Source organism: Euprymna scolopes, chromosome 21 (assembly GCF_053919585.1).
Source record: "Euprymna scolopes isolate OS-2025 chromosome 21, ASM5391958v1, whole genome shotgun sequence".
Classification (NCBI taxonomy): Eukaryota; Metazoa; Mollusca; class Cephalopoda; order Sepiida; family Sepiolidae; genus Euprymna; species Euprymna scolopes.
The window spans coordinates 116,473,166-116,545,254 of NC_136502.1; the positions used below are offsets into that span (position 1 = coordinate 116,473,166).

Sequence of the window (72,089 nt, forward strand, 5' to 3'; positions counted from 1 at the left end):
CCTGAAGAAGTTCAGAGGTTACATCGACTGAAACGTTGTATATGAGAACAGTAGTACGACGAATCCAAATAATAAATATAAATTCATGTTCACTGAATATTTTCAGAGGGACAATTTGAGATAAGAAAAATATAAGAATAAGCAAAGAGTTAGGTGATTGTTAACAATTTCCAACAGAAAAAAAAAAAAAGTGGGGAGTGAAAAACAGTCAATGAATAACTATTACCAAAGGCAAGAAAATTTACTTTTATACTTACTTGCATATTTTTGTGTGCTTTAAAAGGTGGTTTTAAAGTGGTTTTATTTATATATTTTTATATATATTTTTTAATCGATGCCTTCCGAGTCTGATAAACCCGTTGTATTCAAAATAGTGCTTGATTTTACTCAAAGTGAAACCTCGATGTCATAAAACTCAAAAATCGGAAAGTAAGCAAAACTAGATAATCAGTCACTGATTGATCAAAAATCAAATTTTCAATCAATTTGTATATTTTTATTAGCTGCATTTTTGTCTACTTTCCGATTTTGGAGTTGTTCTTTTACATAGAGCAGGGTTTCTCAAACTGGGCCCATGAGTGAGGCTAAGGGCCTCTAGAAACCCCTTCTTAAAGAGGACCAAATGCTTTACATGAATAAATTAAATGGCTGCAGACATTTCATTATTTATCTTTTTATTGGAAAAAGATATGATACATAACCACAGGTGTAAAGAGTTTCAGGATGGTTCATGAAAAAGAAAATTTAAAAAATAAATTAACAAAAAAAAAAATACAATAATTTTTAATTAATCAAAAACAAAAAAAAAAAAAATGCTTGTAAACATTATCATTAGTTAGTGTTCAAATTTGAACTTAATATTTCTCATATTTATTTTAGAAATTATCTTGTTAGTGCTTGGTGAAAAACTTTTGCCCTGCTCCATGGTGTCTTTAAGTTTGGGAAACCCTGACATAGAGGTTTCACTTTGAGTAAAATCAGGCATCGTTTTGAATCCGTTGGGTTTACAAGACTCAGGAGGATGAGAATTAAAATATTTTAAAGCACAAAAATAAGTAGGTAAATAAAAAAGTAACTGTTATTGCTTTTGGTAACAGTTATTTGTTGGCTGGCTGTTTTTTTTCACTCCCCTTTTTTTTTTCTCTATTGGAAATTGTTAACAATCACCAAAAGTTAATACTCAATTTAGTAATTTAAAGTATAAAATTAAGTCAGTTGGATTTTTCAAGTTAGACTGAAATAGCAATGCATCTGCCAAATCGATATTTAATTCTAACTAGCCAGTCATGTAAATTTATCACTGTCATTTGCAGAAGAAATTTGAAATTTAAATCTATTTTTCTTTGATTACATACTGTATTTGGCTCAATATTTTGTTTAGTAAGACACACTTCATGGTCTGTATTTGTTGTTTTCATAATTAATGAGATGAATAATGAATGAAAATATGTTTGTTAATCCCAATCAACTTATTTTTAATCCTGCTTATTTGGTAGAAAACTCATCAACACCTGATGAAATGTTAGAAGTAATTTTAACGTGTAAATTAGTACTTCAGTGTTAACCCTTTATGACCTGATTGAACTAATTCCCTCATTCGTAAATAAATGAATATAAAGGCTTAAATAAAGTGGAAATAGATTCAAACACGCCTTGTACGTATTAGTTCAGTATCTGGGTCGATGCAAGATACCTCCAGATTGCAACTGCCTATTGCTTGTATTCAGCATACCGCTATCTGTCTCAAAGAGTGGAGGATTTTGTTTGTTGTCATAAACACATTTTTTTCAAGCACTATGGATAATAATCAAGGTAAGTTTATGGAATGCAAAACTTTTCAGTGGTAGTTTGTCTATTGAACTTTCATAATTTTTTCAGTTTGAAGACAATCATTGTGCCATTACTCTTTAAACTAACTAAAATTAACAATAGTTTTTTTTTTTAGTCATCTACATCATAATTCAGGTCATAAAGGGTTAATAACTATCAGAAAGCAAGATTAAAATTTGTATCTTTGCGAATGAAAAGGACAAAACTGATCCTAAAATATTTTTCATTGGTTTTATTACTGAAATGGATTCTATTCTTTGAATAGATTTTATTTCACTAATATGAATATACGGATCAAATTTTCTTAAATATTTAATCGGATAGACCCCAAAACCGTGAATAGAACGTTGAATTATTTTAAATTTGTCAAATTTTTCAGAAACTATGAGAACACAAATAAAAACCTGGTATAACAAAATTGTTTAAAACTAATTACAAATGATGTCAATATTTGAATGTTTTTTTTTTATATTAATATTGATATTTGCCAAATTTTAGAATGACATTAAATTAGGATTGAGACATGAGAGAATATGAACTTCAACGATATAAAAGTATAAAAAATGACAGTTGATACTATTTTCAATGCCAAGAAAAAAAAAATGGTAAATGAGCCTTTGAGTTGTACGTTACAATCATGCCTGAAGTTGGGGGAGGGGTATTCTAAATAAACTGAATACAGTACAACAGTTTAGTCAAAACGTGGCCCAGAGACAGGGACGAGAAATCAAAAGGCTGAATTGTTAATCAAATACAAAGAAAAATATTTTGTTATGCCAAATCAATGTCACTTTTTTTTTTTAATTTTGGTACCCTCAGAATTTCAAATTGAATATATAAACTGTGTGCATATTGTATCATTTTAAAAGACACGGTTTCAAAAATATCAAATTATTGATGCATCAACATTAAATGGCAACATTTGGAAAATAATTTCTGAGAAATTTCTTTCATCAACCCTTATCAGAGAAGAATATGTCGAACAATTAAATTCAACAAAGAAATTTTAAAATAAATAAAAAACATAAAAACCAGTGAAGAAAAAAAAACAACTTTTAAGTTAACATTTAAAGAAATGTTGTTTCTAAAATAAAAAATAATTTTTGCTGTTTAAAAACCTTTTAATGTTTCAATACTATTTACATAACTTAATATCCTCCATCCCCTTTCTTTAGAATAACATTTTATCAACAAAGTTTTCTTGTACGGTTACTTTTTTCTGTTTCATTTCTATGGAAGAAATTTATAAATATATATATATTTGTTTTAATGTTGCTGTTTGGTAATAATACATTGTAATAATGAAAAAAGCACTAAATAATACATTATAATAAAAAACGAAACACTAAATAATACATTATAATAAAAATGAAACACTAAATAATACATTACAATAAAAATGAAACACTAAATAATACATTACAATAAAAATGAAACAGTAAATAATGCATTATAATAAAAAAGAAACACTAAATAATACATTATAATAAATAAAAAACACTAAATAATACATTATAATAAATAAAAAACACTAAATAATACATTATAATAAATAAAAAACACTAAATAATACATTATAATAAAAAAGAAACACTAAATAATGCATTATAATAATAAAAAACACTAAATACATTATAATAATAAAAACACTAAATACATTATAATAATAAAAAACACTAAATAATACATTATAATAATAAAAAACACTAAATACATTATAATAATTAAAAAAACTAATACATTATAATAATAAAAAAAGCACTTTGTTTTACACTTTACTGCAATTTCACAGTGTCCTACAATCATCAGAAGTATCATTTTATATCAAGATTTATAAAGTTATTTCAACTTCTAATTTTTTATGACCATCGAAACAGACACACAATCTCCTCTCCAAGGTAAAAAATGTTAAGCCCTAAAATCTTGACTGTTTTTTTGGTTTCATATACATTTTTATATCCAAGTTCATAATCAACATCAAATGCAATCCAAAACAATTGAAAATTTGAAATTTACTTATTTTAAGACCGTTTTGTTACAGAGTTTGTGTGTTTTAATGATTTTTATAACAGTATACATCCCTAATTTTTTATAGATAATTTATGTTGATTTAAAAACTAAATAAAAGACTGAAAATGTGCGTATATTCACTAATAATGAATTTAATTAATCCTATATGGTAATGCTCTCACAGCAGATGCTACAAAAAACCATTGTCTTACAAGACAGGAGATTGCCATCAATTTAACAGTACAATCATTTTTAAAAATCATTTTTTAAAATCAAGCTTTTACAGTTATTAGTGTTCAAAATAATCAATCTTTCTCCATCTCCCCTGAACATTGGTCTAATAATACTAAGATGGGGGGGGGGGTAAAATATATAAACTATACATAGATTTTTTTGTCCATTGTAAACGTTGTTTAAATTTGAATAAAATGTGTAATTTTTAAAAAGCCAGTACAATGCAGAATTAAAATAAAAAAAATAAAAAATAACAGCAAACGGACTTTACCTTTCTGTGTGTATATGCCACAAGAAATGAAAAAGAAAAATACAAACGAACTCTAACCTTGAAGAAAGTATTATATCACTGAAAATTTAATTATAAAGAAATAATTTCTTTTTTTAAATTCTGCATTGTACTGGCTTTTTAGAAATACAGATTTCATATAAAATATGAAGTTCAAAGAGTTGAGAAAGGTGCAGGTTGTGTAAGGAAGAAAATGGTGTACAGAAAAAAAGCAAAAAAGAATGAAAAGAAATACAAGCTGAAAAGGAATTAGCGAAAAAGACTAGGACATTGAGAATATACGTATATGTGCCACTTTTAGTTTAGTTTTATTAAACTGGGCTGGTGTTTAAGAGAGCTGGAGAAAGTACGCAATAGAGATTATTAGAGTCTTCCGTATTTAAACAAAAACCAAATTTTATGATTCAATCTGTGCAAAAAGCGATGAAAATGCAATTTCAAATTGAAATGTAACAAATGATAAAAAAAATGTCACATGTTTGAACAACTCTTAAACTCAATCCAATGAAACTATTAAACAGATATTCTAGGTTGTTGCCACATTTTTAAGAGATTAATTTGGAAGTTTGTCCTATTATTATTTTGTTAAAACATTAATTGAGTTTCCAAATCCCCTCCCCCTTGATTCAAACAGTCTAACCTGAGCTGAATGGGTAACCAAACAGGTCACATTTTTCTTGTAATATATGTCATTCAGAATCTGTTTCAAACTTGAATAAGTCTGATTTTTAAAGTTACTCTCATTTTCTAATTTTTATATAATTTTTTTTTTTCATAGAAAAAAAAATTTCATTAAAAATAAAAAATACTTTTATTGCACTCGCCATATTTTAAGAATTTTTTTTTTAAGTATTTTTTTTATTTTTAAATGTTTTTATTTTAAAAACTGATGTTGATACATTATTTTATTTATTTATTTTTGGCATAATTAGCTAAAGTTAAAAAGACTTGAGGATTTCTTTTCAATCATACAGCCATAAAAAAAAAAATTATCTAATTTTATGCATGCGATAATATCTCTTAGGATCTCAGTCATTTCAATAACAAATAAGTTTCATTATTTAAAGTTAAATTTTTAATAAATGCAATAAAAAGGATTCAATAAATACATAATTCAACATTTGACAAAATATAAATATTAGATTTTAATGCAAAAATTCATGTAAATATTTACTCAAAAGCTTTTCCCAAAATCAAACATGGCGACTTAAGACGTTTCCCTCTCATGTGCTTTGATCTCAATTTTTTTCAGGGGTGGGTGCCTATAAAAATAGTGATATATCTAGAAACACAAAAATAGGTTTATGGTTCCTACATTTATACCAGAAACTTCTACCCAGTCATGGCTGACAGAGAGCAAAAGTATGATGCTCCCATTGGTTGAATGACAGATCCTGTTCAAAATCCCATGAAAATTCCAGAGTTTGACAAGATACAGCTGAAGAAGGTTGGAGGTTACACCGACTGAAATGTTGTGCAAATGAGACTCAAGATGAGAACAGTAGTCCGAAGAATCCAAATAATATAGAAAATCATTCCTCATCTAAAAAATTCAGAAATAGTAAAAGTTTTGTATAATGTATTGGAGGAATTATTGGATGTTTATGTCTGATTGACATAACTGCTTAGGAATGGGTGAAAACATTCCTTTGATTTAATTTGTATTGTTTTTGTCTATCCAACAATGCAATGCATCTACACATACACACACACACACTAGCAGGTGGCTTAAATATGATATTTTAATTCATGCAGATTACAATTCTTTATCGATTATTATATTAAACCTAATATATAGTAGTGCGATCAAAACAAAAAATAGAATCCAAACCATGAGGATTCCAGAGTTTTACAAATACACCTAAAGAAGGTCAGAGGTTACACCAAATGGAACAGATGAACTGACTGCATCAATGAAGATTTGAAAGGCACCGATCTCAAACTTGAACAAGCAATGGATTGTGAGTGGTGGCAAATGAACTTCAGACCTGGTCGACATGGCAAAACTTCCAATCCTCAAGGAAGAAAAGGAACTAATCCAATGAGCAAGTAAATGGTTCTCTGCTACTCAGAGTTTGTCACCAATTCAGTTATTGACAAAGGTGCAAAAATGTTGCAACATTCACAGAATACTTGATAATATGACTGAGATCTGTAATAGTTTTTATCCCTGTATTAAACTACAGCAGCAGCAAACAGTCACATTTTTTTTTGTAAAAATTCTGTTATTCAGTTTCAAAAAATCTGTAATTTATCAAAATAACATAAGATTTAAAAAAAAATTATTTTAAAACTCTCTCATTTGTTTTAATGATAATTTTTGATTCCTCAGATTGGAGAAATGTTTTAAATTAGGTTCAACAAACATCAAAATGTTAAAATAATATTTTTTTTTTTTGGTGCTGGTGTAGTTTTAACCCAAGATAAAAACAATATGATCGAAACCTGTTATCATATATTATTTTACGTCTACTTTATTGCATATGTAAAGGATGGTTGCACACTTTTCTGGATACACAATCCTGTTTTTCTCTGGTGTTTTGCTAATCTTTTCGCGGTCAGCAAAGGAAGCTCTACATTGCTGCGGCTATGATCATTCCAGCGCTCTGGAGGCCTTCTACGAGAAGGAAATTCTTTTCTTGAATGCTTGATATATATTGCTTACAGGATCGTTTTCGACAATTTAGTCAAATCGGTTGATCCTTGTTTTCTTGATAAACTTTTTGAAACCCAAGAGTTTCCTTTATTTGAGTGATCCAAGCATGTTTTGCTAACCCGACGATTCTCAGATAATTGTTTACAAATACAGAAAGCCTGCATTCATCCTCTACCTTCAATGTTCAAGTCTCAGAAACATATGTAGAGTTTAAGTTTCAAAACACGAAACGACTCTTTTTTTCTGTTCTAGATAATTTTCCTTTAGTCTGCCAAAAAGGCAGAGAAAGCTAACTAAAACATACAACCCCAAAGGGCTTTCTTTACTATTGAAATGTGCCAGGACTCTTTATAAAAGAGTTCATAAAATCAATATATTTTGAAATGGAAGTTGTTTTCTGGTAAGTATTGAAATAGACAATTTATTAACTTATAGCAAAAGTTTTTTTTTTTTTTAAGTTCCCATCCCAAAATCATATTTCATTAATTGTTAATGTAATCTAGATTCTTTTCAATGACCTAATTTCATTCATTCGTAAGCTTTTCAAGTTAATAAAATTTTTTAGGTTCTGTATTTTGAAAAACAAAAAATAACTTATTGTTGACTTTTTCTCTTGAACTGTTATAGAGATAGTAATCTGTTGGTGCAAGGTCTGGAGACGATGATGGTTAATGCATTTTCATCTACCCACAAGCTTTTTAATTTAAAATTTCTTAGGTTTTGCACAAAAAAAAAAACAACAAAAAAATAACTGAATTTTTTAGACGAGGGAGGAGTGTATTCTTTGGATTAATCACACTAATGTTCTCATCTTGAGTGTTATTTGCACAACATTTTGGTTGATGTAACCTACGACCTTCTTCAGATGTATAAGGTGCCACAGCGAAATGCTGCACACATAACACTCAAGATGAGAACATTCGTCTGATTAATCCAAAGAATTTAAAAAAATAACTCCTTGTTGATTTTATTTTCCCTTGAAGTAAATCTTAATTCACTCAAATGATTTTACAAACTTTAATAGAGGTGGTAATCTGTTGGTGCAAAGTCTGGAGACTATGGTGGTTAATACATAATTTCTCAGACATTTTTTTAGATCTTCGATCTCTTGCGCATCTTTCATCATGATAATATTAGACTTTATGCTGCATAAAAACACCAAAGATCTCTTAGCAAACATTTTTCATGCTTAAACTACAGAAACATTTATCCAAAAAAATATCTATAAATAAATCTTGTATCATTGTACAAATTTTATCGAAGAAAATTTATCATCACAGTCGTAATGTCTATGGTTACAAAATGGTAAAATAGTAAATAAAAGCGGATTCATTTTAGTAAATAGTTTACAAATCCTTGAATCAAGTAAAATTGGACTAATTTTTAATTACCGCAGAAAAACATTCACTTCAGTTGCTGTGTCTGTCCAGTAGTTCCCAACAAATTTTTTCTCTCTGAAACTCTGGTGATAACATAACATGTTGCTGCAGCCAAGATTGAACTCATTACACAAGTTTGCAATTCAAATACTTGATTCTTTGCCATGGCTATCAAGGGTATTTTTATCATGACGCCATTACTAGATGGGTTGCCTACCATGGCTTAAGAGAGGCCCATCTACCCTTGAGAGAAGAATAGATTGTGCCAGTTTCCCAACCTGGTATTTTACCTTTTGGTACATACAGCGCCTCACCTTCCCAAATGATCACCCATCTTGTACTGGTCAGGCTCGACATTGCTTAACTTCAGTGATCTGATAAGAACCCGTGTGCCAACGTGATTGTACGGTACTGGTGATAAACGCCGACTCACCAATTCGACTACAATTGTAACAAACATCCAGTGCAAACCAGTTGTGCGAGATGAGTGCAGGAAAAAAAAAAAAACTGATGCTGAATTCTTTAAATTGTCCCCAAAAACATTCAGAGAATGAACTATTAATCGGAATCGGAAAAATTGGAACTTTTGAGGGTATCGGAATTGGAAAAATTTGTACCTATTTTCCGATGCCAAAAAACAATTATTTTTGTTGGCTTTTTTATTTGATTTTGTTTACAGCAAAACCTTCTACTGCTTATAGTAATGATGAAATAAATATTTATTGATTTTAAACGACCAGTAAAACTAAAATCGATAGATCATCCTCCACAAATATATTTTTAAATTTGAGAAAATATCTCAACATTTAACATGTTTTTACGGTAATTGTGAAAAAAAAAAAAAAATAACAACTCTATAGTTAAAAAATAACAACTCTATAGTTAAAAAATAACAATTCTATAGTTAAAAAATATTTAGAGATTTATAAAGAATTGGAATCAGGAATTTAGTACGGATTCGGTAATTTAAATATTGGAATTGTCCCATCACTAGAATGATGATATTCCTTTTGTTGATAGAACAAACGTTGGGCTGTGCAGAATACCCCCCCCTCCCATATTAAAACACAAAAAGAAAGAAAAATATGTATGGTGTACATATTCATGATAAAATGAAAATATCATATTCCAAAAATCACGTAAACGGAGTTTTATTTTTATTAAAAAAAAAAATTTTTAAGCAATTAATGGGAATTCGTATGCATTACAACATAAATCCTGTAATTTTTAATTATTGACTTATTTCCTTTCATTTTTAGATTGTTTTCTAAAATGGCGGACAAGACAGGCACTCTTCTGTTACTCATAAAATTTGATTTTCTTATTTAGAAATAAAACTTTTGGATTAATTTAGGTGATTTTTGGAATATGATAGTCTCGCTTTGTCTTGGGTATGTACATCATAGATTTTTTTTGTTTTTGAATGTAGGGTAAATTCTGGACAAGAATCCAACTGTTGTTAATAGGAAACGTAAATCGCCAGGGTTCGTACGGATTTTCAAAGTTTTGAAAGGCCTTCTCTAGACAAAATTCAAGTTTTAAAACAAGATTTATTATATAAACAATGATATAATAAACCTAAAAACCTAATCTACAATGGCAAAAGTCATTCCGTTTATCTCTTGTAATCACAATACGATGCAATTTCAGAATGATGTATTTCGATTTTATTTTCAATATTTAAAAAATATTTTAATGGTATTTTTATTAATACTTAAAAAATAATTTAATAGTATTTATTTCAAATTTTTCATCAACATTTACTGGATACAAAGAATACGATTTTCAAGGCTTTTTCAAGACATTTTCCATATTTTCAAGGCTTTTTCAAGACCTTTTCCATATTTTCAAGGCGTTTTCAAGGTAAGGCCTTTTCAAGGCAAAAGTCAAAATTCAAGGATTTTTCAAGTCTGTGCGAACCCTAATCATCACCAAAACTTTTGAGTAATGATTTTAAAAAGTCATTCATACACCAATCAACGAAAAGACGATCAAATGAATAGAGTTTACTTTTGAGTCCAAAATCTTTCATGAGAATTAAATTATTGCCTTCAAATCAATTCTTTTTAGCTTTAAAAAGTTAAAGAATTTGCTAAAATAATTGTTTTAAATTTGTCGTTATTATAATTATTTGATTATATGATAAGAAGTTTCTTACTGATGTGTTTTTAAAATTTTCAACTACCGTGCAACTTCCATGGATTCTGCTAGTAAAAATTATTGCTTTCATGCAAATGTGAGGTAATGTGCGGTTTGATCAACTAAATCAAACCTGCATCTTAGAATCAGATTTAACCAGATTTGAAATATAAATCAAGGAATTTTTCTCAAGGACAATTTACTAAAACGAACCCACTTTTATTGGCTATATATATTTTTGGATAAAATCACAAAATACTTTATTTTGTTTTCAAAAGTTTGTTAGAACCAACTTCATAAAAGATATGTTGCAAGTCTTTTCAGTTTGTAAGTAACTGGTTTCTTTGTGTGTAGGATTCCTAGGTTAAAGAAAATTTTTATTCAAATTAAAAGTCTTTCATACGAGTGGCACAAGTGAAATTTCGTTTTTCTTTTTTATCTTGGTACAAATGAACCTTAATAGTTGACTTTCACCTGAAAACATTAATTCAAGCTAAAACTCACTTTCTGTTTGCTTAAAGATTTCAAAATAAATTTCAAAGTTTAAAGTATGACGATAATAAATTATACAATCATTAAAACTGTTATTAATATATAACAAAAATGGCTGACATCAGTGTACAGTGTGGAAATTTTGAAAGTGATTTTGAAGACTTTAAACCAGTGAATAGAAAATAAATATGACTTTAATTAAAGTTTAAAAGCAATAGATAAGTAATAGGGTTCATTTTGTGTTTAAATTAGAACAAAGAAAAAAATATATAAATGAATTAAATATGAAAACAAGCAAAGAAAAAAAAAATTATCTTCAGTTTAAAAAAAAAAAAAATAAAAAATAAAAAAAAGTGTTTGTTTACATTGGTAACCTTTTAAACCAACACATTTCAGGTGACAACATTACATGTCATGTTGAAATTAGTATGAATTTAAAAAGTTATGGAAAATGATAAAAAAAATGATAAAAATAAAACAATCAAATTACCAAGTCTTATCATATGTTCTAATGTAGAAGAGTTGTGTATCTATTTACTATGCCTCCCCACGGGACAGAGTTAGACACCAGGGTCGTTTTTTAACGTAGAAGAGTTGTGTAACCAATTCAGTATGACAAACAAGGGAGATAACTCTTGACTTAAATTAACAGTCCGCCATCTTTAAACACGATATCTGGGAACGTAATTGTGGCTGACTTTTTAAAATACTTCTAATCTATCATTTTTTTTGTAATTTCTGTAATTTATACTAATTTCAACATGGCACATAAGTACATAATGTTTTCACCTGAAATGTGTTGGTTCAAAAGATCACCAATGTAAATGAGAACCAGAAAATGTTTGGAGTTTAGAAATAATGCATTTCTTTTTCATTTCACAAAATTCTGCCAATATTTTTCATTGTACTTTTATGAATATGAAGAATTAGAAAGAATTATGGTTTGAAAGCTTGTTCCCTACATTTCTGAATAATGGACACGAATCGCACCAACATTTCTTCCATTGTATAAGACATAAGTTCTCTGCCAGAACAGAATTTTGAAGGCCACATATTTTGAAAATGTGTCCACGTGAAGATATTTAAAAAGATGACTTTTTTTTTTTTAGTATTTCATCAAAACAAGTGAATATTTTTGATAAAGTTTTCCAAAAAATGAGTGTCACATAAAAAATAGCTTCAAGATTATTTTCCTTTGTTATATATATATATATATATATATATATATATATATATATATATATATAAATAAAACTGAAAAATGTTCAAGAATGAACAACAAAGTATTTTTTAAAATCATCCTTAGCAATGATGGAAAATTCTTTAAAAATGACAGGCCAATAAGATGCCCACGCCATGCACCTGCAGATCATCAGCATCAAATGTTTCTTCATTAACACACCACCACCATGAAAAATGCTTTACATTTTTTTGTTAAATTAGATAGATTTGGGAGTTGTTATTTTCACAGTTCAAAAATCTCAGTGAATTTCAAAATAGCAAATAAGTTTAGTTTTTTTTTTTTTTTTTTTGGCATTTTGATTAACATTACAAATGTTGCAACGTTACTATAGATGACGTTTACATGCACGGAAAAATAAAAATAAGGTTCATATGGCAACAAAATGTTAGAATAGAATAGAGATGATTTTGTGTTGATGCAAAAATTAATTTTTTAAAAAAGCATAATTTAAAAGAAAAAAAAGTATAATTAAAAAAGTATAATTAAAAATATAGTTAAAAGTATAGTTAAAAAGTATATTCATAAACAATAAATATATGCATAATTTAAAAATCTGAATAATTAAAAATATAATTAAAAGAATTTTTAAGATAAGGATTTGTAACTTGTATTATTCAAACTATTATTCTCATATTGGTTGTTATTTTCAGATTTTTTTTTTTTTGTTTTTTTTTACACAGTGATCACCACTTATCAAGGCCCGGAAGCCACTCAGGGATAAGGGTTATTGCAAGTACGTTACGTTAGTGTGCATATTTGATGAAGTGTTTACTTAAGGGGGCGGTTCATTAGGAATTTGTTAACATTAGACTTGAAGACATCCAAGTTGTAAACCTTCAACCTCCCTTATGTGCACCCTTTCAAACGAATCTTTATATTGGACTCTGAAACTTATGTAGAATTTCAAATTGAACTGTTAATTTAATACATCCACAGGAATGGGTTATTCTCATTACAATTACATCTACGATAACCCGATAAAAATCCAGATGGCCCCATGGAACAATGGATAAAGACGTATTAAGTGACAATCTTATGAAAGTTGAAGGTGTCATCCTTATAACGGGTGACAATAACTTAAGAACAACATAATATCAGGTTGACAAGAAAGTTCTTACTGTTTTTAACTTTTAAATTCAGATAGGTATATCTCAGCTCAAACACAAGTTTATTAATCGAAACAAGCACCATCAGAATCAACACACATTTGCCAACGCAAAACAAGTGTATTGATGCCAGTAACGCAAAAATCTTGCGTTCTGGTGGTGATGAAGTCGCTGAAGGTGTTTTTGATATCATTTACATTTTTTAAGCATTTCTTACGCAGAAAGTCGTTGAGATGCTTGAAAAAGTGGTAGTCGGTAGGTGAGAGTTCTGGAGAGTATGGCGAATGAGAGAATTTCGTAGCCCAACTTGTTCAACTTCTGTAGGCTCGGTTTAGCAACGTGCGGTCGGGCATTGTCGTGGAGGAGGATTGCGCCTTTTCTGTTGACTGGGTGTTGTTGTTGAAGTTTCTGATGCATTTCATCTATTTGTTAACAGTACTTTTCCGACGTAATGGTTTCGCCTTATAATTAACACTTCTACCAGGTAATGCTGATAGAACAAGAACAATCTACCTTATTGATTAAATAAATGGTTCACTTTGAAACTGTGTGTAGGTTTCAGAGGTTGATAAAGATTCTCAAGTTTGAAAGGATGCACTTGAAGGTCGACAGTTACATTGATCGAAACGTGAAAAATGACAACCAAGATGAGAATATACAAATGATATACTTGTTTGTTACGGAGATTCAGAAAGGTTACTATTATTGTAATAGGTCTCGATCGATTCAAATAAGCCGGTGTTTATCATCATGATGTGAAAATGGAGAAACATCTTTTTTAAACTTTCAGATCCAAACTGTTTTGCTGTCTTCCCTCACCATGAAGAATCTCTCCTTGCTTGTGGAACGTTTAATTGCGCAGTTGTGTACATCTGAATTGTCGGAAAGATCTGCGTTGTAGCTGGCGAAATCTCAATGGTTGTAGGAAATACAGGCACTGCTGTTCCGGGTCCCATCTTGGCTATTGTATGATACACTTGTGTTTTAGCGTTTGCCAATCCGTGCGGATGGTGGGTTGCCAGAGTGATGTTGTTATTGTCCGTGGTCGTGATTCCAGCTGGGTGTGAAAGGGTTATCATGGTTGGCTGGTTGGTCGCAGAGATGTCTTTTGTTGTTAGTGTTAATAATTGGGTTTGCGGCTGCGGCTGCTGCTGCTGTTGCTGCAGATGTTGTTGTTGCTGTATCTGTTGTAATTGTTGCTGTTGCTGCTGTTGTTGTTGTTGTTGCTGCGAGGTATTTCCAGCACAATTCAATTTCCGTTCTCCTTCTTTTGTTCGCTGATGCTTTAACAAATGGTCTTTCCTCGAAAACGTGTGTCCGCAGGTGTCGCACTTAAATGGACGCTCACCCGTATGGATACGTTGGTGCACAGTCAGGTATGATTTGCGAGAGAACGCTTTGCCGCAGACGCTGCACTTAAACAGCTTCTCATCAAGATGGGTCGTCTTATGCCGCTCCAGGTTATCCCGGCGTGAGAATGTTTTACCACAATATTCACATTTGAACGGCAGTGTTGGCGGATGGGGATGCGGATGCGGATGTGCTTGCGGATGTGGATGCGGATGTGTTTCGACTTGAGCTTGGTTTTGGGCTTGAGCTTGAGCAACTAATCTGTTCACATCTGCCGGTTGCATCACCACAATGTTAGAAGGCAGGGTATTATTATTATCAAAAACCTTTGGAGGATCCTGTTGCTCCTCGATCTTTGCCACAGCTCCAGCAACATCCAGAACTTGTTGCTGCTCCTGTTCATCGCAGCAACTAACATCAGTGCAACCGCTGTTGCACCCGCTGCAGTTGGTCTGAATCACGTTATCATCAGCGGTGACTTGCTGTATTTGTTGAAGGTTATTACCGCTGGTGATGTTGCTGATGATAAAATCGTTACATTTTAATTCCTGCCCGTCGATCTGCAGTTGGATATTCACAGGCTGAAGTTGAGACTCCAACTGTGGATTTGCTTGTGTATATATCGTTTGCGTCCCGTCACCACCTGCAGCTGCGGTAGTCACATACATAGTTGTTGTAGCAGGTACAGGCTCCTCACCATGCTGTTTCCGTCGGTGCCGTACCAAGTGGTCCCCACGATAAAAGGCGCATCCGCAAACGTGACATTGGTACGGACGTTTGCCGGAGTGTATTCGTTCATGGACTGTCAGATATGAACGACGAGAGAAAGACTTGCCACAAGCTTCACATTTGAAGAGTTTTAAGCCTTGATGGCCGCGAATATGAATCACCAAATGGTCGTTCCGAGAAAAAGCATGTCCACAGATGTTGCAGCCGAATGGCCGTTCGCCACTGTGAATTCGCTTGTGCAACTTTAGATACGACTTTTGGGAAAAGGGCCGGCCGCAGAGGTCACATGGAAAAACTTCCCGGTGAAGATGACGGTTTTTGTGTCTCTCCATGTTGTCACGGCGGGAGAAGATTTTGCCGCAAATATCACATCTTGGGGGCTTCTTCATTTTGAGGGTGTTTTTTTTTTTAATATAAGCAGTCAGGGTGTGGGGGGATCAATTTATATTATTATGGATATTTTTTCTCCTAAGGAATCACCACTTATCAAGGCCCAGAGGCCACTTGAGGATAAGGGTTATTTAAAAATAATTATGTTGAACAATGTTTTTTCTTGTTTTTAAGGATCAAACTAAGTTCTGTGCAAGTATGGCTTGTAACAGCCATTATTGTTTGCAATTTTTTTATTTTTAAAAAATTCTGTTTATGATTGGAGCTCCTAAAGTAAATTAGGTTCTCACTTTTGAAAACTTATTTTTTTTTTCATATTACTTTCTAATCTTAAAAACTGGAAATAATTTTTTTTTTTTAGGTTCTTCCAACAAATAGCATTTTTTTTTTTTTAGAGGATGTATATTAAAGAAGCAAACAGCAGTTTTAATAAGTGTTTGTCTGTGATCAACTTGCGAGTTTCACCTCCACAACCAACAGATCTCCTTTTTCTTAACATTGCAGACATTTGTAAGACAACACCAATGGTCATTCAATGGTCACCATTTACTTTTTATATACAAAGAAAAGATGTGCCCTGCAAAAAAAAAAAAAGAAAAAAAAAACATTAAATAAAATAAATAAATTAAAACGTTTTAGCCATGAAACACATTTTATATCTTTATGAAATGCATTTCATAGCTGAAACTTTTTTTTTGTTTTATGGAAAATACATAAGAATCTAAACTTATAAATGTTATCATAGTTTGAATTTTAATATTTTGAACGGTTTTCCATTCTTTATCAAAAAATGTATTGTTTGATAAAAAAAAAAAAAAAAAATGAATGAAAATAAAACCGTTGTCAAAACTGGGCATTTTCAACTTCATGCAGTGTTCGTTCTTTGTGCTAACATGCAAAAACTATCCAAGCAAAACCTTTGTTAAATGGTAAAGAAAATAATTGTCTTCTTTTTTTTTTTTTTTTTTAAAGATGAGCGCATGCACTTTATCATGAATTATTGTTAACAAATGGTTCATTTAACAAAGCTTAATTCCAAAACAAATTTTTTTTTCTTAATCTATAATTATCGAAATGTATAAACCTGAAAGTTCTTTCTAACTTTATTCCCATCGAAACAGGTTAATTGGCGTTCATTGATCATGTCTGATCTTGGCTCTGTGCCCTGGAGAGGGGAGGCTGGTGCAGTCATTCTTTGCATCCAGCTCACTTCTCCTGCCACAATTAACAGTTTCTTTTCATCTCTTTTGAGGCTGCTGGTGACCTAGTGTTGATCAGCAAGTGTCTCCCAGCTTGCAAGGGCTATGTCGACTGCTTTCATTTACACGTTTTTGAATCAAAGCTGGGGACAATCCCTTTTTCTCTTGCCGATTATCAGTTCTTTGTAGAGGTTTTTTTTGGTATTTTGCCATCTTGCATCCAACGGACATTTTCAAATCAAGGCTGACACAAGAGAGTGGTACAATCTAGACGAATCCACATGTTTAAGGATGTCAGTGTTGGTGATGAACTTATGCTTATTTTATTAAGTGTCACATCTATCGCTACATGAGAGAAGAGAGAGTGCAAAAAAAAAATAAATAAAAATAATATATATATATACACAGCCACACATAAATCAGAACCGACACATTAAAACACACACACGCGAGCGCATACAACCACACACAGACATAACACCCCTATCTCTAACACAACACACTGAACAATACCAACCCTACTTAACCTCGAAACCAACAACACTAGGAAACACCTAGAACCATATTATAATACCTATTCTAACACTTCGCTCCCTCCTCAGTCAGTGGAGGAGAAATCCCTCATGACTGAGATAACTATCATCCCTTCTATCATGCCCCTCCCATACCTATACCCCTCCAATTGGCTCTCCCCTCTGGGAACAAGATCTTCCCCACACTAGGAACCGATTCTGGGTCTGGCCATACCCACATGGGGAGACAAATAAATAGAAACATTAAAAAATCCCCTATACATATTTTTAAATACACCCCTCTATCTAAACAAACATAACATAAAGAATACCCGAAAAGACTGAAACGAAAAATCACAATACTAAAATCCAAGAATCCAAAAAATAAATATCAAAATAGAATGAAAGCACCCCTACCCTTATTTCAGAAGAGCTGGTTCTCCCCCCCCACCTCCTCACACATACACATTAGTAACGACCTTGTATCACAGTCACCTTCCTAGGGAAGTAAATAATCTCATAATACTATAAAACAGTACACACATTCTCAAACCAATAAAAGAACACACACACACACCCTACAGGAAAAGGGAAAAAAAAACACAAGCAGAAAGAGAGAGTGAGAGAGAGAGAAACACCACACAAGAGTGACTACAGCCGAGTTCAACCCCCCCGCCCCCCCCCCGACAAGCCCAATAAAAGAGTAATAAAAATTGAACATGCCAATGAATAATAGACACTTTCATGCCTCCACCCCTTGGAAACACTTCAAATTAACTACGATAATGCCATTTTTACATCTCCAACACATTTGAAAATAATTTCTGACAAGGACGCTTCACAGAACGCCTGAAACAAACGCATAAAAACGATTTCAATGATTTAAAAACATTATTACAATGATCCAAACATAATTCTCAATGAAAAACCAAGACACAGAATAATAAAATAATGTTAAAAAATACACATTGTTGGTGACTACCCCCTTATTTAAATATATATATATATGTCATTCAATAAATTTTAAAATTTATGATGTGATATGGTTAAATTTCAAATCAAAAGATTTTTATTATTCTATGTAAGACAAAGAATACATTTGAAATATAACTCCTTATCCTATAGGATTTCGATGTCTACCATCTCTTCAGAGAAAATATTAGCAAATAATTATGATTTACACCTTATTTGCTAAAGTATATATATATAACGAAATAAGAATTACAATTAAGTTTACCAAGATAATCCAAAAAAGCAAACTGAAAATATATAAATATTAAAGACTTAATATTTATAAAGTAATCTAACCAGATTTAAAAGCTCAATAAAACCAAATAGGAAATAGAGCTTATAAGAACAAATAATAAAACATATTTAATTTTCAAAAAGGAAACACAAATTAAGTGGACTGTCCTTAATCCGCAGAGTTTTGAAAGAAATAATTTCCTTCTCATCAGAGGGTAGAGATTAGCAAAATGCGGAATCGGATTTTGCTTGCAAAGTATTTAATGAAACTACAAGTAAGCCATAGGGCTTACTTGGTAAAAGTTAAAATATAGTGAAGCAGAGGGAAATTTTTAGTGTTTTTTGACAATAATTTCTATCTATTTTTTTGTTGATGGCTTGGAGTGTTAAATATACATCTTTTTTTTTTTCTGTTTATTTTTATCAGGTAACAGTCAATTTCTATTAAATGTCAGATAACAGTTGATTAATCATACAAAACTATAATATAAAATAAGAAACATACGACAATATTTCTGAGATGAAATATTAATGTTACTATTTATAGGTTTAGGACTTGATCTGCGTTTTCATTGTTATGTTTTACAATTATTTATTTATTTATTTTTTTTTTTACTTGAGGTCTCACCCCAAACAATGCACAGGGACACTTAGTTGTGAAAGGCTACCATTTAGGACCAGATTTGCAGGGATACTATTTATGGAGTTGGGCAGTGAAATGTTTGTTCACATTACATTTGAATTTCTGCATGTCAGTACAGTCAGGGAAGCAGGGGCCCGGATTCTAAAGTGCAGCAATCCAAGGGGAAAAGCTATTTGAGTAGAAAGCTTTATGGCATCTAAGAATCTCTACAATGTAGGGGTGGGATTTTGCTGGTTGTTGGGTTTGTCAAAGGTATTGTTGTTGAGGCGGTACTAGTACTCAGAGTTAGCAGAGCACCTGCCATTGAAATATTTGTAAAATAGGCACAACGATGCCATGTTTCGGCGATGGGACAGAGGTTGGAGCTGAGTCGATAGTGCAGGAGCTTTTCAAATTCGGAGTGATTTTCTGAGATTCATAAAAACAGATTTCATCATTTACCGATATTTATTCTGCGTGTTCTTTCAGACTACTAGTGTAGTGAATTTGGTTATAATTTTCCAGAATTCAACAGAATACGGCAAGAGAAGGTCCAAAACCTTGCAAACATTACAACAATGATGATGATTACAATGGTGAAGCTTAGATAAGTAGGTCCCGCAGACGAACCTTGTTCTGACAATCGGAAAATTTAGATTAACAACCGGTGAAGCTACCAAAAAGTAACCCTTTTGAATGAAGATGGATATAAACAATATTTTTAAAATTAATTTCTTAATTTTACTTAAAAACAAAATGTAAACAATATATTTTAGAAAATAATTTCTTAATTTTAAATAAAAATTGATTGTAAAGAATTTTTTTTTCTTTTAATAATTATTGAAAAATATTGCAAAGTGTTTATATAGCTGGTTCTTTGGGATAATAGGGGCGCCTGAAACTCCGCTTCCAAAGAAAAACAACAAATGAAAAAAGCTTTAGTGTTTTTACAATTTTAAAGCGCTTTCTTTCTTTTTTTTTTTTTTTCTAAAAGTTTAAAACACAAGTAGTTGCTAGTTAACTTAGAACAACAAGGGCGAAATTCTTCATGTTTTAAATGTATTGTAATTCTTTTATGGTGGTCGAAAAACGTTTTTCAGCCGCCATATTACTTCCTATTTACTTGCCTCCCCACGAGGGCAGAGTTAGATACAAGGTCGGTTTTTAATGTAGAATAAGCATTTATTACTAAAAAACGAAATGGTGAAATATAAAAGCAAGTTAAGCTAAAAAGTAAAAAAAAAATTTTTTCTTTAATTCAAAGAAAAAAAAAAAAATTTTTTTTTAATTCAAAGAATTAAAGAAAGAAAGAAATTTTTTTTTAATTCAAAGAATTAAAGAAAGAAAGAAATTTCAAAAATTATAAACATAACGAACAAGTGAAAACTTTCCAAAATGGGTTCATGCTTTCTCTATCCATCATTCATCGGGTCAATAATGGTAGAAGCACCGGGATCACATTTCACGTGACCTAACTGTTCAGATTTTTCAGAACGCGGCTCGTCTGTTGGACCTACTTATCTCAGCTGCACCCAAATCTTAAACGGCAGTAAATATGATATTGGCCAGAACTATGATTTTAGTAATAATCAGGACATATCTCCATGTCAGTGGTGACGACCATGTTGGTAAGCATTAATCAACCACAGCATCTATGAGGTATCTTCAATAAGTTTCCAGACACTTTTTGCACAGGCATTTAAAATTGTTGTAGACACTTGAAAGTTCAGTATGTTATTGCTATACATCTTATGAGATTAACTGACCAACTTTTATGTCAGCTTCAAATGAACAGCTACAGCAGGAATTGGAATACACCCTAATAAAGCTTGTTTGTCAGAGCTGGTGAATTTCAAAAATGAAATCTAGACGTGGGGACACTTTAGTGGAACGATATGCAATAAAATTCTGTTTTAAACTTGGAAAAAAAAATGCCACAGAAACTTTGGAATGCTTCAGACTGCTTTTAGAATATCTTACATGAATCAAGTATCAGTTTTTGAGTGGCATAAGAGATTCAAGGAAAGCAGGGAGTTTGTAAGAGATGATGAGGTGTGGGAGGAGTAAGGAAGTTGTTGTGGAGACGCCCACTAATTAACATAGGCGGGTGAGTGAGATATATAAAGGTATCAATCACCAATACCGGGGGAGTTCGGCAACGACCGTCAAATAGGCAAGACGCTTATGCTGCCTCCAGTAAGACATGCAACACGCCACATGCCGGAATATCTCCAACTGAAGTATATCTAAAGACAAGTAAATATGTATATAACTTTTCTTCTTAATATATTCGTGTATACCTTTACTTTCGTGTTCTTGTTAATTATTTGTGCAGACACAACAGAAGTCAAAACATTAGAGTTGATTGGCCAAATAAAGAATTTCATGGATAAGGACCATCGTGTGTCTATAAAGACAATAAGCGCACAGTTTGATGTCAGTGTGGGAACTGTACACACAATTATTCACGAGGAACTGAAGATGCGGAAGATTTGCGCATAGTTTGTCCAAAATGTGCTCAGAGAAGATCAGAAAGAAAGACGTCATAACAGCAAGATGCGCATCGAAACAGTTCCTCACTCTCCCTGTGACTTTTCGTTATTGCTTAAGCTCAAGGAAAACCTCAGAGGCTGTCGTTATGAGACAATTGAGAGGATGAAAAAGGCTATGACAAGGGTCATTGACATGCTCACACAAGAAGGCTTCCATGGGGCTTTCCAGAAGTTGTTGGAATGGTACAACAAGTGCATTGCAGTCGGAGGAGATTACTTCGAAGAGGCCAAAGTTTCAGGTCTGTACTATCAATAAACGTACTTATACGAAAAAAAAGTCTGTAAACTTATTGAAGGAACCTCGTAAGTTGACTAAAATGAAATAAATTCCTACACAAAAATAAAAGCATTCTAATCGATAACAAGCAATTTAATTTTGGGATATCTTGTCCATTATGCGTGCGCATTTGGTTAAAACTCAAACAGTCAAAGATACACAAACAAACCTTACATCAGATTCATATAATCCTGAGTTAGAAGAAATATACTGTAATATTCATTCTGTTAAGAAAAAAAAAAAAAAAACTTTCATTCTTACTACTAATTGTTCAGAAAACAATATTGAAACTAGGTCGGTCAACTATTATATTAAATATTGAACTAGAGAAAGAAAGCAGGAGGGGGCAGTCGGAGAAGCTGTTCAAAAATAATGTAATTAAGGATACGTGGAGAGAGAGTTTTAAGCGTTACAGTTTTTTTTTTCTTTCAACTCTTCTATTTTGTTATCCATGTTCCCGGACAATGCTAGGTATCCCTGTTTATAATAGACATACCCAAAATTGTGGCCGACATTATGATATAAATAATGACTGGAAAAATATTTTTCATGTCTTATTAAACCGATACAATTTTGTCGTTATTCATTTGAACTAATTCGACGACCGCCGACATAACGTCTCACATCAACGAAGGGGTGGGGTGAGGTCTGTAAACAAATATAACAGTTGATCTGAAGGCTCTGGAACAGTGCTCATTATCTCCTGATGACTCCTAAAAGCTAATGTACAACAATATATTTATGTGATAGAATTTTTGGTTTTCATTTTACTAGTGAGTTAACACTTATCAAGGCTCAAGGGCCACTCGAGGATAAATGTTAATGGGTGTCTGGTAGAGTGTGAAACAACACTATGACAATCCATAATGGTGGAACTCGGGTAGAGTTTGCTTATTTAAGAGGACGGATTTATAAGAACTTGTGGTGCTAATACAGTTCTTGGAAATAAACTTTGCTCATGGAATTTTCGTTTAGTTTTAGGTGCTGATAGAGAGTAAGGGGAATTATTAAGAGTTATTGTAGCTAGACGAGTATTTGTTGTGAATGTTTTGCGAAGGTGGACAGAGCCATAGATTGCTTGGAAGAAATACAGGGTGGAACGATAAATTTGTCGCCCTAAAGAAAACAACGTTACAGATCTATTTTAAAACTTTTATTGAAAAACTCAATTCAGGTAACTTGATTATGTAGTAGAGCTGACATCTATTCAATGTAGCCGACTTCAGTCTCAATCAACGCCTTGATTCAGGTCTGGAACTGGGAACATGCCTTTTCCACAAGTGCCGGTGGGAGCTCGGCGAATACTCAGCGGATGGTGGCGATCAGGCTGGCCTTAGTGTTGTGAGAAGTCATGTTGGTGATGTTCTCAACGTATGACCAAATGAAGTAGTCCAGCAGGTTCAGGTCAGGGGAAGGGGGGGGGCAGTGAGAGAAAGGTACAAAAGCGTAGCACTCCTTCTGAAGCCAATCCTGTGTGTGTGGGCTGGCATTGATTCCTGTTGCCACACTCAGGGTCTGCAGTGGCCATCTGACTAGCAGGGGATCACCACACTCTTCAGCACATCCAGGTATACTTTAGTGTTGACTTTCAAGCTGACTTTGTGAGGTGGCATGATGTGGCCCTCATTTGAAACTACACCAAAGATCATAACAGTCTTCATCACCCTGAGCATGTCCTGTTATCCGTGGAAATCCAGTGATACATTTTGAGGATGCTGGCAATGGTCCTGTTGTCATAATTTCAATTGATAGAGAGCAGAAGTTGTACAACGGCGCATCTTCGATCTCGCTCGTTGAAACATTGCGTCACTTTAAGACATGACAGAAGGCTCATATTACTCTTGGGATTTGTACACAACTGGCCAACTAGTAGATGGTCTGCAAAAAAACAAACAAAAAAAAAACGGTTTTCATCAAACGGAAATGGAATCACCGTGTCTTTTCTATGGCGACAACTTTATCGTTCCATCTTGTAATGACATGGGAGGGGACATTTTATTATCTGGCGCTTTCTGATAAGTTTCAATCACTAACCAAAAAATATCTTTCATCTAATAAATTAAATACTTTCTTCAGAAATGTTAAAAATCTTTCCTTTTTATTTTTGAAGGAGGTCACCACTTATCGAGGCCCGCAGGGCACTCGAGGATAAGGGTTAATGAATACAAGGCAGTAGTTTAGTAATTGTTAATGGTGTAAGTTGGGTAGAATTTGGATTATGTAAGGGGACAGCTCATCAAGAACTTGTTTACATTGGACTTGAAGGCTATGATATTGTAGTCAATCGGGAAGCAGGCCAGTGGAATAGTGTTCTACAGACTGACAGTTCTAGGAAAGAAGCTTTGTTCATGGAATCTGCGTTTAGATTTAGGCACAAATAGAGAGTGGGAGAGACTGTTGATAGTCTTTTCACAGACAATATGAACTAGAACAAAAACACTGAAGACATTGCGAAGGCTGCTGCAAAGAAGGTGGGTTCCCTCTATTGTGCTAGAAGACTACTCACACCTGAGAGTATCCTGTACTGCTACAAGACCACCATTCATTCATGCATATAATATTGTTGCCACATCTGGGCTGGTGCATCTATCACTAGTCTCTCCCTCTTGAATAGGGTCCCAAAAAAAAAGAAAAAAAAAGTTTTCAATCTAATATATCCCACTTTATCAAATAAGCTCCAACCCCTGTCCCATTGCTGCATTATTACATCTTTGTGCCTGTTTTACAAGCATTTTAATGGAATGTGTTCTGATGAACTCATTGCACTTGTGCCCCCTCAATGTACATATCTCTGACAAACCCGATTAGCAACAAAATCACACCCCTTCATTATTGAGATCCTTAAATGCCAGAAAGCTTTCTACTCTATTAGTTTCTTCCCTCGAACAGCTAAACTTTGGAAGTCCCTTCCTACTAGCTGGTTCTCTTACTGTACTGTATGCAGAAGTTTAAATGTAATGTAAACCAACATCTTGCTGATCTTTCTTGGTCCCAATTAGTAGCCATGACCAAGTAGAAGTCCTAAGTAATTCGCAAGTGTAATTTTCTTACTTATTCACTCTTTTCTTGAACTTCTGCAGTTAACCAAAACCAAAACATTTTAACAAAAAAAAAAAAAAATTTAAAAAAAAAAACGCTGATTCATATTTGCGTGGAATTCATTTGATGAAAATACGAATCAAACTGACCTCAAACAAAAAAACGAAAGTCAATAGACTAAGTTCACAGAATGTCTGTCATTGCTAACTAGCAGAGTGTTACCATTGTCGACCAAAAGAAAAGTCTATCAGACATGTGCACGCAGTATGATGACGTATGGAAGTGAAACCTGACCGGTAAGGATTTCGGACATGTATAGAAAATGGTAGGATCCTTCTACGCGCTCAAGAAGATATCTCACTGCTGATGCAATTCTCTATCTATATAAAAGCCATGTACGTCCAAGGATGGAGTACTGCTGCCACATCTGGGCAGGAGCTGCTAAAAACAGCCTATCCTGCCTTGACAAAGTACAAAATAGGCTTCGTGGCTTAGTGGGGGATGCCCTTTTCTCTTCCCTGCAACCTCTCTCCCACAGGAGAGATGCTGCGAGCCTGCCTTTGTTTTATCGTTACTTCCATCGCAAGTGCTCGTCTGAGCTCCAATCCTTGGTCCCCCTCTCGCCAGTCTTTCATGAAAAACACCTGTCTAGCTGAAATCACTGTCAAAAATTTTTCCCACTCTTTATCTGTGCCAAAACCAAAACAGATTCCATGAACAAAGCTTCTTTCTTAGAAATGCGCACCTGTGGAACTCTGTTCCATTTGCCTGTTTCCCACCCGACTACAACTTGGATGACTTCAAGTCCAACATAAACAAATTCCTGATGAACCGCCTCCTTAAGTAAGACACTTTATCAAATCTCAACACTAATGTACTGTACACGCAATAACCCTTACCCTGAGTTGCTTCCGGGCCTTGATGAGTGGTGACCACCTTGTAAAAAAAAGAAAAAGAAAAATGACATGAAAATGATATGATGGATATGTAATGTGAGGCTTACAGATTTAGATCTGATGAGCTCAGAGGAAGATTAAATTTGAACAATATACAGATATGTGTGTGCAACAGCACTTTGTTGGTTTGGTCAGAATGGATTGAAAGAATGGATCAGAATTCTTGGGTTAGGATATGTAGAACAGTTGAGGTAGCAGGTTCAGTTCATATGGGAATGTCAAGGAAAACAAGGGAGGAAATGATAAGACTGGATTTGAGAATAAGAGGGATAAATGAAGACCTGTGCAGAGATAAGTTAGTTTGGGAGTCAATCTCTAAACGTTGTCCAATACATGACAGTACATAAAACAAATGTGGTGATGATGATGATGATGATGATGATGATGAAATTATTGCCAGATTCCATTTTTCACCTTTTTTTTTACATCAGTTTCATAAGTTTCTTATGCTTTCACTGCTTATTAAGATAAAAGCTTTCAAATCGATTTTTTTTTAATATGTCGTCTTAAGCAAAAACAATATTACTTAATTGTCATGACGCAAATAGTAATACATCAAAAAATTATGAAAATTCATTGAGTAGAAATTTATTTCTAGTTAATAGTCATTTTTTTTTTTACAGAAAATTGGGTAAAAATTGCATTATAGACGTTATAAATTAGACACAAACACAGGGGACATAACTCGGAATTAATATTTTGGATTATTTTTTCATAGCTGCAATATTTGTTTTCTATAGCGATAGACCTTTTTTGTTTTTTGTTTTTTTTTACTAAAAACACAATAGCATATATATTATTCCTTAATTGGAATTCATTTTGAGATGAGCATTATATATATTAATTTTATTTTGGACTACTATTCTCATCTTTATTAGTTGTTTATTCACAACGTTTCGGCCAACTAATTCCTCTGGCCTTCGTCAGAGGAATTAGTTGGCCGAAACATTGTGAATAAACAAACCAATAAAAAAAATGAAAAACAACTAATAAAGATGAGAATAGTAGTCCGAAATAAAAATAAAATTAACACAATAGCAGTTGTTCTATTTGATTAATTTTCGTAATTTTTTAATATATTATTATTTTTTGACATGACAAGTACGTAATATTGTTTTTGCTTAAAACGACATTTTAAAAAATCTATTTCTCAACTTTCATTATATATCAATCAGATGGCGTGCTATCTTCTTGCACAAATAAATACAATGTGGAACATTTTTTTTTTACCTCATATATTTTTTATCTGAGGGAGATAACTCTATTTTACTAAGACATTAGCGTACAGTGAGCAGCCACTTTTTGGGTCACTTTAGCTCCCTATTTGATGTTCATTTTTTCTTATTAGTTCCTGTGAAAAAAAATTTTAATTTTTATTTAAACGAAACAAACATTTGAATCCAATCTGAGATTCTTCAGGAAATGCCACAAAAATTTTTAGTACCATTCTTTAATTAAAAGTTTCTTCGCTCGAACAGATAGACTTTGGAATTCCCTTCCTGCTACTTGCTTGCCTGACTGTACCGATGTGCAGAAGTTTAAATGTAATGTAAACCAACATCTTGTTAATCTTTCTTAGGCATGATCCCAAATAGTAACCCCTTATGTCCAAGTAATAATATGCCTTGTTTGGGGTGAACGCGAGTAAAAAAAAAAAAAAAACTATCAATGAACTTTAGGCACCTCCACAGCTGTGTGTAAAACGTCAGCGTTTTACAAAATAACAGCAACGTCATCATTTCATGTATTTACTATTTTCTGAGTCAGTTTCTATGGATGGGCATTGGCGCTATAATGGTTAATGGAAGTAACGTTTTTTTTTGCTATCAGATTTTCATATTTACATTGTAAAACAAATAGATTTTTTTAACGAACTACACAGACGAGAGTTAATAAAATAAAATTAATTTTAACGTCTCCTGTTGACACTTATGTATCTAAAGATAATATTACTTAAAGGCCTCCATACTTTTTTGGAAAAAGACACAAAAAATAAACTTCATACTCTATCAATTCAAATACTCAAATGATAATGAATTTTTTTAGGCCGATTTTGGATTTTCATTCATATATTCTATTATATGAATATAGTTTTTTAATATTGGAAACCTGTATTAAAAAAATCTTTGTTTAAACTTCATATTGCATGATATTTGAATTTAATATCATTTAAAGCTTTTTAAAAGTAATTATTTTTTTAAATTCTTTTTTGTTGTAATTCACATAATTATATTACCAAGAAAAAAATTTAAGTGTTTTTTTTTTTAACATAATATTAATTTTATGTCCAATTTTATCTACAACTTTAAGGTAAGTGAAATAAATAACGTGATTTTACCTTCTATATATATATATACTAGCGGAGGGTACCCGGCGGTGCCTGGGTGTTTAGAGGTGTGTGTTAAAAACATAAAAAAATGTTGGCCAGGTGTTTGGAGGTTTAAAAGAAAAAAAAAGTTTTAGTAGGAAAGTAGGATTGAACCCCGAAGCCTTGACGCAAAGTTGGAAAGGAAATGGAAAAAAAACCTGAGACCTAGCCATCTTGGCCACAAGGGGAGAGGAATTGCTAAACGTGTTAAGTTAAGGTTTATAAAGTGAAATATACAGTTGCGAGAAAGTTAAGTGGCGTGATGTTTGACCTAGTTTTGCGCTGCAAGCCAGTTACTGTTTCCCCCACCCCATCATTCGCTTTTCGAAGACGCGACGATGGAAAAATAGCTGGTAAAAGTCGGCAAATTAAATACACACGTGACCCCCATTCCTAAGTTATAGATATTACGATTTATGCGTGATATAAAAAGTTTTAAGGAGCAAGTCGAGCGAGAAGGCTGACGAAAAAAGCCTCTTGCAGACATACACAAAAAGTGTACCCACATACATACATACACAAACACATTTTCGCTTTTATATTTATAAAGGGGAAAATGTGTGTGTGTGTGTGTGTGTGTGTGTGTGTGTGTGTGTCTGCCAATCACTTTTGACACACACGATGGATCCTCATGAGATCAGTATCATTTTGAAGCTCGATCCTTCAGACGACAAATATCGAAAAATTGGCCAAAAACATTCATTCCTTCACTCAAGTGGGCAGTTGTTTTTTTACAAGGAGGGGTCAGTTTTTGCATCGCTATTTTTGCAAGTCATTGTCTCTTTTCTATTGACTACACTTAATTTTGACGTTCGCAACTTCTGTTTGCGCAATAGAGAGACATCGGCTAAGACGTTAGATTTTATTTTTTCCTTCTTGTTATGGGTTCCAGCCTGTCCGCCTACTACGACTTTTTTTTTTATTCCCCAACCCCCGGGGTTCCTTACTACACCTCCACACACCCGGGCATTGCCAAGTACCTTTGCTAGTATATATATAAAAATAACTATTTTTTTGATTATTTGATTTTTTTCAGCTTTAAAAAATGTTGAAATTTTTATGGACGTACATTTATTTTGTTTAGTTTTTGTAACATAAAATATGGGGGGGGGGTAGAACTTAAAAAAAAAATTTTTTCCTCTAATATATTTAACAAAACCTACTTTAATTATGCAAGTTTATTTAATCTATATATCTATAAAAGTGAAAGTGTCTGTGTGTATGTCTGTGTACATTTCCCTACGCAATAACTCAATTTTAAGTCTACAGACTGGAAATTTGATATACAGGGTATTGAGATATGGGAAAATCTTTGTAATCCGTTTTCGGCCAAAAATTTGGCTGTTAAGGGATCAAAGTTCAACGATTTGACCTTTGAGAACTCTACCAAACTCCTCTAACAATTTTGGGTATAAACACTTGAAATTTTAGATATAGGTTCTTTGGACATGGATCTAACTTATTTACTTGATTTGAGCCCAAAACAATAAATGTTAAGGGGTCATAACAGGGGTCAAAGTTTTTAAAAAATTGAGCTCTGCAGTCTACCAAATTCTGGTCTAAACATTTGAAATTTTACATAAAGAGTATTCAGAGATAGGGAAAGCTTTTTAATCGGTTTGGGTCGAAAATTTGAGCTATCAATATATAAATGTATGTATGTATGTTTGCAGGTTTGCCTAAAACTTTCGACAGAGGCGACAAATTTTCACAAGATCAGTATCATTTTAAAGCTCAACCCTTCAGACGACGAATACCGAAAAATTGGCTAAAAACATTAATTTCTTCACCCTCAAATGGGCACTTTTCTACAGGGAGGGGTCACTTTTTTTTTGCCAATATTTTCGAAAGTCATTCCCTCTTTTTGATTATCTAGACTTAATTTAAACCTACGCCACTTCCAGTTTCGCAGTGGTGGTAACATCGAAGAAGTCAGGTTTTTTTTCCCATTTTTTCCTCCTTCGCGGTACGGGTTCAAGCCTACCTTCCTACTACCACTTTTTTTTTTTTTTTTTGCTCAACACACACTTCCAAACATCCAGGCAATGCCGGGAACCCATACTAGTAATGAATAAATATAAAAAATTTCAGGAAAATTTTGACTATTATTTGATTTTTGCTAGATTTTTAAAACATGGGTATGTTTACGGCTTCAAAAACGTCATTACATAGAACGTTATTTTAAAGCATCGATAATGTAAACACGATTTTAGTCTCGCATTTTCATTTTCGTATGCTGTAAAAAATTTTGAAAAAACATTAGCAGTTTAGCTTCTTTTAAATGGTAAATAAGCTAGGATTATAATATTAAATTAAATTACAGTTACATCGTGTTATATATGGAGGGGGGAGGGTAAAACTAAACTTGTTTAATAAATATTACATTTCACTTTGCAGTTAGTGTTGCATGCTTTTTCAGGGAATTAATTGTCAAGCACAAATAACAGCTTTTTTTTTTGTTTCTTTCTTTTAAATAAAAAGAAAAATTTTTTTTTTTTTTTCCATAGGAACTAATAAGAAAAAACAAACATACGAAATAGGAAACCAAAGTGGCCAAAAAGTAGGTGTTTACTGTACGCTAATGTCTTAGTAAAATAGAGTTATCTCCCTCAAATAGGTGATGACATATCCAACAGCGCCTCTTTTTTTTTTCCCCCCCCCCCACATGTATTTTTAAAATGAAAATCCGCCGTAATATCAGAAACGGCAACGGATTATTTTATATTCATAAGAAAGGTTTTAGGCATAATTGTGGCGAAAATCGGATTTAAAAAAATTAATCGTCCGAAAATATGAAACACTATATCAATGGAAAAACATGGATTTAAATCGGTTGATTAGATTTGCGCTGAGAATTACTGACATTTTAGTAAAAAGAAAGTTTTGTTTTTAAAATCTATTTTGATCCCTGGGAGGGGGAGGGACACACTTTGTATTCTCTTTTTCATTGCAGCTGATTAAATCGTTAGTCATTCAGGTTTTAAGATAAACCGCCCCCCCCCTCCTCCATTCCTGCCAGGTTTTATTTTAGTCATCGAATTTAGACATTAGACTTTTTTTTTGTACTACAAAGAAAATAGTTTCCGAGTTTCGTGTTAATGTGCCAATCTTAACGAAAGCTAAAAAAGCTTTCGTTAAGATTGGCAGATCTTTGTTTACAAAGCCATTCGGCGGAAATGACGTCAGACAAATTTTAGGTACGGATGACCAATGTAGCTTTCTTTTTAAGCAAATATAAAAATACAAGTTTTATTCAAACAGTTTTTATTTGAACTTTTATTACAAAGTTATAACCTTTATAATAAAAATATGTTCATGAACTGTTAATATATTTATGAACTGTTTTTTAATCAAACAAAAAACAGTTCATAAATAGAAGTCATCATAATGTGTCTTTTCTTTTGCTCTGCTGGTTCGTAACTGTCAGCTAAACTTCAACCTCTGTTCCATCGACGAAATGTTGCAGTCATGGAAAAAGAAACTATTTGAGTAAAAGACTTTCTGGCATCTGTGGATCTCTACTGTGTAGAGGTGGGATTTTGCTGCTTGTCGGGGGTATTTACGTCTAGCGGGTACATGGTCTTGTAGTTCGTCAAAGCATCTACCATTAAAATACTGGAAAAACAGGCAGAGCGATGCAACATTTCATTGATGGAAGAGACGGTGAAGCTTAGTTGACAGTTCAGGACCTATCAGGTTGACGACTCTCTTTTGAACCTTGTCCCGGAGTGAGAGACTAGTAGCACATGCACCAACCCAAATCTGAAACAGACCAAATACCAAGGTCTCATGTATGATATGAAAAGAAACTGGAATCTTAAGGGGATATCAATCATACGAGTTATCATAGGTGCCACAGGACTTATGAAGAAGAACCTGAACTCCTACCTAACTAATATTCCTGGAGAACCAAGTGCAAAAGAGATTCAGACAATTGCACTTAAGGGAATAGCGAGGATACTAAAAAGAGCTCTCGGTTGGTTTCAATAAAAAAGTGGGGAAATGTTGGCAGCTGGTTTGGCTGCCCCATATCCAGCATTACAATCTTCAACGGAAAAAAAAAACAAAACAAAAAAAAAACAATACTCTATACATGGGTAAATGGTGGCCTTGTAGAGGTACAGGATGCTTTCAGGCGTAACTTTCTAGCATAGTAGAGAGATGCTTTTGATGTATCTGTTCCAACTCATGTTTCCTTTGAACATTAAACCAAGGAGTTTGAAGTACTTTCAGGTACTGCATCATTAGCCATAGCTTGGTTAAGAAGGTTTCTTGTCATTATTAAAGGAAACAAGCTTAGTTTTGGCAGCATTGAATGTGATCATCCACTTTTGTTGCTATCCACTACAGACTACACTACTCTAATAGTTTCCCCCCCCCCAACTGCTAGACTTTGGAATTCCCTTCCAGCTTCCTGCTTCCCTGACTGTTGACATGCAGAAGTTCAAGTGTAGTGTAAACAGACATCTTGCTGCTTAACTCCCTACATAGTATCCTTGCAATTATGTCCCAGATAGTATGTGCCTTGTTTAGGATGAAAATGCAAAAAAAAAAAAAAAAAAAAAAAGAAGGAATCTATTCAAATATAGAACCTGACCTGGAAAAATAAATTTTATAGAAAAAAAAAAAATAGAGAACGTGGCTAAAGGAAAGATAATTCAAGTTCACAATTAAAGAGAGGAAACAATTTATTTCTATAAAAAGTAAATATTATTTTATCATTTGTAAGGTTAACATTTAAAAAAAAAAAAAAAAAAGTTTAGACCTATCTTTGCTTTTGTATTAAACTTCTCCAAAAAAAAAAAAAAGAAAAGATAAATGGTTACCTGTCCTTAACTAAGAACTGATAAACTTGGGTTATCGCTTTAGCATTATTTTCGGCTTGTTCATACAGCTGGTGGTTACTGTTTCTCATTCGAGTTTTCATTTCAGTGTTTCACGTGTTCTACTACCATAAAACTTGCTGTAACCATTTTTAAATGTCACAGAGTACAACATAAAGAAATATCCTCTTCATTAATAAAGTAAAAAAAAAAAAAAAAATGTTTTTGTAGCAGTACGAAATTTGCCAGTTATTCCTGGCTTGCCCAATGTCCTAAATTGCATGCATGCAGCGGCCCTACTGTTTTAACAGCATCGACGACCACAGCACTCCAAATTGTAGAGCCATGATAATCTTGGGAAGGCAAGTAAAGACGGTAGTTTCCCGTTGCTTTCCATCTTGATTGGGGAGTATATATCCTATTGAGTAAAATGTGCCCCCAGATACCAACCTGGAGTTTACAACGACAGCGCGGTATATACAGCGTTTGAGAATTTTATTTTATTTTTAATCCTAGCAGCCATCAAACGCTGCCAGGAGGCAGGGTGGGATTCGGCCCTTTTTGCCTTTGTTAAGTAGAATGCCTACACTTCTTGACCTAGTGTGACTTGGCAACATTATCATTTCTTTTCAGCAGTCACCTCCTCTTGCACTGTCAGGGGCGGAGGGGAGGGGCTTTTGCTCGTTTTCCTCAATTTTCGCATTTTGCCGGTCTGTGAAGGATATGCTAACCGTAACTGTCAAGAAAAAGTTTTTGACATTAAATATTATGTTCTGTATTTTTCTCTTTTAGGGAAAAACTTTTACAATTTAATTCTCAGTTAATGTAAAAGCAACAAGGCATCACCAACTGGGAAATTATTAGTCTTAAAGGACTAACGGAGAAACCGTTAGATTTTTGAGATATTTTTCTGTAAGAAACAGAAATTTAATTTGCCAGCCGGTGAGACAAGACAAGCAGTTTATCAGCACACATGTTCTTAAAGAAAGAGACCCTTGGAACACATTTCTACTAAAATTCCCTTCTCGTGAGGACATTTTTATTTCAAAAGAAAAAGGAAACAAAAACATTAGAACCAGAAGGTTTTAGAAGATTGTGAAGGTGCCTCTCAAAAAAAGGACTGAGGAAAAAAAAAAAAGGAAAAAACATTTTTAAGGACACCTTTTCCCATGCTTTTTTTTTTCTTTCAGGTTTTACAACTCAAATAAGACTATTTTTTGTATGATTCTTTCAGAAAAGGAACACCGTATATTTTCCTGTTTTATTTGTCACTATCGTTTGGACAATAAATGTAACTTTGTTGTTCCATTCAATAGAATTAATTGCAGAATTAGTTTCTCAATTAGAGGCCCCTTTACTGTATGTTTTATTTTTTTATTTTTATAATTGGTACCTGATGTTAATTGTTAACTCTTGCTTAGGGAAATAAAAGCAATTCAGCATTTTTCAATAAAACTTGACTAAATTAATATACTTTTTGAGTCTGTTTTTCATTTGCCCCTTTTTTTTTTTTATATATATATTTTGCCTTCCTTTTGTTTATTGTCGCTTTGTCTTTTTTCACAAGACTGTTTTACTTTTTTTTCCCCGCATTTTTTAAATATTTGTTGCACCTAAAAAAAAAACGTATTTTGTTAATGACAACTACAAAATATGTTAAGCACTTAGCCCTCCCATAGTCACCCATCAAGTACTGGCCAAGCACTTCGGTGATCTGGCGGGAACTAGTGTGTAAACGTGATTATGCCCGAAATTAGCATTGGTAACAAAAAAAAAAAGAATTTCAGAAAAGGTTCAAATTCAATCAAAAAATTGAATAGAAACTTTATTTTTATATATATATATATATATATATATATAGATAAAAAAAAAAAGTTTAAAACAAGATAGGACTGTTTAATATAATAAATAAGACGCCCAAGAATGTTATTTCGCCATACAAACTAGATATAAAATTGGAACAGGTTGTCAGAGGTGCCATATTGTCTTTTCATCTTCCAATTTTTTTTTCTTTTACTTGGAAGTTATCACTTGTCAAGGCTCAAAGGCCACTCAAGGATAAGAGTTAAAATGAATGTAGGGTGATAATGTAGTAATCGTTAATGGGTAGAATTTAATTATTTATGGGGACGGCTCAACAAGAACTTGTTTATATTAAAGGCTACCATGTTGTACTTAACCGGGAAACAGGCCAGTGGAACAGTGTTTTACAGGCGGGCAGTTCTAGGATAGACAGTTTTGTTCATGGAATCTGTATTTATCTTTAGCCACAGATAGAGAATGGGGGAAATCATTTATAGTGGTTGTAGCTAGTCGAGTGTTTTTTTTGTTTTTTTTTTGGTGAAAGTTTGGCAAGAGAGGACCTTAGACTGGAGTTCAGTCAAGCACTTGCCATGAAAATAAGGATAGAACAGAAACGGGCTTGCAACATCTTTTCTGTAGAAAAAGGTTGCAGGAAAGAGAAAAGGGCATCACCGTCTGGGTTATGAAGCCGGTCAAGAACTCTACCAAGGCTGGATAGGGTGTGCTGAGGAGTTCCTGTTCAGATGTGGCAATAGTACTACATTTTAAGACATACGTGTCTCTTATACAGGTAGAGGATTGCATCGGCAGTGAGATACCTACTGGAGTAGTAGAGTGATTCAACTATCTTTCCAGCGATCTTGGCAACAGATTTGATGTATGTGTTCCGTTTTAGATCAGGAGTGAAGGTCAGTCCCAGAAGCTTGCCAAGACATTGAGGTTCCCCAAGACGAGAGCAATTCATTTCAATTGAGGTGGGGGGGGGGGATCAAAAAGCGATTATGATGAAAGGAGAAAAGCTTAGTTTTCAATGCATTAAAATTAACCAATTAACTTTGCACGTGTTCTGTTTTGTGTGTAGATCGAAGGATTCATGTGATCAATAAAATGTTGCTGGTATACCAAAGTATCGTATGTATATACGCCGAAATTAAATAGACTTTGTAATTTTTTTTTTTTTTTTTTTTTTTTTAATTAAAACCTTTTCTGAAAAAGTTTTTACCGATGCTAATTTAGGACATTGTCCAATAGGGATGTCCAAATTGTTGTGTAAAATCACATTTTATGCCACGTCATCATTTTGTGTTTATCTTATAATTGTGCATACTTTTTACGGATGCCGTTAGTCGCAAAAACAAAAAAAAAATTTCTTCTCTGATTCAATTATCAGAGAGAAACTTTTTTTGTTTTGTTTTTGCTATTGTTTGTGTTAATTTTATTATTTAGAGACCTTCTGCACATTTTTTTTTTAATAGGCGCTAAAATCAAGTTGATTCCGCCCAGAAACAAACATCTTTTAACGATTACAGTAATTTCAAGTTATAGTTGAATTTGCTATTTTATAGTCAATAGTCATTTTTTTATATTCTTTGAACATTTTTTTTTTTTAAATTGGAAAACCTTACTCAAAAAATCTTTTAAAACTTCATATGGCAGAATATTGGAATTTTATTCTTTTTAAATCTTTTAACGGTTAATTATTTTTTAGAATTTTTTGTTGTTGTAATTTAACTAAATATAATACATATTATTGGGAAAAAAAAACGTTCATTCTTTAAAACATAATATTGATTTTATGTCCACTTTTAATTTACAACGTCAAGATAAGTGAAATAAGTAAAGGGTTTTTAAATATAAAAATAACTTGTTTATTTATTCATTTTTAATTAATCGCACCTAATAATATATTATTTCTAAATTATGTTAAGAAATATTGAACAATAAATGTATTAATTTAAAAAGAATGTTTTATTTCTTAAATTAAAAGAAAAAGTTATATTTCTTCGACCATATTAATTTTCATTTTGATGAAAAAAAAAAAAAACTAAAAACAAATAAAATGTTTTAAAAAAAAATGCGAACAAAGGAAAAAAACAATAAAAATAAATGAAATTGAATTATATTTTTAGTGAAATAAAAACGAATGAAATTAAATTTCTTTTTCAAACAAAAGGAAAAAAAACATGAAATAAATTATTTTTTTAAATGCCTAAATGATAAAACTATTGAAAATTATATTTAAAAAAAAAAATACTTTTGCAAGCACTTGCAAAAGTTTTTTTTTTTTTTTTAAATATAATACACGTTTGTTATCAATTCAAATTTTAACCACGTGTTGATATAAAAGAAAAAAAGAGGGGGGGGGAGAAAATGAAACTAGACGGTGTCACTAACATTTTTCCCTTTTGGACGTGCAAGGGTACACACCCCAGACCTTGACACACCTGCCTAAAAAAATATTTCCTCTCACATATTTAACGAAAACTGTTTTTAAAATATAAGTTAATTTAAAATTGAATAGGTATCGAAAATGTCATGAAAATCTGACCATTAGTTGATTTTAGCTAGAATTTTTAAACACGAGTTTGTTTTGTTTACGCCTTTAGGGACGCTGTTTTTTGATCTCGCATTTTTCATTATTTTCGTATGCTGTAAAAAAATTTAAGAGGGGTTGTTTATGCACATAGATTCGAAAAAGTGGTTTAAAAAAAAACAAATATATAACAAATAAATGTTATCAAAGGTAACATAAGTTACTCTTCTACCTATCTGGAAAGGTTTTTAGTGGTTTTACTCACTTTAAAACGTGTAATCGATTCGAAAATCATACAATGTTTATCGATATATTTTAAAAAGAAAAATGACGGCATGCTCACTGGGGAAATGAATTCAAACAAATTATACAAAAGAAACCGATCGAATATATATCCGCCTAAGTCACGGTAAAATATACTGAGTTTCTAACAGTATTTTGTATAATTTTTTGTTTAAATTCGTTTTCCCAATCTTACCGTGTTCAATAGCGAGTATGCCGCCATTTGCATTTTTCAAATACATCGGTGACACGGTTTTCCGAGCGGAATAAACACGTTAAATTAAATTTAAAAAAAAACTAAAAAAAAATATCCAGTTCGGTAGAAAAGTAACTTATCTCGCCTTTTTTTTTTTTTTTTTTTTTTTTTTTTTTTTTTTAAAACATGGAGGTCACCAGTCACCACTTATCAAGGCCGGAAACCACTCGGGGGTAAGGGTAGCGTGCACAGTAAAATGGGATCGTAGTAATCGTTATTATTGGAGATTTGATAAAGTGTCTTACTTAAGGGGGCGATTCATCAGGAATTTGTTTATGTTGGACTTGAAGACATCCAAGTTGTAGTCAGGTGGGAAACCGGCAAACGGAAGAGAGTTCCACAGGCGTGTACTTCTAAGAAAGAAGCTTTGTTCATGGAATCTACGTTTTGATTTAGGCACAGATAAAAAAGAGTGGGGAAAATTATTGACAGTGGTTTCAACTAGACGGGTGTTTTTCGTGAAATATTGGTGAGGGGAGACCAGAGATTGGAGCTCGGACGAGCATCTACCATGGAAATAACGATAAAACAGGGGTTTGTATTACTGTACACAGACTCGAAAAAGTTGTCAAAAAACAAATATATAACAAATAAATGTTATCAAAGGAAAGATAAGTTACTTTTCTGCCAAACTGGATATATTTTTTGTGTTTTTTATTCAATGTAACATATTTATTCAGCTCGAAAAACATACAGTGTTTACCGATGTATTCGAAAATTCGAGATGGCGTCTCACACCCTCTTTAACACCGTAAGTTTAGAAAAAGGTGTTATAAATAAAAAACTATACAAAATACTATTAAAAACCCGCCGAATATATGGCAACCTATGCCACGGTAACATATATTGAGCGAGTTTTTAACAGTATTTTATCCGGTTTTTTATTTATAACATCTTTTCCCAAACTTACCGTGTTAAAGAGAGAATCAGGCGCCATCTTGAATGTTCCAATACATCGGTAAACACTGTATGGTTTTCGAGCTGAATAAACATACATTGAATAAAAACAGGAAAAATATATCCAGTTTGGTAGAAAAGTAACTTATCTTGCCTTTGATAATATTTATTTGTTATATATTTATTTTTTGACAACTTTTTCGAATCTATGTGTACAGTAATACAAACCCGACAAGTTTTTCGAATATATATAGCAAAACAAACCCCCCAAAAAGGGAAATACTAATTTATCTGAAGCTTTTAAAATGGTACAAAAGTTATGATGATAATATTAAATTAAATTATAGTTGCATCGCGTTACATATAGGGGAGGGGAGGTGTCTCACGTTGGAGATAACAATTGCCCTGGGTTGAATTAGTTTATCAAAAAATATAAAATAATATATATATATATATATATATATGTTAATTATTTTTACATATATATCAAATATTATTTACGCTTTATTAAAAAAAAATAATACATTTAACCAATGAAAAAGAACTTGGAGGGTGGGGCACTATTTTGTACCAATTGACCTGGTTTTGTACAGGAAGTGTTTTCAATATCACTTTACATCAAAATAATCAAAATTGTTCGTCAAGTTTGGATGAAAAAAATTTGGTTCTTATGCACTTTTCTTACCGTGCTGTTTTTTTTTTTCGTACTTGTACACTTTAATCAAGACATTAAAAAAAAAATGTTCTATTGTACATATTCGTTATGGAATAAAGTTTGCATACAAAAAAAAAAAAAAACACTTAATTTGATCAAGTTTTTTTTTTTTTTTTAACAGGAAAATCAAATTTTAATTAAAAATAGCGCGGTAACAAAAGTGCATAAGCACCAACAAGTTTTTTTTAAGGTAGGGGTAAAACTTATCGAAAGTCCTGTTTTGGGGGTTGTTTTAAAAATGGAATGGAAATTTAAATTTCGGTCCGTTTTATCTTTTATTTTTAAATGCGCATGCATCAATAAAATCGAAAATAATTAAAATAAATTTAAAAAGTGTAGCACGATCACCGATATGTGCACAATTTTTATTCAATAATAACAAAAGAAAGGAAAATTTCCTTTCTTCTGTTATTATTGTATAAAAATCTCAGATGCTCCTCAGCTGTTTAGTGTTTCGGTATAAGTTAGAAGAAAGGGACATTTTTTTTTGAGAAATCTAAACTTCCTTATTAGAAAATTATACTATTTGTCAAGCATTTAAGAAAAATATAGGACCAGAACAATTGGGGGGGGGGTAAAACAGAACGAGATTTAAATTTCTATTCCATTTTTAAAACAACCCCAAAACAGCGCTTTCGACAAGTTGTACCGTGCATAATAACATTAAGAAAGCCATTCTTAATATGGGTGGGTAGGGTGTTTTGTAACTCTGTACTTTCACCTAACAATTTAATGATAAAAAAAAATCTCCCTTACTTCACGATTTATCTCCCTTGTTTGATCTGTCGCTTTTCTTTTTACAGGCCGCAAAGACATACCTACTGTAGATATTTTCAAATTGTTGCATTTCGCATGTAATGCAAAAATGTACGTATGGATCGATAAACGAATTCAACACTCGCTAGAAACTCATATTTCAAAATTACAAAAATAAAAATCCACAATTTACATAAATAAATAAAATAATACAACGTATATAAATCAATAAAAATGTGGGTTTTTTTTTTTTTTTCGTTTTAGAAATTAGTTTAATTTTGTGTGATCGTCTTTCGTTTTTTATTTCTATTTTTTAAATTCTAACGAATTGACAGCCATGGGTGCTGATCTATACAAGTACCTAACGTTATATTTGTATTAAATATGATAAATTATAATGTGCAGATTTTTACCGATATATTCGAAGCAATAATAAACGATTTTTAAAAGTTAGTAGCCGTGCGTGCGACGTGCGTGACTTGCTTTTGTAATGAAGAGTTCAAACCGCGCACGCGTCATTATTGAGTCATTTTTATTTATTTATTTATTTTTGTGGAATACAATTTTTTCACCCGTTTTTTTTTTTCTTTGTTTTTCTTTTCACTAATTTGTAAAAATGAAATTGTTGCAAATTTCATGATCAGTCTTATTTTTAACATTATTTTACTTTTTTTGCCGAATAAAATTAAAAATACCGAAATTTTCATTTAAAAAAATATTTTCGTGTCTTTTTTTTTTTTTTTTTTTTCGTCTAATAAAACAATAGATAGTAAAAAGTTGATTATAAATTCGACATGAAATCAGCCATTAAAATTTGTTAGCGATTTCAAAGTAATCCTGTTTCTACGTATTTTTTTACTCGGATGGGCGGGGATCATTTCATTATGACTTAAAAGTCAGGGTTCAGATTACATAGTCTAATACACTGTAATAAAACCACTCACTTTTGGGCCGCCAAGATTATGTATCCTTCTCTTGCATTATTTGATAAACAATTTTACTGCGTTTCTATAAAAATGTAGTTATCATGACAATCATGTTATAAATGTACACATAACCTACCTTCTTTTTGGGGTTACATTCATACGTATTAAAAAATCCCTCGTTTGACACGATTAAAAAATGTTGTGTAAAGGCGTGAAAATTTCAGCAGGGTCTGTAAACAGAACTAAGGGGAATAACTCGGAAAAAAAGAAAGCAAAAACAGGAACCTGTCGTCTGTCTGTGTGTCAGCGATAAATTCTTAATTTCCTCTCTAAATTCATTTATTTATTTATTTATTTAATTTTTAATTTTAGGAATAATAAATCGCTATAAGACTTTAGTTAAAGAACTTGCTGCATGTGTTAATATTATTGTCTTGTTCTGAAATATTTCGTAATATGATAGTATTTACCAAATATAGGCATTGCGGCGTGCGCGGTCTTAGTGGGTTTTATGAAGGGAGGATCCGTACAAATCTTCTATTACAGCAATCAGTGTTGTGCTTTTATTCCTAAGAATCGAAGATACGCAATCAAGAATCATTCCGACATAGTTTAGGTCATTTTTGAGTAGATGAGCTTACATCTATCGGCCTGAAGTATGCTTTTGTACGGTTCTCTGACGGCCCCCTCCCAGGCTTTACCATCACTCTTTGACAAGGAGTTAATTTATTGCAAACAGTAATTAGATTCTGTGGTCGTTATCAAAATCCGTATTTAGGTAATAATAAATGAAAAAAAGAAAAGAAAGAAGGGAGCAATAAAAAGGGTAAATAATAACTAGACCCAGAAAATAGTTAAGTACAATTTTATTAAAAAGAACTAAAAGCTATTGCTTTTGCTTCCCAAGTATGTTAAGCTATGTAACAATTTACAAATACACAAAAACACATAAGATACTTTAAAAAAAAAAAAAAAGATGCTCTAAATAAGAGAAAATTCTTGAATGATTATCGCCCTGAGCGATACTAAAAAATTGAGAAAAACAATTAATTTCACCTCTTCTATCTAAAAAATAAAATAAAAAATTGACAAAAAATGCTTAAATAAATGTAACATGGTGTGGCCGTTACTGTTTTGTATCACTACAGTTCAAATCTTGTACCCCCTCGACGTAAATACCCTCAACAAACCCGACAAGCAGCTAAATCCCATCCCTACCTACACGTGTGTCAGAAATTTCGTGAAAAATATTGAATAATTCCACCCCGTCTTTCCAAGCTTATAACTCCTCGAAAAATGTAATTCAAGCCCTAATTTCTTTTTTCAATTAAAGGAGCAAGGTTTCATTAAAAAAAAAAAAAAAAACCCAAACAACGTGTTTTCTTTTTAAAAAGGTTTTAAACTTCGGACTTTACAAGTAAATTTCTAAAAAACACTACTTTTTTTGTTTTAAATTTGAATATATTATTTATTGATCATTTATCTTCAATTTGTGATATATAACACTTTGGTGAGTAAATTAATTATTTACTTTTTAATAGACATTTCAAAATGGAAGGCGTGAAATCATTCGACCCCCTGTCTTTCCAAGCTTATAACTACTCGAAAAATGTAATTCAAGCCCTAATTTTTTTTTTTTTCAATTAAAGGAGCAAGGACCAAGGTTTCATTTAAAAAAAAAAATAACAAAAGAAAAAACAAACAACGTGGTTTAAAAAAAAAAGGTTTTAAACTTTGGACTTTACAGGTAAATTTCTAAAAAAACACTACTTTTTTTTTAATTTGAATATATTATTTATTGATCTTTTATCTTCAATTTGTGATATATAAAACTTTGGTGAGTAAATTAATTATTTACTTTTTAATAGACACTTGAAAATGGGGGGCGTGAATTTTAAAAAAAAGTTTGTCTAAAATATTATATTCAGTTTATTGGAAAGAGCATAAAATTTCACATTGACCCTGAAAATATCGTAAAAATTGAATCAATAGAAAAATTTTGATAGATTTTTAAAGTTTAAAAATTGAAAAATACTGAGCTTGTAAAATTCAATTAATTTCATTACTGTTTGTTAAAAAATAAAAAAAAATATTTCTATTACTTTTAAAAACAACTTTATTAGTTTATTTTGGAAGTATAATCCATAAAGAAAATAAACAACCCACTTTTAAAAGAGAAATTACGAGTTTTTTTATATTTTATTTGCAGTTTCGTGTTAGGGGTGTCAAAAATTCTGATACACCTCCCTAGATGTAAAAAAGCCTTCTACTCTAATAGTCTCTTCCCCAGAACTGCTAGATTTTTTAATTCTCTTCCGGGATTCTGCTTTTCCAACTGTACTGACATGCAGAAGTTCAAGTGTAATGTGAACAGATATCTTGCTGCTCAACTCCCTACATAGTATTCTTGCAATTTATGTCCCCAATAGTAGCTCCCTACATCAAAGTGGTACTATGCCTTGATTGGGGTAAAAATAGTATTAAAAAAAAAGACACTCTCTCGGACCCCACGCCGCCATCACAAAGGAACAAATAAACAAAAATAAATAAATCCAACTCGGCATTTCTTTAAAATGCAAATGAAATGCATTTATTCATGTTTCTTCCAAAACAATGCATTTCATTATTTTTCCAAAGTTTCTTCGCACACACATGCTTTTTTCAAAGTCTCTGACACCACTGTCCCACGCCAGCACCAACCAGTGCTTTCTCGCCCTCGACTTGCCCAATGCACAGTTTGCTTTTCTTTTAACTGCGTGGAGTATATTTCTCTCCTTTTCTTGTGATGTAAGTTTGCACACACTTGCAAATTTGCATACATGCTTTAACGGCTGCTGCAGCTAATATTTTCATTGGCCAGCTATCCTTCGGCTCCTGCTAATATTTTCCCACGCGCCCACATGCGCTCACACATGCCCACATGCGCTCTGTTACATAAAGGCTGAAAACAAAGAATATACAATAAAAATTCGATATAAAACTGTCTCTTCAAAAGTCTTTCTTTTCAGTCTTTTTTTCTCAGATAATTTCTTCTTTCAAACCAATCACTTTTAACTAAATTCTTTTGCATATTATGAAGGTTGAATGTTCTTTTTCACTTCCTGTAAAAGTGATTCATTCTTTAAACAGCTTCCTGGTTAACTTTCTCATCTTGACTTTCCTTTTCTCTTGAAAAGGGTTTTCTCTTCAATAGCAACGTTTCTTATTAATCACCCGTGACGTCTTAAAGGTTTTTCATTCTCTCCCACTGCAAAGTCAGAAGTGGGATTGAAAAGACGGCGCAACAGAGTAGGAGGCACTCTAACCTATAAAAAGTGCATCCCCTGGTAAGGGCCACTCAGGCGATTAGCAATAACGTAACCCCTTTTCAAAGAGAGATGGCAAGGCCTAGTAGAGTGGACCTCCTAGAACTGCACAGAGCTAAACTCCCACTGCAAAATCAACAGGGACCGGATCATTACATCTTAAAGCTGGTCAGTTGAAACTTTTAATATCTTTAATCAGTTTGGGCTAACCCAAAATGCATTAGGATTTTTTTAGCCTAATATTTTTTCTTTATTCTTCCTTTTTAGAGCTTTGTTGCTCTTAAGGGAGAGATTGAAATATGTTGGTAAATCAAGCAGACTTACCAATGCAGCCCTAAAACACGTCCTATCTGTAAGAACAATCATTTGGAACTGATTTTAAAATGAGCACAGAAGGGTAAAGGAATTCCATCCTCAATCCTCTCCCCTTCCCCTTCTCTCTTGGCCAACTGCTAGATTGTCCACTCTATGCCAAACAAGCCAGAGCAAAAATGAGGATGATGGCTCATGAGGAATGGACATTGAGCAGAAAAAGGTCAACCAACTCCTCTACCATCCTTACACTGCTCAATGGCTGATGAGTTAAGAAATAAAATTCACAAAATAGCCAGAGACTCCCCTACTGGAAGATGCCGAGGGGGTTACTCAGGCATGTTTTATGGGCCATAGTGCACTTCCTTTTGTGTTGTAAAATGGAAAGTCTCATTCTAACAAAACATCTTTAATGATCGTCTTTGTTGACATGTAAAGAAAAGCAATGAGAAAAGTGTGTTGCCTGCCGAACGTCTATGAGCAGTTTATGTTTGAATGAAAATAGCTAGTGTTTGGGTATCCAGTGGATAAAGATAGGAGAGAGGAAATAGGATTAGTACCATAAGAATAATATGTAATATGTCCTAAAATGGAGTACTGTTGTCACATCTGGGCAGGAGCTGCTCGTTGTCCCCTATCTTGCCTTGATAGAATTCAAACCTGGCTTCAAAACCTAGTAGGTGATGCACTTTTCTCTTCCCTGCCACCTCTTCCTCACAGAAGAGATGTTGCGAGCCTGTCTCTGCTCTATCGTTATTTTCATGGAAAGTTCTCGTCTGAGCTCCAATCTATGACCCCCCTCCCTTGCCAAACTTTCACAAAAATGGCTTGACTTTCTACAACCACTATCAACAATTTTCCCCGCCTCTATATCTAAATTTAAACACAGATTCCATGAACATAGTTTCTTTCCTAGAACTGCCCACCTGTGGAACACTGTTCCACTGGCCTGCTTCCCAGCCGATTACAATATGGTAGTCTTCAAGTCAAATGTAAACAAGTTCTTGTTAAACCGTCCCATTAAATAATCAAATTCTACCCAATCTACAACATTAATGATTACTACACTACTACTTTACATTCATTAACCCTTATCCTCGACTGGCCTTCGGGCCTTGATAAGAGGTGACTCCCTTGTAAAAAAAAAAAAAAAAAGAAATGGTCTAGACCAGAGTTTCCCAAACTTCAAGACACCATGGAGTCCCTGAGCAGGGCAAAGGTTTTTCACGGAGCACAAGATAATTTCTAAAATCAATATGAAAAACATTAATTTTAAATTTTAACACTAACTAATGATAATGTTTACAACCAATTTTTTTGTTTTTGATTAATCAAAAATTGTTGCAGTTTTTGTTAATTTATTTTTTTTTTTTTTCATAAGCCATCCTGAAACGCTTTACACCTGTAGTTATGTATCATTTCTTTTTTCAGTAAAAAAAGATTAATAATTAAATGTTTGCAGCCATTTAATTTTTCCATATAAAGCATTTAGTCCTCTTTAAGAAAGGGTTTCTGAAGAATCTCCCCCCCCTCATATTCACTCACGGAGTTCCAGGACTCCATGGAGTGCACTTTGGGAAACCCTGGTTTAGACAATGTAGGAGGTTAGAATCCATAAGTAGGATAAATATCTAGTATGTAGAAAACGTTTAAGAGTTCATATTATGAGAAAGTCTGTATGTATGTATGTGTTAAACTCAGTTCATCTAAGTATGTATGTGTGTGTGTGTGTGTGTGTGTGTGTGTGTGTGTGTGTGTGTGTGTGTGTGTGTGTTATATGTGTGTGTTATATGTGTGTGCAGCTGTCGCCATATTGAATTTGGGAGGTTTGTCAAACTTGGTTTGTGTCTCAAGAAAAATGTTTTGGAGTTTAACAGAGCATCATGGAAAAATAAGATAGTCGTGCTGTCTCGTGGCTGACAGAAGAAAAAGTAGTGAGTGCTTCTTTTTTATCAACTCTGAAACCAGTCTTTCTTCGCATAAGAGATTGTTTCTGATTGGGTAAACCAGAAACGAATTTAAATGTTTGCACAAATCAGAACTCAGAAGTCATGCATAGATTCAAAATATTGTTATTGGCTTGTTGCATCCATGTAAAACTAACAGTGTTATGAATTCAGTGCTAGTCTAAGACTCGGTAGACTTTTATGCCCACTTTACGCTGTGGACCCCACGGCACAGGCTCACAATCATAGGATGACCTAGATCAAGTTTTGACAAGCTTCTGGGCTTGACCTTTACTCCTGATCTTAAATGGAACACGTACGTCAAATCTGTTGCCAAGGCCGCTGGAAAAATGGTGGGATCTTTCTATCGATCCGGTAAATATCTCACTGCTGATGCTATTCTCTATCTATATAAGAGCCAGGTACGTCCAAGGATGGAATACTGTTGCCACATCTGGGCAGGAGCTGCTAGAAAGAACTTGTCCTGCCTTGATAGAGTTCAAAATAGACTTCGTAGCCTCGTAGGAGATGTCCTTTTCTCCTCCTTGCAACCTCTATCTCACAGAAGAGATGTTGCGAGTTTGTCTCTGATGTATCATTATTTTCATGGAAAGTGTTCGACTGAGCTTCAATCTATGGTCCCCCCTCGCCAAACTTTCACAAGAAACACTCGTCTAGCTGTAAACACTATCAATAATTCCCCCCACTCTTTATCTGTGCCTAAACCTAAACGTAGATTCCATGAACAAAGCTTCTTTCTTAGAACTGCACGCCTGTGGAATTGTCTTCCATTTTCCTGCTTTCCGGCTGACTATAATATGGTTGTGTTCAAGTCTAAAGTAAATAAGTTCTTGATGAGCCGTTCCATATAAGTTATCAAATTTACCAAATTTTCATTACTAATAATTACTATATTGTCCAATTTCTACTGTACACTCTTTAACCCTTATCCTTGAGTGGCCTCTGGGCCTTGATAATGTGGTGATGCCTATGTAAAAAAAAAAAAAAAAAAAAAGATCCACGTATATTCATCAAATTACACATGATGCCAACTGTGATTCTGAAAATCTGAGGCAGCTGATGGAAAACATGGAAATCTGGAGAGAGAAAGTTGTGACACTATGGTGTCATGAATGCATGCAGCGAGATGCATATTGCAGTGAGGGTGGGTGTTAATCTTGAGGGATAAAACAAATAGAATTGGATAGAACAGTGAATTGATTGAAGATAAGAAAAAAATTAAGGGAACTGTTTCGTCATTTTAATATTTGTATTGAAATGTACTATTTTTTGAAAAAAAAAAAAAATTTTTTTAGATGAGGACTGATAACCTGTGTAATTGTTGTGTAGCATTCTCACCTGTGTTGAATAGAAAATCATTTTGCCTGAGAATTGTCATAAGATGTGATGTTAAATACTGAATTGTTTGGAAATAATGTTGAAGCATTTAAAATGTCGAATAGAAAATTATTTGGTCTGAGAGTTTTCATAGGATGTGAAATAGTGAATTATTTGAAAGGAATTTTAAGGCATTTAAACTGTTGAAGAGCAAGTCATTTGGCCTGAGAGTTTTCATAGGGTGTGAGGTAGTAAATTGGTTGGAAGTGGCTGTCAAATAAAAATAAAAAATCATTTAGCCTGGGAGTTTTCATAGAATATGAAATAGTAAATTGCTTCTCAGCAGTCAGATAGAAAGTCGTTAGGTTGGAGAATTTTATCAAAAAAAACGAAATAATGATCTAATTGAGAGTAGTGTTAAATCACTTAAACTGTCGAGTAGAATGTCTTAAAGAAACTAACGGTGCTGATATTATTCTGTTTTGAAAAAAATAAAAATGCCTCAGTCGAGAAGGATTTCTCTTTCACAGGACAGGGATTGAATATGTTGAGTGTAGTGTTGGAGCAGTTGTTACACTTGGTCTCTGGCCAAAATTTACGGGCTGAAGGATAGGATTGCCTCGGTTGAGGAGGATTTTTCCTTCTCGGGAGGAAGATAAAATATGTTAAGTTTGGCATGAGAGCAGGTGCTAACCCTTGTTCTCGATCAAAGTGTGAGACAAGTTAAGGTATTAAAAGGTTTGGATATCATAGAGTTTAGAAAAGTTGCACAGGAAAGTGTGACATGGTGCAAGTTAGGTTTGGAGAACATATGAGCTGTGGTGAAGACTTGGTTTCTTTGCACCAGGGTATTCAACATTTGTGTTGTTTTTATATTTGGAACGTTGTGAAGACATTATGAGGTGTAAATGGAGATTTTTTGCAGATTTACAGATGATGGTTGTGAAACAAGGGTGTTCTGCAAGTTTGCAGGAGATACGCAGTCCGTTGAGAAGGCTTTGAAATTGTGGAAGTATGAAATACCATTGGAAAATGTGCCTCCATGCTAAGAGATCTGCATGAGCTGAGGTCGTGAGTTCTTTTTCTTCGTGTAAAGAATTACGTGAGAAAAAAAAAATAGGTTGAAAAATTGAATGTATGTAAAGAAAATAAGCCCCCAGCAAACACTTCTAGAGTAGAATTAAATAGGCAGAAAGGCCTAGAACCAATGGAGACCTCAGGGGACACGTTATTTTGGGACAGCAAATGGCGATTGGAGATGGGCTGAGCCTTCCCAATTACCAAACAAAATTATGGTTGAACTAAAACTGAAAATCTCAAGAAAAAAAAAGTTTTGCATGCATATAGACTTAGTCGTAGAGAAGGACCGAAAATAAAAATTTAAAAAAAAGGAAAAAAAAGAACGTTCTGCATGCACATAGGTTAAGTCGTGAAGAAGGACCGAAATTAAAAAGAAATAAAAAACATGTTTTGCATGGATATGGTTTGATAAAGAAAGACTGAAAATAGAAAAAAAAACAAAAGAGAATAGAAAACTGTTTTGCATGTACGTAGTTTGCAGCCACCTTAAAAGGACTAGTAAAGTGAAAAAAAAAAAAAAAAGAGGAATTAATTCCTGAGAAAAGAATAATGCATGTGTAGACGAATATAGAATCCCTGACTTAGAAACTGTTGAGGTTGCAATTGAACTTTTTACTTGGGGTTATACTGGGGTATTTTGTTTCTTTGTTTTTTTGGCAGGGCTGAGTGGAAATGATGTGATGGCTACATTCCCCCCCCCCCCCAAAGGATGGAAGGGATGTGACACTATGGTGTCATGAATGCATGCCACGAGATGCATATTGTGATGAGGGCGGGTGTTTGACCAGATGGGATGGGGTGGAGGAGTGCAAAGAAATGCGAAGACTTAGCTAGCAAAATAGGACCAACTGTGGAGCTGCCATTTTGGGTTTGTTACAGGCAAATCAGATGGTATATTGTCTCAAAAATGGAGACAGATTTGGAATTATCTATGAGATGTCAAAGGAGATGTTTGTATTAGAAGTGACATTAGATGATAAGGGCCACACACAGTGCTGGGCAAAAGTAACTCAGGGGACTGCTAATAGATATCAGTGTGAGCAACCACCCCACCTCCCAGGAAAGAGAGAGAGAGGTGTTGAGTGGATGAGACAAGGAGGTGGGGGGGGGTCTTTGAGAGGAAGAGAGAAAGAATGTACTCTCCAAGGAGGAGAAAAAAGGTTTGGATTCAGAAAAAGGAATTTTAAAATGAGTAGAGTCGTAGCCAGCAAACTGAACGGCTGGGCTGGTCAAGCGCTCCCGTAGGGCCTGATGTTATGATGTTGACTAGCCTTTGTTAATGGGAAATCTGTGACTTTACTGGTCTCGTCTTACATAGTTTTACTGTTATAGTCAGTCACCTCAATTTAGACAGTAGCTGTTATGAAGTAATGAAATTAATAAATAGTTTGTTACTGTTATAAACCGGAGTTCTGTTTGTTTGTGGTGAGGACTCTTCATTTTGCAGCAAGTTGCACGGACCAGCGGAGTGATTGATGTACCTGGAGACTACACAAGCTAGGAGACAATTCAGTTGAGAGGCAAAGCGCCCCACCATGAAAACACAGCGGGTGAAGACGATGAACAGGCTAACTTGTGACTGGACAACATACGATCGAAATGTCATATCGGGTGCAGTTCAACGAGGTTAGAGATACCCAGTGTTGATGGTGCAGTGTTGATCCTGTTATAAAATCACATTGGTCCGGGCAAGGAGCCTGACTAGATAGATAGAAACAAATGATTATAAATCTTATCTTAATAATCCTTATTCAAATTTTGATCAAAATCAATTAAATGATTTTAATTCTAGAAAATGTCTAAAGATTAAAACTTAAGTTTAAGGGATCTCAAGAAGAAATTAAAATTCAGGGAATCTTACTTAATTGGTATCGAATGATGATGGATCAAATTCAATGCAAATCGGAAATATTTGAATTTTCAAATGAGAGGTTATACTCATTGGAGTCCTTTAGAATGCCCAAAGAAACTAAAATTTAATATTTATTCATTGAGGTCTCATACCTACTATTAAAATCTCATGCAATTTAAAGGTTTATGAATTTTCTCAAAAGGTTCCCACTCCATTTGTATAAAACTAAATTAGACTAAATACACTCCATATTTGAACCTCTTACACCTCGGGCTGCATTCCAAAATACTTAATGATTATGATAACCAGTTAAGGGATGAATCCTGCACATACAAATCTTCTTCTATCTATCTTCTATATCTATCTATCTATATCTATCTATACTCATATAAATTTGGGAGTTTTTGTGTATTGATATTCATATTAAAACCCCATTTTTCTATTTACTTAAAAATAAATTACAACTTTGTTATAAATGGGTCATGGAATTGCATTAATCTGCAAAAGATCTAGCTAATTTGCATAATCTGTTAAACATTCATTTTAATTAATTCCCTGTTAGTTTTTTCAGTTTTCTTATGGAATGGTCATCATTAGTTAACTATTACGTGTAATTATATTCATGCAGATATTCTACATGATTTATACTTGTTTAATATTTGCGTAAAAAAGTTATAGTAAACACAAACCCCTTTCTATATATATTTATGTATGCATATATATATTTGTTTAAAAAGTTTTGTTTACCAAACTCCTGTCAGCTTTAGGTCTACAGACATGAAACTTAATATATAGGGTATTTGAACCCATGCAGAACTTTACATTTGGGTTTTAGCCATGGAAAATCGGTGCAAAAGTGTGAAAATTAAAAAATGGGAATTGCCAGCTGAAGATTGAACGACGCCATTACGAATATGCATACATAACATATTAGCTATTGGTTCATGTTTTAATTTTTAGCCTTGCAGTAAACATGTCTTCATAGCTCAGGCATTAACGTCAAAGGAAAAAGTAAATTGTAAGCTGAACGTTTTGGTTTTGATTCTCGGTGGTGTACGAGTCATTTTTGTTTAACTTTTCAAATAATTACTAGACGAAATCTGCATTAATCAGAATATATTTAAGCATATTTTACAACCAGGCTATTTGTGGATTAATTTAATCAACTTTTTGGATTTTACCGTTATTGGATATTTTACCCTTCACCAGACTATCCATTCACGTGAAATCACCTTTTTCTTCCCCCATTCCCTCTGCTTCACTATTTTTTACCAAGTAAGATCTATGACTTACTTGTAGTTTCATTAAATACTTTTGCAAGCAAAATCCAATCCCGCATTCTGCTAATCCCTACCCTCTGATGTGAACGAAAGTATTTCTTCGAAACTCCGCGGATTAAGGACTCTCTACTTATTTTGTGTTTCCTTTTTAAAATTAAATATGCTATTAACTCTTTTTCAAAGTGTTTTTTAACATGTTTTATTTTTTAACATGTTTTATTAACTACTTGTTCTTATATATATATATATATATATATATATATATATATATATATATATATATATATATATATATATATATATAATTATTTTCCACAGCCGAATCAACATCGCAGCCCACAAGAGGCAAGAAAGCCAACAAACCAGAAGTCCAGGTTTCGCCCTCATTTGGACTCATCAGTTAGACATGTCCGAGCTCAGGATTTGAAACCCGAGCCTCTTGCATGCTAGGCGAGCACTCTAACAACTGAGCAACCACGCTATACACACAACAATGTCTATTAACTTACACAGATCAAGCAACCTGCGGCACAGATTCGACAGTGGAAAGAACAAGGGACGAGGTATCAAACCAGCTTTGACCCAAGCCGACATCTCACCAGTAGGAATTTTATATACTCGAAATATATATATATATATATATATATATATATATATATATATCAAACTTCATATAAATAGAGATATGATTACCATTATATGCACCATGATTGATGAAAAGATGAGGATGAGAAAGAATGGAGTTTGGAATTGCATCAAACTAAATGTTATAATTAAGCACATTGGATTCATCATTTGCTCACAGAGATGCTTCTTGTTAGCCAGGATTGAAATTGATCCTTACAAAAGAATTGTTCCAAAAATATAACGAATAAATCAGCAAAAACACGACCGATTATAAGAAAATTCTAGTAGTTATAGCATGCAGTTGGCCATACAGTTACACGTCGTTGGATTAAGGAAAAAAGAACACTATTACATATCTGGGCAACTCCAAATGACCATTTTGTCCTGGCAATGCTGTCATTGTTAAAAGAAAGTTCGCTCAATAGACCGATGTGTTATAATCTCAGTGAGTGAGTAAAGAAAAACAAACAGAAGCCACACTCACTGTTAGAGCAACGAAAGTAAATTAATAGTCTCATATCATCTGCAACAGAGAGATGAAACTTTCAGGTCATAAATGCATAAGTTCAGTCATCACGGCAATGCAATTTGCAATTCCCTTCTGATCCATTCGGGTGGTGTAAAAAAATAGGAGGCATTACTTTTTGGAACATTCCACATATATTAAATAAAACTAAAGTCACAAAAAAAAAAAAATCAAGCTTGCTTGCTTATTTTATGAAATTTTAATTCTATGAAAATAATTCTAGTGACTTGAATAAAACTGAGCAAAATACACTGTATGTTCTTCTTATATTGAAGATGGCAGACTGAAAAAGGAAATAGTCCTTAAAAGGACAGGTTTTGTTTGTCCTGGGAATAATATATAAAGAACAAGGTTATTGTTGTTTGTTGAAAAAATAAATCAAAAGTTTGCTCTGAAGTAGCGTTAATGAATGAGCTTAGTTTAAAAGATGGTCGATAGTGATGGCAAAATTAATAAAGAATGCCATTTTTTTAAAAAGGCTGCAATGTGTTTCTTCTGACGTTTTAATATTCATGCATAGAAAAAAGGAAGTAAAAAAGAAAATGAATATTGAAACAATCTAATTCACTCTAAAAAAAAAACAAACAAACAAGCAAACACATCTAATGTTTGAAGGAAGAGAAAGAAAAGAACGAAATTCATACAAAAAAAATTTATTGACAACTTGTTAAGAGAATCAAAACTGAAAGGTTGGTAAAGATTAAGAGTTCAACGTTATAGGTGGAACAAAAAAGTTGTTGCCATTGATACAGATAAGAGCACAAGTGAAAATTCACATTTCCAAATAAATTAACAGGAAAACTCTTTGATATATTTACGTATCAGGCCAAAATAAATATCCACATAAAATATTAGGAAAAATTATCAAGTAGAATTTTAATTAAAAAAGAAAAAAAAAAAATTTTTTATCACATATTGCCCATCCACCATTGATAAGAGTGTAAATTTTGTAAAGCAGGGGGAGATAAGTCAGTCTGTCATTTAACCAAGCAATAATTAATGATAGATAGGAAAAATACGATTGAATAAGCATCAACAAATTTCCCACCCTCCTATAATTTTATTATCATTGAAATCGGTGAAACTGCCCATTTTTGCAATCAAATTGATTAATTGCCTGCTTTAGCCAGGGATCCACTATGGTGCATTGGGAAGAAGTTTCACATGCCTCCCTGCCTGCACTTACTTAGTCCACAATACATTGTAGTCTACATTGCACTGTAGAGAACCTACTGTTGATTTTATAAAATTATTTTTTATATATAATGGCTTAAATTAAAGTTTAAAATGCAAAAGTCAAGTATCATGGTTCAATTGTGCTCGAAACAGAAATATTCATTTTGAACGCACCTCTGTCTTATCAAAAAACCTACTGTTGATTTTATAAAATTATGATTACATAATAGTTTGAATTAAAGTTCAAAATAGAAAAGGTCCAGTATTAGGGTTCAATTGTTCTCTAAACAGAAACATTTATTTTGAATGTGTCCCTGTCATATAAAAGAACCTACTCCTGATTTTATACACCAGGCTCTACTGCTTGTGCAGTGATAAAACTTCTCGGATGCAATTGTGATGTTAGGCTGTATAAAGTGTTAACTTTGGTCAAAATCAGACTTTTTCGATTATAGATTTTTGATACTTATTGAAGGCATTCTGATACAAAGCCTATCTAAGAACACTCCCAGACACAAGTACATTTGTGTGAAATTTTTAAAAAATCCGCCCAACCACCTGGGAGTCCATAGGGAATGTACGTACACACACACACACACACACACACACACACACACACACACACACACACACAAAGTGCTTTTTATATAAAAGTAGATTAAAATTCCACTGAATTTGGCCTTAAAAAATGTATACCCCCCCGCCCCAAAAAAAGGCAATAATTTTAAAATTTAGAGTGGAAGGATAAAATTCGAATATAATTATAGCATAGTCACTTATTTTTAGACTGTCTAACTGGATAGCGTTTCAAGAGTATATAACCAAAAGGAGACCGATAAATTGTGTGAGGATTTGTTTTCAAGCTGAAAAGTTAGTATTAAAAATAAAATAATCACGTTTTATCATAAAAAAAATAGTTATTATTGAGAAGAGACGATCTATCTATTTATCTACTGTTAGTCTGATTATGGAAATAGATTTGTATCCACCGTTCCCTTATTCATAGGGTAGACTTGTGTGACGCGATAGATATCTCTGCTGTTATATAAAAGGAGCTGTGTGTGTGTGTGTGTGTGTGTGTGTGTGTGTGTGTGTGAGTGTTTCTACCTATAGACTCGAAAATGGCTGGGCTGATTTTTATGAAATTTCATACAAATATACTTTGTGTCTGGCAGTGTTCTTAGATAGGGTTTTTTATCAGAATGTCTTTGATAAGTATCGATGATCAATAATTGAAAAAATCTGATGAAAGAAGGAACACACTATACAGCCTTACATTACAAGTGCATTTAGGAATTTTTATTACCACACAAGCAAAAAGGCCAGGCATATAAAATCAACAATAAGTTCTTTGATAAGAATAGGGGCGCATTCAAAATGAATGTTTCTGTTTAGAGCACAACTGAACAATGATACTTGACTTTTGCATTTTAAGATTTAAATCAAACCATTTTATATAAAAATCAAACCATTATATATAAAAATTAAACCATTATATATAAAAATCAAACCATTATTGATAAAAATCAAACCATTATTTATAAAAAATCAAACCATTATATATAAAAATCAAACCATTATATATAAAAATCAAACCATTATATATAAAAATCAAACCATTATTTATAAAATTCAAACCATTATTTATAAAAATCAAACCATTATATATAAAAATCAAACCATTATATATAAAAATCAAACCATTTTATATAAAAATCAAACCATTATTTATAAAAATCAAACCATTATATATAAAAATCAAACCATTATTTATAAAAATCAAACCATTATATATAAAAATCAAACCATTATATATAAAAATCAAACCATTATTTATAAAAATCAAACCATTATATAAAAAAATCAAACCATTATATATAAAAATCAAACCATTATATATAAAAATCAAACCATTATTTATAAAAATCAAACCATTATATATAAAAATCAAACCATTATATATAAAAATCAAACCATTATATATAAAAATCAAACCATTATTTATAAAAATCGGACTACTGTTCTCATCTTATCGAACTCGGGAATGTTTCTGTCGAACTCGGGAATTTGGATGGAATTACGGTCACCCAGACTGAGGATTGTGGTGCAGTGGTTAAAGTACTTGGAAAAATCAATTAAAAAGTGATATTCTCTTGAAGGTTGAAGGTTCAATTCTCAGTATGGGCAACCAAAAAATACAATCGCGAATTACTTAGAACCTCTATCCAGTGATAACTGACAGAATAAGAGCATGCTACCCCCGTGAAGTAAATAAAGCATTCCACTCGAAATTCCGTTCAAATTCCTGAGTTTGACAGAAACATTCCCGAGTTCGACACAATACACCTGAAGAAGGTCGGAGTTTATATCGACTGAAACATTGTGAAGATCACTTTCAAGTTGTCCGATGAATTCAAATAATACGAATAACCATTTGGTACGGCTCTGTTTTATTTTTCAGGTTAAATTCAAGTTTCACAATATCTTTTTATCATTGAATTGTTAGGTGGTAGCACAGAGTAGTTACAAAATACCCTCCCTCTCTCTGTTAAGAATGGATTTCGAAATAATGTTATTATTTTAGCATGGTACCATACACACATAAGTACTAAACTTTTTATAATTTTACATGGTAAATTTTTACTTGGTTTCCATCTTACAACTTTTAAAGGTTTTTGGATATGCTAAAAACGAATATTGCATTTAAATTTCCCCCAAATAAGTAGTTTTATGAATATTGAGCAATATAATTTTTGATTTATTTGTGGTGGCCATAGTTTTTAACTTTTAATTTTACACAACAAAATAGATTTTTTTTTTTTTTTTTTTTTAATAATTTGGAAAGAAATATTGTTCACGGACCTTTTCCAATTTTAATTTTTAACAAACAATATAAACCTTTTTACATTTTAATTTTGAAGGAAGGAAAAAGTAATAAATTTCAATTTTTTTCAAAAAAAATTGAAAATACTTGAAACAGAATACACGTGAAAATTAATAAATTGCAATAGAATACTCATGCAATTAAATAATCACGTGATTCAATTTTGAATTAGAAAAAAAATCACATTACTTAAAATTATAAAAAGTTCTATTTATATTGCTTTTAATTAAAATAAAAAGGTTTTCATAGTTTAGAATCATAAAAAGTTCTATTCATATTTAAATTTGTTTTATATGTTCTGATAATTTAATATTTCTATTAATATTGTTTATCATTAAAAAAAGGTATTCATTGTTTAAAATTATTTACAAAATGCTTACATTATTTTCATGGTAACGTAATGGTGACTACAGGAATTTGGTTCCTTTTAAGCGATGGAGGGTTCAAGATTATTTTTCCACCTAAACTCCAGTCTTGCCGGCCTGCCCTAGTGATGTCACGTGATGGCAGGCGGTGATAAATATATGTCCCTAAATAAAAAAAATGGTTACATTGTTACAAAGAAAACCACCTATTTATTAAAGAAAAATTAAGTATAATGTTAAAATTAAAAAGAGATATATAAAAACATGCATGGGTACAGTAAACATATTATACCAAAATGTCGAACCAATCAGTCCAGTGGTTATTTAGACTATTAATATCGAACGAACCAAGAATTATAGTTTTATATATATATATATAAATAATATATATATATATATATATATATATATATATATATATATATATATATATATATATATATATATATATATATTATTTCTTTGAATTTATTGTTTTATATCTCCACCCAAGCCTTTAACAACAGAGGGGAATCTATCACCATACTTTCCCTTAAACATGCCAGTTGGACTTTTATTAAGTACAATACTTAATAATTTTTTTTTTTTTTAATGGAGAGTAGAAAGCGCATTGTGGATGCTTTATCGGCAACTCCTGTTACTCTCACTTCTCTTTATTTGTCCTTCAGTCCTAATTTTTTAATGAGTGATTTTTCTGACAAAGGGAGAAGAAAAGGCTGTATTTTAGGTTGGCAGTATTTTGCATGAACAGTCGGCAGAGATGGCAGAAATTTTCTGTTTCTATGTCTATCCTTGTAGCCATGTCACTAGTAAGGGTGCTGGAGGTAAACATTTTATCTGGGCTGATGTTATCCGCCTTATAGTCAGGGATCCGAACTTTGAATTAATCACTAAGGAGGCTGTCCTATCAGCAAGTGCAAAGTACTGGGGCTGCCGTATTGCTATTTGGTGAATGCATTCTGGACCATGCAGTAGCTTCTGGTGGGGGCTTCTCGATGCCATATTAGTGGGTAATTGTTATGGCTTTACCTTTTCATGTTCTACAAAAAAAAAAAAAAAATTTCTTCATTTCTTTTTTTTTTCTCTTAGTTTCCCTTCTCTGCTCTAAGCAAGTCTGATGACCTAGTCTACAAATTCCAAAATTCCATCATGACAAGTTTCAAGAAAAAATAAACCCGGATCTCCAACTTCCAACATAGACTTCCACTACCATGTCTCCTTCTCCAACATCAGGGGTCTACGTTCTAACCTTCCAGAGGTTGAAACCCAATCACAGAAGACTAAACCAAACCTTTTATTTTTAAGCGAAACTGGAATTGGACAGACTATTTCCCTAGATGAGTTCGTAATTAAAGCATACTCTAACTTAACTTCTAAATCTGACCCCCAAGATCGCCATGGGCATGGAACATGTGCCTATATCAAAGATGGCTTTCCATGTGGTAGGGACATGTCCAGAGAAGATCCTAACTTACCCTATATGTGCTTCCGGGTTGCGCTTGTTCACACTACTGCACTTATATTTACTCTCTATCACTCCCACAACAGTGGAGTTACTATCTTTAAAAGCATATCTGAGAAAATTGACCATGCCCTATCTGCTTATCCATCAGCTAATATTCACGTATGTGGAAACTTCAATGTTCACAATGTGGAATGGTTGACCCACTCAAACAAGACTGATGATAAGGAGAGGTTCTGTAATGATTTCTCCATTGCTTATGACCTCACTCAGATTGTTCACGAACCCAACTGTGTGCCCGACAATGATGGCCAGTATGCGAGTCTACTAGACCTTTTTCTCACAACTTGCCCTGAACTATGTTCAGTTTCTGTTCTGTCTTCTCTTGGATCTTCCGACCACTCTGTTGTATCAATTAAGATAAAAATAAAATATAATAAGTCCCCAGACGTACCTCTCCATCGTACAATATATCGATGCACTATGGCTGACTGGGATAGCTTCCATACATTTATATCGGATCTAGCTCTGCATTCCATGTTTAAAAAGGAGGTGTCCTCTATAGTATCAGATCTGACCGAATGGTTAATTGTAGGTATAGATCGTTTCATACCCTCGAAAAAGTTCCAGCAAAAACCTAACAGCTAGCCATGGTTCTCTCCAGAATGTGCTGCTGTCATTGTGCACCGAAATCACTTTTTCCATTGCTTCCAAAGTAATAGATGTATGGAAACTAAAGCCGCTTTCAGGACTGCCAGCAACGATTGTAAGAAAGTAATAAAGAACGCAAGAGTTGTATGCTCAGTCCGTCAAATCAAAAGTAGCTGAATAGTGGCTTGGTTCTCACCAGTTTTGGCAAATAGCAAACAGAATCCTGAACAGAAGCGTGTGCTCTATCCTAACTATCATCAATGGACCTGAGGTCATCTCGTCAGCATCAAACAAAGCCAAACTCTTTGCCAAGAACTTTGCAGCTAATTCTACCCTTTGCAACCAAGGCTGTCAACCCCGAATATTTCCTCCTGTATCAGAAAACATGTTATGTGATATACAAATATCTGTACGTGATGTTACCAAGCTAATAAAAAACCTTGATTCCAATAAAGCAACCGGCCCTGACGGTATTCCAATTATAGCACTAAAAAAAATTCAACCTGAACTAGCGCCCATACTTACAAAACTGTTTAAACGTTGTCTTAAGGAGAATTGCTTCCTATCACCCTGGAAAATCTCATCAGTATGCTCTGTATTTAAGAATTCAGGTGATCGCTCATCCCCCTCTCAGTACAGACCAATAAGTCTCCTGTGCGTCATGAGTAAGTTGCTGGAATCTGTGTTAAATAGAGAAGTAATCAACCATCTCAGCAAAAATAACCTTCTTAGTGACACGCAATATGGTTTCCGTTCTGCTAGATCAACAGCAGATGTGCTTACAGTTATATCTCATAGGATTAGCAAATCTCTCGATGGAGGCAACCTTTCTAGGGCAATTGCTCTTGACATATCTAAGACCTTTGATAGGGTATGGCATAAAGGTTTACTTCACAAGCTCTTTAGCTATGGTATAGCTGGAAATGTCTTCTCAATTATTAAATCATTTCTTTCTGATAGGTTCATAAGAGTAGTAGTTGAATGGCAAAAATCAGAAGCTCACAGTATTAATGCTGGAGTCCCTCAGGGGTCCATCCTGGGCCCAACTCTTTTCCTGGTCTACATTAATGATCTTCCAAATCACATCCTTACGTCATTTGTAGACATTTATGCTGATGACACTACCATTTATGGTAGCATATCTAAGACAGTAAACGACCAAGTTCTCTCCGATTCTCTCTCCTCTGATCTTGAGCATGTGGTACAATGGGGAAAGGAGTGGTTGGTTACTTTTAATGCATCTAAAACCAAGCTTCTATCTTTACATCATAAACGTTCTGATCCCCATCTGGCATCAATTGAAATGAATGGCTCACGTCTTGAGGAGGCCTCAAGTTTTGACAAGCTTCTTGGCTTGACCTTTACTACTGATCTTAAATGGAACACATACATCAAATCTGTTGCCAAAGCCGCTGGAAAAATGGTGAGATCCTTCTATCGATCCAGTAGATATCTCAATGCTGATACAATTCTCTATCTATATAAAAGCCAGGTACGTCCAAGGATGGAATACTGTTGCCACATCTGGGCAGGAGCTGCTAGAAAGGACTTGTCCTGCCTTGATAGATTTCAAAATGGACTTTGTAGCCTCATAGGAGATGTCTTTTTCTCTTCGCTGCAACCTCTATCTCACAGAAGAGATGTTGCGAGTTTGTCTCTGTTGTATCGTTATTTTCTGAGCTTCAATCTATGGTCCTCCCTCGCCAAACTTTCACAAGAAACACTCGTCTAGCTGAAAACACTATCAATAATTCCTCCCACTCTTTATCTGTGCCTAAACCTAAACGTAGATTCCATGAACAAAGCTTCTTTCTTAGAACTGCACACCTGTGGAATTGTCTTCGTTTTCCTGCGTTCCAGCTGACTACAATATGGTTGTCTTCAAGTCTAACGTAAACAAGTTCTTGATGAGCCGTTCCACTTGTTTACAAATTTATTGAATTTCCATTACTAACGATTACTATATTGCCCAATTGTCTACTGTACACTCTTTAACCCTTATCCTCGAGTGGCCTCTGGGCCTGGATAAGTGATAATGCCTATGTAAAAAAAAATTTTTTTGAATAAATAAAAATAATTTTATAACATTAAAAGTAGATTCTCTACAGTGCAATGTAGACTAGTGTATTGTGGACAAAGTCACTGTGGAGAGGCATGTGAAAGTTCTTCCCTGGTGCACCGTGATGGATTCCCAACTAGAGCAGGCAAGCAATAGATTTTATTGAAAAATCAGTGATTTCACCCATTTTGATTGATAATAAAAAATGTGGGAGTGTGAAACATTCGTTGATCATCATTCAATCCCAGGAAATGTCGGGTTTCCCTGCTAGCTTTATATACGAAGAACCCAGAAAAGAAAACATTGTTTACACACTTAATCGCCTAAAATTATAGAATATAATTTGGTAGGGCAGGGCTTATAAAAGTCCTCATATCTACAATAATACCAACATTCGTTTATCTCTTCCACTGAGAGTGGACGGTTTAACGTGGAATAATCCAACTTGCATTCTATTCCCACATGGACGAGTTCAAAATTTGCCATGATCAATAAAGTAATTCCCAAATTCCTCTACCGAACAAGGAGGTAATGCCTGAAAGTATGGCCTCTCATTTATTTACCTGCCTCCTACTGAAGCAAGGTTAGACATGAGATCAGTTCAGAGCAGGAGCGGTAATTTGGAATGGTTGAAACGTTTGCTGCTGACGGTCCCCTGACGTTTTTGGCTAACGCCGCACTCCTTCCGTCCAACGGCAGACTCCCACCTGTATTGCTCTCCCCACCTCACTTGACCGCAACAGAATTCCTCGTCGAAAATTTAATTTCGACTAGAGTTGGGCTGGATGCTTCGAGATGGGGATGGTAAAAAAAATTGTGAAATGATCGTTATTTTGCGACCCCAACTCGGGAATCAGTTAGCACCTAAATGATGACAGATGACGCATCGACTTTGTGGTGAGTTGCTGGACAAGCTCAGAAAGAAACCAACGACACCCACATCTCGGAGCGGCCCCCGTCTGCAACGTACCTCATTATCATGCCCAGACTTGGTATGGTGCATGTACGTCAGCAACCAACTGGTAACAAATGAAATGCTTAACGAGGCACTGCTAGCACCCTATCATGTCACGTAACATAGTTGCAATTTAAGAAGCTATAAGGCAGACAAGTAACACTGCAGCACATGGACGACGTCAGCACCCCTCAGAACTTTATAGAATGAAGTGGTGTGCACCAATGACAACTAATCTTCTACTTTCCGAACTGGCCCAAGGCATGTTCAATATACATATTCACTACCTCTCCCAGTACATATACACTAATTACCCTTCATAGATGTAAAATGGCAGAGTCGAAGACGCCTTAGGGTAGAACCGGCCCTCTCGGATCTGCAACCTTCCTCTTAGGATTGGCGCTTCTTCTCTTATTTTTTCAACATCATGAGGGTATCAGGCGACCGGCAATAAACCAATCCCCATCCGTACAAAAGGAAGGTAATGTCTGGAAAGATCTGAACAAACTCACACTCCACTTTGATATGTGAACGAGTGCCTGTTAGCATATCACAACATGTGGTACTGGTAGATTGATCATTTTTATAAAGGAAATACACTTCGTGTTCTTCCGGTGCGATTATCCGAATAAAAAAATGTCCGCTTTTAATGGTTTTTGTTAGTTTTATTTGTTAGTTTTTAATTTTTATTTAATGAAAATTGCAAAAATGTAACAAATGGAATTATTTGTTAAAAACAAATATATAGTTAAAAAGATTAAAAACCGAGCGACATCTTATTAATTAAATGTCGATGTGAAGGGGGGAGGGTGTCTACTTTTTCTTTATTCTGGTATTGATTATCTCCCCTTAAGGCGAGACGACAAACAACCCCAAAACGTCAATGACATTTTACTTCAAGAAAAGGAGATTTCTTTAAAAACAAAATATTTAGGTACGTAAATTTAGATGATTATCAAATTAATTGCCGCCGTCTCCAGTGAAAGATGTCGACTCTCTGTTAAATTAAGGTTAAAAAAAAAAAAAAAATCTCGTGGCGGCGGCGGCGGAGAAGAGTGAACTGTACTGTAAGTTACGGTCGTCGTGTATAATTTATAAGCCACATTTTTTTTCCCCGTTTGGCTGGAGACCCAAGGAGAGGGAGCAGGTGCCCCCCCCTAATGACCCCCTTACCCTAACAAAGCCTTCAAGCAATATTGAAATTATTGCATTATTTTCCTGTTTAAATACAACGTTTGTGTGTATAAACAAACAAAAAATAACAGGGAGTTTAATTATTTATTTTTTTATTTATTTCAATTTTATTTTCGTATGGTGGTTGTGGTCCAGACTCCAGATCTTTTCTTAAAAGATGTGATATTTTTTTCTTGGGGAGTGAAATAGCGATATTGTTGATTGAATAAGGCGGGCACTACTAATAGAGAAATCCAAGGTGTTTATAAATATATCTGTCCAAGTGCCAATCAATTCTCTTTAAAAAAAAAATTTTTTTTTTAAATCTATGTTTTCTGGTGCTGGTGCTTATATCAATCATCCCCCATGGCTATTCATATTGCCTCGGTAGAATCTGGTATTGAGTTACACAAACAGACGAAAGGCGACCAATACCATACAAAATGAAACCCGGATTCTTGAAGTGAAAAACAAACCAAATTTAAGTAGTGCTTTTTGTTTGGGTGTGTGCGTGTGTTTTTTTTTTTTTTTTTTTTTTTTTTTTACTGATTATTAGATTGTTACATTGTCTTTTTTTTTTTTGTAAATTGTTGTTTTTATTTTATTTTTTCTAATTAAATATAAAAAAAAAAATTAACTGTGATTAAAAAAATTATAAAGCTAATATTAGAAACTATAATTACAAAAATGTAAAAATTACAAAAAAATATAAATAAAAAAAATACGATGCAACAATGATTGGTAAAAAAAAAAGAAAAAAAAAGGAAAAAAAGATGCATCAATGTAAATAAATCAAATGCTTCTTTTTTCTGTTTTCCGTTTCATGGACCCATTTTCATTTTGTATGATCGCCTTTTGCCTGTTGTAATACGATACCGGAATTTACCCAACCATGTGGATTAAAAAAATAAACAATACTTTTATTTAAATTATTAAAATCTGAACCCATGAAAATTAAAGCTGTACAAATTCACGATTATGGTTTATGTTATTTCAGTGTTTATGCAGAGAAGGTACCGGGCTATTTTTTTTTTTTTTTTAAATATATATATATATATATATATATATATATATATAATACTTTCTAGTTAAATTCAAATTTTACGGTATTTTTTAATAAATTGTTAGGTGAAAGTACAGAATAGTTCCCAAACACCCTCCCCATGTTAATAATGGATTTCTAAATAACATTATTTCAGCACGGTCCGTATTTTGCATAAGTATCTATATTTCTTCTCTTTAACAACCTTATCTATCGGACGTTGTCCGGGAGTTCTTTTACTTTCATTTTTGTTTTGATTTTTTTTCTTTTCTTTAACGAAATTATTTGTTTTATAAGATTCTGACAATTAGATAAAAAAGATGAAAATTGTTTACGAAAAAAAAAATGTGATGGATTTACTTTTGTGATCTAAAAAGAAAAAAAAATAATTATGCACTTATTGTGCTGATCTATTTTTTTTTTTGGTATTATTATACAAACACCGTGACAGCGTTAGGGTTAGGCTTAGGGTTAGGGTTAATTCGCTGTCACGGTGTTTGTATAAATTTACCTTTTTTTTTTCTTTTAATAGTATTTTCAAGTTTTACTATATCTTTTTATTATTAAATTGTTATGTGAAAGTACGGTGTTAGTGCACTTCACTTGATCCGCGCTATTTTTTAATCGTATTTCCAAGTTTAATTAAAGTTTTATGATGTTTTTTTTTTTATTATTCAATTGTAAGATTAAAGTATAGAATATGTACAAAACACCCTCTCCTCCACATGTTAAGAATGGCTTTTTAAATAATAATGTTAATATTTCAGCACGGATCAATTGCACTAGTACCGAAAGTAGTTACATAATTCTCCCCTCCCCATGTTAAGAATAGCTTTCTAAATACGAATGTTATTTCAGCATGGTACAGTGGTACACTGGTACAGTAAATGCATAAATACCAGAAAAAATTATACTTTGCGATATTACATTTTCAAAGTCACGTAGAGGCGAGAAACATGATGATGATGATAACAAAAATAATAAGACATCGTTAAAACAAACACACATACACACACACACAAACAAACAAACAAACCCAGTTCGGTCCACTTGTAGTTTCCGTTGTACACCTCCCCCTACACACACACACACACACACACACACACACACACTCCGACTGGAAATCCAAAGAACACTCTGACCCCTATTTCTTCTTCTTTTCCGTAGTAGTCACCCATCCGAACTCTCCAAATTTTTTATTCACAAAATAAACGAAAAAATTAGGTACTTGTTAAGAATACGGACCGTGCTTAAATAATAGCGTTATTATTTAGAAAGCCATATGGTGGGAGGGTGGGGCTGTATTTTCACATAACAACTTGATAAACAAAAGATATCGCAGAATTTGAATTCAACTTGAAAATCATATCAAAAAAAATAATACAGTCCCTATTTTGCAGGGGTACCAAAAATTGTTTACTTTGTTGTGATAGAAATTTCGTTATACCTTCATAAAAACAAGAAACAGAACAGTTATTTTAATTTAACATTTAAATTCTTTTCCGATTCCCAAATTTTAGTATAAATAATTTGAATTATTTCGTCTTATGAAGGATCAACTATCTGTTACATACCCGGCGTTGCCCGGGTGGAGGGTTTAAAGAAGAAAAAATAAATAAAAACATTGGGTTCTTATGCAATAATGCACTTGTGTTACTGTGTATTTTTAAAACCCGTATTTTCAAATTAAATTCGAGTTTTATATCTTTTCTTTATTATTAAATTGTTAGGAGAAAGTACAGAATAGTTACAAAACTCCCTCCCCTCCCAATATTAAGAATGGCTTTATATAATGTTATTATTTTAGCACGGTAACCATAAGTACCAAATATTGTTACGTTTACGATTAGAATTTAAAAAAAAAAAATTAAGGTACTTCTACATTTTATCGCCGAAACTGGAGATGCCATTTTATTTCGCGCATCGCATCTGCTGTTAAAATTCAAGGGAGAAATCATTATTTTAAACTATGGCCGAAGCATGAAATAAATAACAAAAAAATTAAACTGCAGAACGATTGCTTCCGGAAAGAATAAATTAACCTAAAAGATTTCATTTAAATGAAATCTTTCCCGTTTTCATTAATTAAATCGAAACATTTCCAATTAAACAATTATGGATATATGTTCTCTTTCACTTTCTTTATTTACTTTTTTTTCATAGTCTTTTCCGGAATTTATCTCGTAATTTTTTTGTTATTTATTTCTAACTTCGGCCATAGTTTAAAATACTGATTTCTCCCTCTGATTCTAATCGACAGGTGCTCGAATTAAAATGGCGTCTCCAGTTTCGGCGATAAACTGTAGAAGCACCAAAATAAATTTTAATTTTCTCTTATTCTATTTTTGATTTTGATAATAAATAATTAAATACGTATTGAATTATTTCTTCACTAAAGTTACGTATAGATTTAAAAAAAAAAAAAAACAGGCGCAAAATTTTGTCCGATCGTTTTATTACTAGAAGTCGAAGTTTTGAGATTTGAATGGTTACAGTTTGTTTAAGTCTCTAAAATAAAGTTCGTTTTTTTTTATTTTTAAAATTTATCATTAATATTTTATTCTCGCAAGCAATATATTTTAAAACTTTAGTGGCAAAAACGCAAATTAACTTATTTGAGCGATTGCTCAATGCTCCGTGACACTTCATATGATATAGACGGTGGCAACCGATTTGGCGTCCCTGACAAAAAACGTTCCACAATTTCTTGTGTCAGATCACGTATAAGTTTTATTATTTATTTATTTATTTATTTATTTATTTTTATTTATTTATTTCGGGTAAATATGTTCATTTAGATATTTTTTTTTTTTTTAGATATATTGATTTACCGACACATTTTGCAGTTTCAAAAATATGATTTTTAAAAATTTTTATGGCAACTTTCTGTCTAATGACAACAGCATATTCTTTTCATTGTTTTGACTGTTGAGTATATATCCAACACAGTTAATCAACCGAGAACCACATCACTCTATATAAAAGCATATAAAATATCAAGGGATACACACTCGAGAGTCAAAACAATGAAAAGAATATGCTGTTGTCATAGCTATACTAATGAGACAATGGCCTTTTGCATCTAGTCTGGTGCACCACAGCATCTGCTGTGGCTATAAAATCCAAGCTGGAGTTTCCTCTCTGGATGCAGGCTTGGGCAGGTGATAAGGAAACCTAGGTTTGCCCAGTTACCAGGGTCCTCCTCTTGGCATTGCAGACAAACTGATGGAAAGGCAAGCTAATATGGTTAGAGCCACCACGGCTACAGGAAATATAGCAGTGCTTCACTATCTACCTATTGGAACTTCGAACCGGATATTTTGTCAGGGTTTACTTCCTTAGCCTTTGCTTTTACCAAGGCATCCAGAATTTATACAAAAATAATGGGGATCCTCATTGTAGTTACAGTTGTATTAAAATGAAAACAAAATCCTTAAGTGATTCGTCTTAAAAAGAATCGGGCGAAAGAAACGCGAATTCCGTAATGATGAAAATTTGAAAATATTTCCAATTTTTGCCGAAAATAACAGAGATCTTTATTGTAGTTATGGTTATATCAAAATCCTGAAATATTTAAATGCCAAAAAAAAAACAACAAAAATAACAAAGAGTAGTTGCTTTGTTTTTGATATTTACAACATCATGACATAACTATCATAAAAAAGAAATACAACTACTTTTCGGATTTAAGTAAACATGCTCAAATTATTTTTTCTTTTTAAAGTTAATGAGTTCTTATTCTTCTGATGAGTCAGAGCAGAGAATATTAAAAAATTGACGTAATAATTATGATTGTTTCTATGCTACGAAACAGGTGCTGTTAAGAATTGAATATTTTAATATGCTGAAAGAAATAAGTGGTAAGATAGACATCTAAATTCTTGGAATTTGGAATATAGACTTTGTCATTTATTTGTATATGCTCTGTAGTTATATTTAACATATATCGAGCTTCATGAATAAAAGAATTGGTATGTCCTCATAAATACACACACGCATATATATATATATATATATATATATATATATATATACAGGGTGTCCACAAAGTCTGGCTGCATAATCTACATGGTGTCCACAAAGTCTGGCTGCATAATCTACACGGTGCCCACAAAGTCTGGCCGCATAATCTACACGGTGCCCACAAAGTCTGGCCGCATAATCTACACGGTGCCCACAAAGTCTGGCCGCATAATCTACACGGTGCCCACAAAGTCTGGCCGCATAATCTACACGGTGCCCACAAAGTCTGGCCGCATAATCTACACGGTGCCCACAAAGTCTGGCCGCATAATCTACACGGTGCCCACAAAGTCTGGCCGCATAATCTACACGGTGCCCACAAAGTCTGGCTGCATAATGTAGCCAGACTTTGTAGACACCCTGTATATATATATATATATAATTTATAGTATTCCGAATTTTACTGGGTTTATATAATTGAAAATTCAGTAATCGTTCATATACCAATAACTTTTAAGCCCAAAAGAGATGACTTAAACTGTAAGCTACAAAATTATCATATTTCATAATTGAGCAGTCATATATTGTTTTAAAAAAAAAACAAGACATCAAGGAATGAATTGATAGCAACCAATAGTGTATTTCACTTGTTTCAAGACTATTCAGACAAATTCAAACATGTCATTTGAAACTTTTAACAAAAACAGCCTTTTGTCAGGCTTATTGAATAAAAAAAACTCTTTAACAATAAAACATTAGGAAAACATTTTCCTTATAAGGAAAAGAAAACAAGTGAAAATATTTTACCTATATCTCATCCGTCATATGTATGTATAGTACGAGTATGTAAAGAAAGAAAGCTAAAATGGAAAGTTATTTCTTTCTGATGGATTGGCTAGAGATTTTGTTTTCAATTTAATGTTTCCATTAAGTTTGTCTAAGAATGCAGTTAAGTTGATGATTCGATTGCAAGTCTAAGTTGTGTCCAATACTGACATAAATTCTACAAGAATTGCAAAAGAGATTACACAATTTCCAAAAAAAACCCTCGCCTTTATTGACAATTTATTTTTCCCCTCTCTTACTGCGATTATTATATCTACCTTAACGGCTCTTCCTTATTCTGTCTTCCTCTTATACATGGAGTGTTGGTCTCTCTTCTCTTTCCTAAATTGATAATCTTTGCAGCTCTCTTGCGCCCCCCCTATAATAATAATTCTGATTTAACAACTTTCTCATCCACTCTCCTTCCCTATTTCCTCAATACAAAGAGAATTACAACTTAATTATTTTTTCTTTTTCAAATGAGAGTAAATTCCAAATCTATACCCTTCCTCTCTTTTTCGACCCCTTCTCAAATCATAGAGGTATCTTCGCTTTCAGAATCCTTAAAATACCTTTCTACAACTGATTAATCACACTGTCCATTGAACTTGATGACCCCTGCTACAATCTCGCCTGTTATTGGAGCACACTTATATATTGCGTTTTCCAATCTGACAATATTGTTGCATGTCAGAATATATCAACAAGGTCTGTTGATTCTGCCCAGGATCCATAATATTGCCACATTTATGGTTTCACTTATTTTAAAGCGTTTTTTTTTATTTTAAAACTGTAGAAGTGTCAAGTGTTAAGTTAGAACAAGAAAAAAATAGCTGACATGAGACGGTCATCTGAGGTGCTCAATAATTGCTGAAAAATTAAACAAAATCTTTTGTCGCATTCGACTATTCATAATGAGTGAGATTATATTTTTGTTTTGGGATCCATTGAGATGAGTAAATTGTATATTTATTAATTTGCAGACTGTTATCCTCATCTTCATAGTTGTTGTTTCACTATGTTTTGACCAACTTATCCTCTGGCCTTCTTCAGGGGATCAACTGTGACAGGATAGGAATACTGAGTCTTGTAATTGTATCCCCAGTAATTAATACCTTCGTAGCACAGTGGATATGCGTTGAGTCTTTACGGTTTTCTGGTGAGCATTATCTGAAGATAGTGGTTTTAATCGTACCCAAAGCAGGTCAGAGGATTAGTTGGCGAAAACATGGCGAGGAACAACTATGGAAGGCAGTAATTACTAGAGATACAGTTACAAAACTTGGCATTCCTATCCCTTCATGGTTAATCACCTGACGAAGGCTAGAGGATTACTTGGCCGAAACAACAGCTATGAAGCTGAGAATAATAGTCCGCAAATAAATAAAAAGTGGGAAAACTGGTATAAGAAATGAGTGGAAGAAGAGTCGGAGGAAGAGGGTGATAAAACTTATGTTGGAAGATTATTTGGAAAATTATTTGGAAAATTATTTGGAAGATTATTTGGAAGATTATTTGGAAAATTATTTGGAAGATTATTTGGAAAATTATTTGGAAGATTATTTGGAAGATTATTTGGAAGATTATTTGGAAGATTATTTGGAAAATTATTTGGAAAATTATTTGCAAGATTATTTATAACTTGTACAGTAAAAGCAAA

The 72,089-nt window shown here is 33.1% G+C and overlaps 1 protein-coding gene across 1 annotated transcript; it reads right to left on the reverse strand.

The window, feature by feature from the left end:
• Positions 1-12,922: 12,922 nt before the first annotated feature.
• On the reverse strand, positions 12,923-41,868 carry LOC145242682 (uncharacterized). Its single transcript, XM_080105814.1, has 2 exons — positions 41,745-41,868; positions 12,923-16,424 (listed from the first exon to the last, which is right to left on the reverse strand). Exon 2 carries the CDS (start codon positions 15,844-15,846, stop codon positions 14,194-14,196), a length of 1,653 nt encoding a protein of 550 aa, XP_079961940.1. The 5' UTR covers positions 15,847-16,424; positions 41,745-41,868; the 3' UTR covers positions 12,923-14,193.
• Between the last annotated feature and the right edge of the window lie 30,221 nt (positions 41,869-72,089).

Excerpts from the sequence above, each read along its gene's own strand:
- LOC145242682 (XM_080105814.1), bottom strand. The coding sequence starts at position 15,846 with ATGAAGAAGCCCCCAAGATGTGATATTTGCGGCAAAATCTTCTCCCGC.